The 72,089-nt window shown below is 36.3% G+C and overlaps 1 protein-coding gene across 2 annotated transcripts; it reads left to right on the forward strand.

Annotated features, from left to right (window-relative positions):
• Positions 1 to 3,947: 3,947 nt before the first annotated feature.
• LOC142344693 (solute carrier organic anion transporter family member 4A1-like) lies at positions 3,948 to 37,504 on the forward strand. 2 transcript variants are annotated; one of them, XM_075396538.1, is made up of 8 exons: positions 3,948 to 4,530; positions 9,384 to 9,602; positions 9,877 to 10,003; positions 10,590 to 10,801; positions 13,727 to 13,999; positions 14,334 to 14,756; positions 30,636 to 30,759; positions 36,990 to 37,504. In XM_075396538.1, exons 1-8 carry the CDS (start codon positions 4,122 to 4,124, stop codon positions 37,312 to 37,314), a joined length of 2,112 nt encoding a protein of 703 aa, XP_075252653.1. In that variant the 5' UTR covers positions 3,948 to 4,121; the 3' UTR covers positions 37,315 to 37,504. The 2 variants fall into 2 exon arrangements, with proteins under 2 accessions (XP_075252653.1, XP_075252652.1); XM_075396537.1 differs by lacking the exons at positions 30,636 to 30,759; positions 36,990 to 37,504 and adding an exon at positions 23,714 to 23,851.
• The last annotated feature ends 34,585 nt before the right edge of the window (positions 37,505 to 72,089 follow it).

Genomic DNA, 72,089 nt, shown 5'->3' on the forward strand with positions numbered 1-72,089 from the left:
GACTATCAGTGATGCAACAATAGCAGCAGAAGAATTGAAAGATTTCCTTAATAGTGTAGGTAAAGCAACAGTTAACATTGGAAAGAAAGTTGCTAATAATCCCGCAAGGGCTTTAGAGATAGCAAGTAAAATAGGAAGTGCAGCTGCAAGTAGAAACCCAAGAGCTGCTTTATCAGCCACACCTGATTTAATTAAATTTGCAACTACTGGTGAAGGTATAAGAGTAGTGTAGAAAGGTAGAGGGTTAAACTTAGGTACAAAGAAAAGATAATTAATTATATTAGAGTTTAAATAATAACTTTGTCTATGGCTATGACTATAAGTGTAAGTCTATGACTAAATATAGATGTACCATCTAATGGTAAGTATTAATACTAATATTATTACTAAATATATGGTGAAACATGGATAAAAACCCATTATTATTACCAACAACTTCAGTTTAAAAAAATACCTAACTTATTCTTCTTATATTCTTCATATATCTTAACTAATTCATTATACTCATAATTATCTATTTTATTATCGTTTACTGATTTAGTAGATTGTCTATTAAACTTGTCACTAAACTGCTTACTTATATATATTTATATACAAAAAATAATGGAAGTTAAAAAGTATAATCCCTTTGTTGTTAAGCCTAAGCCAAAGCCATTAACTAAAGGGGCTTCGCCCTTAATTCCCCAACCTAAGGCAAAGGGGGCTTTGCCCCTGGTTCCCCAGCCATTACCTAAGACCAAGACAGCCATTACCTAAGGCTAAGACTAAGCCTAAACCCAAAACTAAACTTGAAGCTAAAGGACTATCTCTAGAGAATAAAAAAAACAAGATATTATTTTTGCTAAAGGTTTTGTTAAGACTAGTAAGAAATAGTTTGACTAAGTCATTGACTAAGATAATGACTAGAGCAATGACTAGAGAAATGACTGAGTCATCGACTATAACATTGATTAAGTCATTAACTATAATATTAACTAATACTATAACTTGATGACAATTTTGAAACAAGGCTTCAAAAACATATTTGGGATGATAGCAAACAACTTGCTCTGTTTCAATTATTTTTCCGAAGTGAGTTCTTACACCGTCAATTTCTCTATCCTGGGGAATGTGAAAAGGCAAGCTGATATGTACAAGTACACAAAGATCAATCATTTGCATAGTGTTTTCGATTTCTTTCATAAAATTGTTCCAATTTAGAATTGAAATACAACATAATTAGGATGAATTTTGTTAGTTTGGTGTTTAGCAAATCCACTTGTTTTTTGTTTGAGCATCAGAAAAGCAAGGGTAAAAAATAGAAGCTTAAACTCAGTGCGGCGCAACTTAGTCAATTACTTTATTGGTAATTCATTTATTGGTAAGACTAAACATTTGTACGTGAAAAAACACTTAATCAATGAAAGTACCCCTTTACCGAGCTTTTGTCTAATTTTGCTGCCCTCCTTTGTCAATTTCTTGTCGTAATTAATTCTCGTCGTCGAAAGTTTTGTTTATTAATTAGTTGCCCTCTTTCACTAACAACATCTCATTTTTGATTCTTTCTCGAGTGTTAACAAAAATCGCTTGATTTACAAAATTATCTGCCACATTGCTTCTATGAGCAACCTAGAACATAAATTGTTGACATAAGATTTGTCTTCTGGCACAGACTTACACCAGCAAAGATGTACGGTTTATCAGTACTCAAACCAAGCAGTACGTAGCTCTAATGGTTCTGTATTAACTTTGCCGTCCTCCAAGAGTACTACACAAAAAAGATGAAAGATATAATAGCAGTTTGGCTACAGTAGTAAAAATAATTTTTGACAAGGTGGACTTCGTAGTTTTCTTGAGCGATGTCGCCTGCTGCTTTGTTTAGATGTATGCGCATTCCGTTGTTTTCGTGGGGAAATAATTCATATTTCGATTTGTTTAGTGATGACTTAACATTTGCAAAAGTGTTCTCGAAATTGAAGTTTTCATTGGAGAATCTATTTAAGAAAATGACAGCATAATGGATTTTTGAAGTGTCTAGCAACTCTAGTTCAATATTTAAGAAGTGGTTAATGCAGCAATTTCAGAGGGTGTACATTGTAACTTTAACCTCTGTATTTTCAAGATTTGAAAAAATCATTTGAAATTAAGCCCAAATCAGGTCCAGAGACATTTTTCACATTGATATTCTTATACCGTCGATGCAAATGCTTAATGGTATCTCTTACTTCAAGACGTGTACTTTTTTGCATTTTGTTTCATTTTCCTACCCCTCTTGAGGAACTATATACTCAAATGGGTTTTTTTTTGTTCAGACAATTTTCGCCGATCGATATATTCATCGTAGAGAGTTGAGACTGGTATCCTTAGAAAGCTCGTCCAGCGTAGAATATGGAATTACAATTGAACATATTAAAATCCTGAAAGATATAGATTATCGTTTTAACGGCTTCGACACTTGTTTCTTGAAGAATTAAATTGAATTTTTTCATTTAACTTTGTCTTTAACTTGTCGGTTTAGTCATATGAATGTTTCTGTATGAATTTCATGGGCTTTTCATGGAAAAATAGATGAGTCGATATTCTGATAATAGTAGATAGCTGATGGCTTTCATGACTTTGAAAGCAATTGTTTTCCAAAGTAAAAAAAAAACAACTTCGCAATTGTTCTTTCTATTGTTTTTTGCTACCTAGTCACGTTAATTACTGGTCAAATATGACATTATTGGTGTCACAGGAAGGTCTGAAAAGGGATTGGTGTCACAAAATCAGTATTTTAATAGAATTCGTTATGACCTTACTGGCTTTGACACTGGTTTTTCACAAAAAAAGTAAATTAATTTGATTTGTCATGTTTGCCGTTCTTTTTGTAGACACAAGACATATTCTGGATAATTGCAGGTCTAGAGGACTTCCTCTGGACAAATAAATGAACCTATGTAATTATTTTGTAATTGGTGGCTTTCATGACTTTAGAAGTAATTTTGTTTCGAAAAAAAATCTTTTGCCCATTTCTTTTGTCTGCTTGTTACCTAGTCTCATTAATGAAAGGCCACATACTACATTATCGTTGTTCGAAGAGGGCCCAATCGAACATATTTTGAGGGCCAAAATATGGCTTCGACAGCGTTTTCTGGCAAGCTTTAATCGAATTTTTGTTTGTTGTCTTTTTGTTGTTCTTTTTAGCCGCATAAAAAATTGAATGAGGACAGTTCTTAATGCCTTTCTATAGAAGCATCAGTATTCGTAAACCTTCGGGATATGTTACTTGATTTCGGTTTTATCCGACGGTATGATGAATTTGTTATTAAGTTTTGTTTTTTAAAACCGACAAAGTTTTTGATGTAATTGATGTTTGTTGCTGTTGTTGTTTGATTTTGCTGTTCGCCTTAACTCGATTTCTTAATATTGGCATATCATTGGCTCTTCAGTGTAGTGCATCATTTTTTACTGAACTGGGTTTTTGCTTTGGAGGCTATCTTTTCGTTCCTACATTATTTTTTTTTGAAAAATGCTTGGTTTTTTTGGGGTTTTCGCGATTCCCAAAAATAATTTTTGGGTTTTTCTATCGGTTCCTCATTTGGTAGACAATTATGCCAAAACTGTGGATGAGCGGGGTCGGAACCTTATGTGCGATCGCACATTACCGAGCCTCCTTGTTAGTTTTTATAATTAATCATTTTTTGCATTTGAAAGTCCAATTTAGAAGCAGGATCTTTCATGTCGGATGGCTGAGGTTCTCGAAATTTGAAAGCCAATTTTGCAAACCAGTTTCTTTTCGTCGCGATTTTTGGAAAAAGAGATTTTTCGATGTCCTTTTTGTTTAAATCTGTTTCTGTCGTTACGTTTTGGGTGTTGCTTGCTGCCAATGTGGAGTTATTCAGCTTCGGGGCAACGATGCTCATGCGTCATATCCTGTCATAGTTGTCATTTCAATTATCACAATTGTTCTTTCGACATGCAGTTTTATCGAATAGATTAAATAATGTTTTCAGAAAGCATGTAAATACAACGACTACTTAAAACCAATACCACTGGGTGCAATTACTATACTGTACTACTGTAAATGATGCGAGCACACTTACGCAACTCTCATTCACAACTGAAACTAAAGCAACTAAACAATAGAAAACTACCACAAAAATATGTCAGATGCGTATCAAGAACAAAATAACCAAGTACCAACTTCAAACCCAATCCAACTAACAAGGAACCATGAGACTGAAATGGAGCGAGCTGAAACCCAAGAAACCAATGATTTAAAAAACGGTGCAGCGAATTGTGCAGGTATTATTGATTCGGAAAGAAATGATAATGAGGACGGTTTTAAATCTGCGTTTGGACTTGGACCCTTCAAATGCTTATCGTCCTTGGTGACTATCAATTTGTTCGCCCTAGTGCTGTGTGCGACTGTGTTCTTCGAGAGTTTCTGCACGAATGGAATCAATCCAACTAATTATCAGAGTTTGGAGACTCGGTACAGCTTCTCAAGCAAGACGTCCGGTGTCATCAGTATTATGTATGACGTTGCATATTGCATTATTGCTGTGCCATGTAAGTTAAAAGCTTTTGAAAAGAAAATGGTTTCTTGTGAAAAATTGATGTACTAGGCCGGTATCCAAGCAATACTCAATACAGGCCGGCATCCATGCGTACATGTTTGGGTTTGGTTAGATACGGGCAAGTTTGTCTTGTAATTATTGCTTAAAATGTTTTAAATGGGCTGACAAAATTACACATATAGTCGATTTTATCCAGCGTGAAAACTTATAGATAGTTGCATATATTTTGTTAGTGCTAAATCTGTTATTGTCTATACAAGGTTTTTCAACCACGATAATAGTTTGTGCTCTTTCTGTAGTTGTTTATCTTATTCTTAGCGGCTTTGATTTTAACTTCAGTTGTCAAGTGATTCTAAAGATATCTCAGTTAAAAATTCGTATAAGAGTTTGCATGGTAAAGATACTTTTAACGTTACGCGTTACTTTACACGTTATATTAATTTTAGTAACTCATGCGCCATGAAAATTTTCGCGAAATGCATTTATTTGCAAATAAATGTCTCAAAAAATTCTTAAAGTTAAAAAAATATCTATTTTTATGTGGGCAGAAAAATGTACGAATGAGGACAGGTGCAAGAACTGTTGAAACAAAACTTAAAATATGTCCTTAATAAAGTTTCATTGGAAAAATTTAGTTCGTGGCATATCGTGTAGAATTTCTTTTACCCAATTTTAGCATGTTTTTAGTCCTCCGCCACCCCGAGGAGAAACTACGAGCGTTTGCGAAAATGGTTCAAGAAGGGAACATCAAAAATGCAACTAGGTTCCTTGCAGACGAAAACGGAACGAGTGTTCTTAAGCCTTCTGATTTAATAGACGGAAGAACTGTAACCGAAGTTCTGCAAGAAAAGCACCCGAAAGCCTCACCATTATTTGAGGGGACATTCAACATATCAGAACTTCCTCCTCTGGAAAAACTGAATATAACAAGTAGTACCGTTGAAAAACAAGCCCGGAAACTTTTCGGTAGTTCAGGACCCTCTGGATCAGACTCCAACCACTAGTTTGATGCGTTAATTAAGTTTGGCCTCAAAAGCTCCTGGTTGAGAGACTTAGTTTCTCAGCTAGGTAATTTGATCGCAAACGAAATCATTTCGTGGCGTAAAATCAAAGCCTTGTTCTCATGTCGACTTATTGCATTAGATAAACAGCCAGAAGTCAGACCAATCGGCATTGGTGAAACTTTGCGAAGATTACTCGGTAAAGCAGTAGCTGACTTAACTGGTGATGACTTGGCTTATGCGTTTGGATCAGAACAACTTGCGGGTGGAGTGTCATGTGGAATTGAGGGGTCGATTCATGGACTTCGAGAGTTGTTTGAGAAAAAGTCCTCCAATGGTTTTGGTCTGTTGCTGCTTGATGCAAAAAATGCATTCAATTCTATAAACAGAAGCTGCACTTCTAAACGCTAGAACCCTTTGGTCCAGAGCTTCCACTTTTCTGTACAATAGTTATCAGGAAAGCTCTAAACTTGTGCTGAGCAATACTGACGTTATCCGCAGCGAAGAAGGGACAACTCAAGGCGATCCTCTTTCAATGCTGTTTTATGGTGTTGCTCTATTGCCTTTAATACAAAAATTGCACAACCCGACAAAACATAAACAAAGTTTTTATGCAGATGATGCCGCGGCTTGCGCAAAGTTTGATGACTTAAAACAGTGGCTGCAACAAGTAGTTGATGAGGGGCCAAAGTATGGATACTACCCTGAGCCATAAAAAGCTTCCTTGTTGTTCATCCAGACCATGTTGATGAAGTCAAGAGTTGCTTTGAGCAAACCGGTTTCAAAACTGTAACTGGAAAACGTTATCTTGGAGGCTTCATTGGCGATAAAACTACCATGAAAGAATTTGTTCATGAAAAAATCAAAAATTGGCAGGCTAAGATTCAACTTCTGAGCGCTGCAGCCAATTCATGCCCTCATGAGTTTCTCGGTGTTCACTAAATCAGTCCAGGCCGAATGGAGTTTTCTCATGAGAGTTGTCCCAGGTTGCGATGAATTTTTGAAACCTAGAAGATTCAATAAAAAACCAGTTCATATCAACCGTAACTAACATTTATAATGTGAGTAATCTCCAACGTACACTGTTCAGTTTGTCTGCTAAGAATGGAGGATTAGGTATTCCTGACCCAGTGGTAAAGGCGAGTGAACAGTTTGAAATGTCCAAGAAAACATCTTCACTGATTTCGGATTCTATTGTGAATGGAACGGCATTGGACGTTGACGCACACAAAACTCACGTTCGCAGCAGCAAACAAACTTTTCAGCTAGAAAATGAGTCCCAGCAGAGTAATACATATAAGCCTTTGTTAGAACAAGCATGCTCATCAGAGAGAAAAAGAATGGAGCGGAATTTCAAAACGGGAAACTCTTGTTGGTTAACCGCAAAAGTGTCAGAGAGAGAAAATTTTGTTTTGTCGAAGAACGAATTCCAGGATTCCATGGCGCTAAGATACGGTTTACCCCTAACAAACCTCCCTGTGAAATGTGACTGTTGTGGTGAAGATTTCCATGTTCAGCATGCCCTAATCTGCAAAAAAGGAGGCCTGATTACACAAAGGCATAATGAAATTAGAGATTTATTGGGAGACTTATCCTGCCTTGCATGGACTTACACTCAAAAAGAACCAGTAATTCGTGAACATTCAGAGAATCAGATAGCTTTAAGAGCCGATCTTCTCATAAGAGGTGTCTGGAGCCCGCAAGAAATATTCTTGTTTGATATTCGTGTCACAGACACTGAGGCTAAATCTTACAGCAACAGAAATCCAGAGGATGTGTTGGAAAGCTGCGCTGACGAAAAGAGGAGAAAATACTCCGAGGCTTGCCATGAAAAACATATCGCTTTTACTCCGTTAATTTTCAGTGTTGACGGCATGATGGCTAGAGAGAGCAAAATTTTTCTCAGAAGTCTGGCGGACAGACTCGCTTCTAAGTGGGACAAACCCTACAGCATTATCATGAACTGGGTCAAACTGAGATTAAATTTTGCAATCTTAAGGGCTTCAAATCTGTGCATAAGAGGAACTAGATCTAAATGGAGATCGTTTGGCTATGAAGATGGAGCTTTTATTCCTTAAAGAATTATGTTGACGTTCCTGTTGTAATCGGATAAAAGTTGTCAAATATTTATCACGATTTTTATAAGTCACCCAATCAGCAGGGGGCAACAAATTTTAACCCCAAATATTAGCGCTCTGATGTTTTTGTCACCCAATGAGTGGGGACATCAAACTGAAATCAAATTGAATATGGTGCGAGCAACTTCAAATCGGCTCAATTTGAAAATGCCATCAACCCGAAAAACTAAATTATGTATCCAGAAGAAAGACCTCTAGCTAAGCTAATGCCTAAGATCACCTAAGATGCCCAAGTTTTTGTTCTTACCTGATCTAAGTGGGGAGAACAAAAGCATATTGCAAGAGGCCTATTTCTTGTTGTGAAGAAAAGAAACGGACTGCTGATATTTGATTAAATGAACTGCTAATCTGCTGTGTTGATGAGAATATCATGTTAACCAAGTTAATTGTCAGTTGATTCTTTTACTATTTTCGAGACATAATAAATCATGGTATGCGAAATGGGTTGTCTCGTCTATGTTGGTTGAACAGTATGTTTCTCGTAGGATGTGTCAGTAGGACATTAAGGGAACCCAGGGTACGATTTCATCCGTCACTAAAACTCCGAGGAAGAGAGCTTATTTTGAAAGACTGAACTTAGAAAGTGAAAGTCTAATTTTTGTCCGACTTAGTGTCCTATAGGACACTAAGTTTACGACAAAAAAATAGACTTTCAGATCTTTAAGTCTAAGTTCAATCGTCCATAATAAAAATCTTTTGACACTTGAATCAAGCCTCTATAAATAATCAGCTGTTTCGACGTTTGATTTGTTTCAACTCATATATTTTCTTTCACTAATCTGCAAAATTACAATCTTACTTCAATTCCAAATTGAGTTCAACACTTTCGTTCCCTTTGGTACTCTAAATATGTTAGAACATAATCTTAGTCCCACTCGGACTTCGTGCACTGCACGCGGGCGCGATAAGACCCTCGTGTGACTGAGATTTTGTTCTAGCATATACTTAGAAAATGCTCATCGTTAACTAATAAAGGCAAGTGGACCTTAACTCATCACTTTGGTATCCTCATCAAGCTATAATGCGGTCTGGTTGGATGTCAATTTCTTTCTAAGTGGAATGGCAAAACCTGTAATTTACCCAATGGAAAAATTGACTGGACTGGACTGTACACGCTTTCGCACTGTACATTTTGAAACATTTTAAACAGTACGCGCCCCAGCTTTTAACGTAAACTTTTTCTCATTAAACTAAACTCTCACACGAAACAGGTAATGCAAAAATTTTTTGAGACAAGATTTGCTGCTGATGGTATTTTATTAATGAAGAAAATCTCTCCAAAATTTAAAAACTCTTTAATCACCGACCTCTTCATTTTTTGGAAGATGTTTCTATTAACTTGGAGGCAATACTCTTTATTTGAAGAGTAAAATTGCTCTTTGTCTGAGAAGCAGCTAGCATTATGTAAAGGTCCCGATTTTCTTTAGGGTTCTTGTCTGCGTTTTCTCTTTTTCCTCTTGTCGGTGTTTGTCTGCTGTTAAGCGGGCTAACAGTCTGTCGCGGCTACTATGCGTCAGACTCTGACTGATGTTCAAACTTGTTGCCGTGCTTCAGCCTTCACGTGACCTCTCATTTCAGAGTCTGAAACTTTAACGTTTAAAATATCATATTGCGAAAGGGATTGTTGATTGAGATAATCCATTTGCTATGTTTAATTGTAGTCACTGAGCGAGACAGGAGGATATTAAATGACATTTTTTTTTCAGTCAGCTACCTTGGAACTAAATATCTCTCGAAGCCAACATGGCTCGCCTTTGGGTTCACAATTGTGTCCTCAGCGTGTCTGGTGATGGTGCTGCCCCAGTTCATATCTGGACAGTACCACGTGGCATCTCAAGGTGACTTGACCACGTGCGACCTGAACAGATCTGATCTCTATTGTGACGTCATTGAGGAGAACGAGGATGAATCTTTGCTCTATCCTGGTTGGTGGATTTTATACGAATATAGTAAATTATAACTCTAAAATGTGTGGATGTCCAAAAAATTTAGTTTGTTAGCGTTAATTTAGCTTTTAAAGACTAAAGTTAGTTGTCAGTAGATGCGATTGGAATTGTAAAATTTAGTCCAATTGGGCGCAAATTGATCGGCAAATAGTATTGTGTCTAATTCATGTGCCTAATTTGGATGAAATTAATTTGAAATAGTAGTATCGGAACTGAAATGAGGTGTCTATGATTAAAAAGTTGTACCGTTTAGTACTCTTCTCTGTTGGCAACTTTCTGTTCGGATCCGGAACAGTCGCACAAAACACACTGGCTGTTCATTACTTTGAGGAGAACTCTGGAAACAGTGGCTTCTACTATGGACTCATGCAGGCGTCCAGGTATGTACCTTGAACTACTTATCTCTGCACGTCTGTTTGTAATAATGTTTGCATTCAATAGGAGGGGGAAATTTTGTTTATGACCTGTCGACCAATAAGAGGGTGTAATATTACTGCATCTTTCTTTTGTCTCTCCTAAAAAGCGGGCAGTCACAAAACATGAGAGATCTCGAAAAAAGACGATGATTGAGAGAGATAGTGAGAAAGAGAAAGAAAGAGCAAGAAGAGATATAACGCACTTGGACTATTTAGAACACACCAATCAGAAAATCCTTCTTCGAAGATTAGACATCCGCTGGAAATCGTTTTAATTCTAATAGTCTAAATGTGTGGTAAATTCGAAATCATTATTATGCTACACGAAAACCAAGATGAATAACAATTTTTTTAAAAAAAGTCAGAGTACTTCATCTGCCCGCTATTGAATGTTTTAGATTTTTTTTTGTGTCACGTGAAAGATCAAAAATGATCATCTACTATTCCTATTAAGTTACTTTCCTATTAAGAATAAAGCAAACTGAATTTTTGTTCAAAATGCGTGACCTGAGTTTCGAGGTACATAATACAAGTGAGAGTTGACTTTTAGATCTATTGGATCTATTCTGGGTGCTGGACTGAATGCAGTTTTCCTCACGATTCCTGTCGATTTGGATGATCTCGCTGTGGATAGTTCTCATGTCCTGTGGGTGGGTGCGTGGTGGATAGGACTGTGCGTGGGTGGAATCGGAGTGTTATCTTTGGTCCCGGTCATTCTTGCTTTCCCGGCCAAATATGACAGCCGATACACACGCTACAAAGGTATCGAGTTGTCTGATTGCAACACTATTTTTTGTATTTTGGGTTCGTTTGTTCTCAAAAAATGTCTCTCAGTGAATTCTCTGACTGTAGGTTCATTTAGTATTTGATTTTTTATTAATAACCGCACAGCATTAGCTGGGGCTATTATTGGCCTTCTCTTGGTTTTTTACAATTCAAAGAATTTGAATTGTATTGGGGCGTTGTCTTTTTACTACTCGAAGAGGAGTATTGGAGAAGGCCTTTTATTAAATCACTTTAGTTGGAGTGAATTTTGAAGCGGGAAAAACGCTTAAAAAATTTTAGAGTGGTTTGGGTGCTGAACAAAATTGAGGAAGGGAGCGAAAAGAGAGTGGTTTTTTGTTCATTCCGCTGTTTTTGAGAAAGCGAGAAATTGAGGTGTGAAAAAAAATTCTATAAGCGAGCGATATTTTGTGTTCACGTGCGGCTTTTTATACAGTTTTTTGTTATTTTTTTGGTTTAGATGTCTGATTATGATATTGTGTGATTTTTAAGGTTGTTTTTATAGCTGCGAAGCTGTAAGCTGAGCGTAGCTATATTGCGGTGCTCTTGGTTTTTTTGTTTCGTCGTCTGACGCTTCATTTTCGTTTTACATTTGTTCTAGAACATTCTGTCTCGTCACTGCTTAAATGGCTTTTTCGCGCTTGATTTCACGCTTTCTGCGTGACCTAAATTGCGGTTATTCAGAAACAGAATCTGTTCCTAAAACAAAGTTGATTGTAAGAAAACAGATGGTCCGACAGCCGAGTGGTTAAGGCGTCTGGCTGTTAACCCGGAGATCGCCGGTTCGAGACGCGGGAGGGAAAATTTTTTTGCACCCAAAAACAACCTCCTTTGAAATAAACTTGTAAGTTTTATAGGCGGCGGCGATAACTATTATCAACTCACTTCTGTATCTTTTTCCATCTGTATTTTACGGCACGCAAGTCTTTTTCGCAGCTATTCCGGCAATCTGCCGGCTATGTTAATATTGTTTGTAGGTTTCTGGTCATTAGTAAGAATTCTATACCATTTTGCTGGTTTTTCAGCTATTTTGCTGAATTTTAGGCCAATTTTAGCATTTTTTTGCGTTTTGTTTCGTTATAATTCTTTGTATGGGGCTTTGAATAGACGCATGTGAGTTACTGAGTCTTTAGATACCAAGTGATTACATTTTCTTAGGTTTTAAACGATTTTTTTGTTAAGAAAAATGATAAACTAAAAAAAATTTAATTATTTTTCTTATTTTTTTTTGCTGTTTTTCGCTTTTTTCTAAACTTAGAGAAGTTTCTTAGCCTATTCGGCTTTCCTATTGTTTTGGAAGTTTTCCAGTACTCTATTCGCTCCAATTAACGTTTTTTGGGTCTATGAGCTCTCGTGAAATCAAGAAAGCTTAATTTTTAAGATTTGTTTCAAGTTGTTTTTTTAAATGCCCTTTGTGTTTTTCAAGTTTTTATACCCTTTGGGATACCTATAGTCCAAATTAGTTGTTTTTGATGCGTGTTGATGATTTTTATTTTTGTTTTGAGTCATTTCGTTAAAGGTAATTGAGTAATTTTTATGAAGATTTCCGCGAGGTTTCGTGTTTTTTTTTGGAATTTTTGCTGAAATCTGATTGTCTGCTTTTTGCTGATTTTTCGTGTTCTAGCTTTTGACATGATTTTTTCTAGAGGTTTTTTTGGAATATATTTACTGCACTTTTCAATGACAGATATTACTAACTTTTCTCAATCTCTAACTTTTTTCTTTTTCGTTCATCGTTTTACTTTTATAAATAGGCAATGGTTTGGATTGGTGGACGCTTGATCAGATGTAGTATTAAAAGTTTTCTGAAATGATGATTTGAATTCAGCATAATGCAGTCCATTCATAATTTGTGGCCAAATTTTGTTGTATTTTTACACCGAATATTTTTGGTTTTGTTTTTCATTTCCTTTCCTTTATCCTTCGTTTATTCTACTTGCAAATTTTGTGTAGGGTTTTTCTCTCAATTTGCAGTGGTTCAACGAAATAAAACTAAACATATCGCATGAGTTTTCGCCAAAAGCTGTTTTTTTAAACTTGCAACTCAATGTAAAATTTTTATCACGTGCTTAATCGTCTTTTCTGGTCAGTTATTTTTTCATTGTTCTTTTTTATTTTCTTATTTTAAAGTGACAAGTGTTATTCAGTAGGATAAGCCTTATTAGTTATTTTGGTCAATCAGTAGAATAAGTTTTATGTTACTTAGGGATGTTAGTTTTTCCTTCGCGTCGTTTCCGGATTTCTTCCGGCTATGTTTTTTTTAAGATCTGTTCACACATTTTCATGATTTTTGAAGTCAAATTGGAGTGGTGATTTTGGTCACGCCGAAACAGGAAATGATTTTTGTTCATTCGTTCATGCAATTTCAACTGAAGTGCGTTTGTGACGTCATTTATCGCTCTTTGTTCATTCGCGTGATTAAATTTTTGGTCACACTTGACTTACTGACTCTCAAAAATGACTTCCTCACTTTGAAATTGACTTTTATTTACTTTAATTCAAAGAGATAAGGTCAAATGGGTGTGTCTCACTCTAAATGAAGGTTATTTGAGAGCAGCTAATGGAGGCAGCAAAAACTTGTACAAATTTTAAATAAAAATAAAACATATCAGCCTTCAATGAAAAGACGAATTGTTTTGGTCTGTCTTACTGTTTTTTTGAGACTGCAGATCTACGAAGCTATTGTGGCTATTTTCTGGTAATCTGCCAGCTATGTTTTGGGAATCGTTTTCGCGGTAGAAGATAAATTTCTATATTTGTTCCCTCCTAATTTCATGCGTTGATAATTTCATTGTTAGCACCTGATAAAATGAAATTTTTTGGGCGGTGTTTGAGTATTTTTGTTAATCAATAAAATGGTAAAATAAATATGAATGTTGTTTGAATTTTTCTGAATGTTTTCAGTGTCCAACGGCCGAGTGCAATCATTATCATCATCCTCTCAATTATCACCTCCATCATTACCAATGACTGCTACAGTCAGCGAACCGGACACCTTCAAAGTCCAGCTCAAGTCTATTCTCACAAATGTACCGTGGATTCTGTTCACTCTTGCGGCGGTTCCTGAAGCCTTTGTCTACTCGGGCCTTGTGACCTTCGGGGCAAAATTTTTCCAACTGAGTCTGGGGATGACGTCTAGTGAGGCAGCAGTTACATTTGCATCTGTCATTGTACTTGGTACGCGTTTTATGGTTTTTAAGCTAGAAAAAGGAAGTTTTCGTTGTTTCACATTTCGTTCGTATGCAAATTTCAATGGCACGATTTGAGCTGAATGTCAAATCTGTCTTGGCTCACGTGAAACAGTTCTCTATTTTGATAAAGCTGTATGAACAAAGTGATACCTGTTTTTGCACTAATAATTTTTTGATATTGTACAGCAGATGTATATGCTCGAGTCGTTATAATGAACATATGTATCATAATAAAAACGCTATGGTATCACTAATAGATGGTTTACCGGAACTCGTTTGTTTGGGTTGTTTTGTAATTTTTATTATAAAACCTTATACAGGTACGCTTGGAAGTATCGTTGGAGCGTTGGTATCCCGCAAGATGTCATCCCTGAGAGGAATAATCAAAACCTTGATGGCAGTCACAGTTTTAGAAATGATTCTGTCTTCGTCCGTCCTTCTCAACTGTCCTGAACGCACAATTCTAAACAGTCCATTAGAAGTTGATAATGGAGACTCAAAGACTAACAATCGAGACAATGGTCTGTGTTATGACAACTGTCAATGCTCGCCTAGTTTGTTCCAGCCTGTTTGTGCTGAGAGCAGTAAAGAGACATACTTTAGTGCGTGTTATGCGGGCTGCATGAATGAGATGCAAGACTGTAGATGTGTGGGAAACGAGAGCGATTGGAACCATGCAAACAGGAAAGTGGTAGATGGTTTCTGTGAAGTTGACTGTACCCAGAAGTATCTGGCTGCTATTGGTAAACATGTGAAATTTTACTATTATATAAAATGCTGTTAAATTATTAATAGCCCGCAGCCTCTTAAAGAGTATTATTTAGGGGCTCTCCTTTTTTTACAATCCAAAAATTACATTGTATTGGTACTCTTTCTTTTTTTTGCAACTCAAAGATTATGATCTAATTTTTACAATTCGAAGAGGAATATTGGAGATGTACCTTTTCGCGACTCGAGGGGTATTGGAGAAGTGTCTTCCATTTTATTGGAGTCACTTTGAAGCAGGAAATGAAACGCGTGAACAAATTTGTGAGTGAAGAGAATTGGAGTGGAGCGGAAAGAGTTGTTTTCGTACATACCACTGTTTCTGAGAGAGCGAGAAATTAGTTGGAGCTTTTCAAGCGGTTTTTTTGTTTAATAGCTGCCGTCAGCCTCTCAACGGCTATTATTTTGGCGCTCGCCTTTTTTAATTCGCTTTACCTTTTGAGCACGTTTTTCGTTTTGCATCAGTCACGATTTTCACGTTTGACTTCTGACTCATTGTTTCAACTGAATGAATTTTAAATTCAAAAGAGCAAAATCAAAAGAGACGAGATGAACCGGTGAGCCCGGTCATTAAGTCATTGAGAATTAGGTTATCAAAGTTTGTTAGTTTTTGCTAGCTGACATTGGTATTGAGCTTATTATCTTTCAGTTTAGAAGCTGAATTAAGTATAGTTTTAGAATCTAACTGAAACTGCACACCAAATTAGAACAATTTTTGACACCAAAAAAAAACAGAAAATAAATCGGTCAATTTGTGGCTGCTTTTTTCTATTTCAATCCCGATATGCATTAAGCGCGTCAACGGCGGCTATTTTCCGTCAATCTGACGGCTATGTTTCAACTTGGGTCTTTTGCTTAAAAATATTCAATAGGCTATGATTGTAATAGTCAGGCTGTTTCAAAAGTGTACGTGTTTTGATAATTTTAGTGAGTTTCAAGCTAATTTCGAGTTTTTCACGCATTTTGAGGATTTTAGAGCAGTTTTTGGCGAAAAGTTTTGTTTTGCTAATAGCTGCCAAGCGACAGCTGAGGCTATTATTGGGTTCTCTTGGTTTTTACAATTCGACGATTTTGTAAAAAAAAACAATTGGATTGTTGTGCTACCTTTTTTTAAAGATCTGTTCACACTTTTTCTTGTTCATGCGAAGTCAATTTAAAGTAGCACTTTTAATCACGCTGGAGTAGTAAGAGGGGCGAAAAGCGAGTAGTAATAAAGCGTGACATTGTTTCAAATTGCTTTAAAGTCATTCGAGGAAAATGTATTAACAGATTTTTTTGTTTCTTTGTTCACATGCGGCATTTTGACTTCTGTTTTTGATGTTTTTTTCTCTCCCCATTTTCTGTACAAATAGTTTTAAAGTGATTCGTGTGCTTGAGTAATGCATATTTTCGTTTAGTTAAGCTCCACAAAAGCCAACTAATGGTTTTCAAGACGTAGAAGCTATTTATCTTCCTATGAGATCTATCAGTGCTTAGTGTGTCAGCGGTTTTCTACAAAGTTGGCGTTTGCCAAACTCCCATTGTGTGAAAGTGTTTCGAAGTTGAGGTTGTTGGACTTAGTAACTTCGATGACCTTATTTTTCTAAAAGTGAAGTGAAACTAATTTGTTTTTAGATTTTTGAAGTGTTCTGTTTACCTTCGTAGACTTGTTGGTTTGTAACTTGCATTATATGAGGCTGCTCTAAATAGGCTGATAGTGTGATCTTTATTCCGTTCAATTCCTTGAATTATAATTCAGGACTGTTCCTGCTACGTTCATTTTGTCGTCAAGATTTTACAACCATAGCACGTCACAATCACTTCAAATCTGCTTTTTGTTCATTTGTTCGGGTTTTATTTATTTGCTGGTCACGCGTGACTTACCTAAATCTAAAAAAATGACTTCCCCACTCTGAAACTGACTCTTCTTTACTTTATTTCGAACAGATAAGGTCAAGTGAGTTTGTATCACTCTAAATGAAGGGTGTATGAGGGCAGATAATAGACGCAGCAATCTGTTAAACTAAAATATAAAATCTCACCAGTTATTCTCACCAAAAGGGGATTTTTGGTCTATTTCTTTACTATCTTTTAGAGTCTGCAAATCTACAAAGCTAGTGCAGCTATTTTCTGGCAATCTATGTTCTCCCAGCAATGTTTTCGTTTTTATAGCTGCGAAGCTGTAAGCTGAGCGTAGCTATATTGCGGTGCTCTTGGTTTTTTTTGTTTCGTCGTCTGACGCTCTTTTTTCGTTTTACATTTGTTCACACAGCAAAGCTGAAAAAGTCAAATTTTCTGAATGACTTCTTCCTCTCACTAACGGCATTTGCGTGCATGACGTCATTTCTCATTCGCTTTTGCGAAAGATTTTAGGTTATTTCCGTGATTAGATTTTGATCATACGTGACTTACCTCACTCAATAAAGTGACTTTTGCACTTTAAAACTTAAGTTTAATTTGAATTCGGTTAAGGTCAAAGGAACTCCTATGTGCAGTAAAGGTCACTTATAAGAGGCTTCTGTGGAATGAATTTTAACAAACTTTATTAATTTATCGCTGAATATTTTTTAGCCTAGTTTTTTGAGCGGCGTCGATTTTTTTTTCAATTTAGATCTGTATCTGTTTCTATCTCTATTATATGGCACGCAGGTCTATTGTTTCGCAGCTATTCCGGCAATCTGCCGGCTATGTTATTAGGAATTAAATGGGCGCCTATTTTTTGAACTATAACTTCTTTTCAATATATTCCAATTTTGCGTGAATTTCGCAGCAGGAAACAGAACTCGTGAAAAATTTTTCGTTCTTGAACAAAGCTGGAGTGTAGAGCTAAGGGTTTTTTGTTTAGGGGTTGTTTTCGAGGGAGCGAGAAATTGAAGTGTGAAAAATCATCTGTAACTGAGGGAAATAATTCGTGCACGTGCCGATTGTTTAAGCAGTTTTATTTGGTTTTGACTACTTTTTTTGTTGAAGAAATGAATTTGAGCGCACTTTGTTTAATGTTTAATAGATTTTCTTGTAGCGGATTTTGGAATTTGAATTTTGGATGCTAATTTTCAGTCAATTTGCGTATTTTCTTAGTATTCTTAAGCATTCTTTGCAGATTGTTTTTCTGATTGCATTCATTGGAGATTGGAGGCGCCTGTTGGTAAAGTTAATTTTTAGTCGTCAATTTTTGATTTTGCTTTACAGTTTTTAATTGAGAAATGTACAAGATAATGAAACTTTTTTTGTCGATGTCTTGCATTTCATTTATGTCCTATTGTATTTCCTATTGTTACGTGGGCATTTTTAATCTCCAGTTCATTAAAGAATGGTTATCGGCGTTATATGCACTTATTTTGTTTGAGAAAATAATTTAATTTTTCTGATTTAGGTTGATTTTTATTTCAGTTGGTTAAATTTTTCTTTCCCTTCAAAATTTCTGGAGTGATTTTAATATGAAATAGTTTTCTGAAACGGTTGTTTTGAGTGGTTTCCAGAATTTTTAAGGCTTAGCTGTTTTTTTTTATTTATCCGCGTAGTGCGTTCTGAAACCGGATGTACAAATCAATGCCGCGCGTGAAAGAAATGTTCAGTTCAATCTGCTCCACCAAAAGTCAAAATGAGAAATAATTAGGGTGGTTCTTGTTCAAGCATCATTCTGAGAAAGAGAAATTGAGAGACAGTGAAACAAATTACCATATCGGATTGTTAAAGGGTTTGAGTCGCTAATCATCTGATGTGAATGTTAGTCTTTTAGATGTAATTTTGGGCTATTTTCACCATTTTTCCTTGCCGTACGATTTTGTAATTGTTTTTGTTTTTTCTTCATCTTTTTATAGCATATTGGTTGTTTTTTTGGTTGATTTTATTTGTTCTATTGTTTTTAGTGATCTTTGGATTTGATTGATGTTAATTTTGATCTAGTTTTATAGAAAATCGAATCTTTAATCAAATATTTGGTCCATTTTCTGTTAATTTTTGATTTTTTGCCTGAAAGTTAAGATTTTTGTTACGACCATATGACGTCACAATCACATCAAATTTGGTTTTGGTTCATTCGTTCAGTCATTTTCAATTGAATTGGGTGACGTCAGTTTTCACTATTAGAGGAGAGAGTTTTGTTCAATCGTTGGTCACACTTGACCTACATCACTCCCAAAAATGACTCTGAAATTGACTTTTCTTTACTTTAATTTAAACAGATAAGGTCAAGTGATTGCGTATCACTCTAATGAAGGGTATATGAGGGCAGCTAACAGACGCAGCAATATGTTAAACTGATTGTTAATCAAAATGTAACATCTTACCAGTTATTAAAAATGAATTTATTGGTCTTTTTCTTTACTATCCTGAGACTGCAGATCTACAAAGCTATTGCGGCTATTTTCGGATAATCTGCAAGCTATGTTTTTTTTATTAGGAAATAAATAGGCAACTGTTTCGTGGAATTTTATTAAATGATTGCAAGTTTGCTGGTATAAAGCAGTTTTAAGTTGAAAAATGACAAAAATTGAGAAAAATATAATTCTCGGGTTTTCTTTAGTTTCCTCAGAACTAGAGAAGTTATAGCACCTAATAAGATTTTCAGTTTTGTTAGCAAAAATAGTATTTTCAATTCCACGAGATAATGTACTTGTGGGATTGAGGTGATTAATGTAAACCTGTGTCTTTTTAGGCAAATTTTTTGCCTGAGCGCCTTCATTATAGAGCTGTCTTTAACTTCTTGAGTCACTTTTTCACGCTTGAGTTCTGCATTTCTGAGTGATCTAAGTTGCTCTCATTCTGAAATAACGTGTGTTGCTAAAAATAAAAGCTATTTTGAGCGAACGAAAATTATACCTTAGTGTTTAAGATGTCATCTTGGCGGTCCCGGTTTGACATCCTGGAGGTCCTGGTTTGGGACCCCCGTGGTTAGGTTTTTTTTGCACCTGTAAAACTTTTCTAAGCTACACCCCCTATAAATTAAATTGCACCGCCTGTCGCACAAGCAATTCATCCGACGTTAGTCTGTTTATGTTCTTTTAAATTTGTTTTTTGACTATTTATTTTTCTGGGACCTAAGATTGTTTTTTCTGATTTTCTTCAGTCGGTTTTCTAACGATATTTTGGTCAAAAGCTAGGTTTTAGGTGAGAGTGACTCTTCGAGTCGTTTGGAAATCTTCAGGTTACATTTTTAATCAGTTTGGTGAGTAGAGCGAAAAGAGCGTTTCTGTTTTGGCGGCTGTTTTCGAGACGAAGAGAAATTGATGTTTGAAAAAATTATCTGTAACAGGGAAATAGTTTGTTCACGTGCGGATTTTTTAATCAGTTTTTTTTGCTTTTGACTACCTTTTTTTGGTAAAGAAAGGGGTTTGAATGGTCTTTTGCATTATTAAGTTGTCTTGATAGCGCTTTCAAGATTTTGGTTAAGCTGAATTTTATGACAATTGCGAGGTTTTTCAGCCAATTTGCAATTTTTTAGACTGATTAAACAATTTTTGCAGATTCGTTTTACCATCGCAATCATTGGAGTTTAGAATAGAATAATTTTTAGGTGTAATTTATATAAGGTTTGATCATTTCATTACAGAAAAGTTTTTTATACCATCTTCTGACTATCATTTTGGACCTTTTGAAGAAATTATTTTTCGGCGCAGTTTTGAACTACTTTGTACCATATCGGCTTGTTGAACGTTTTAGGTGTTAAGCACCTGATGTAAATGTTGGTCTTTTAGATGCAATTTTGGGCTGTTTTTACCATTTTTCCTTGGCGTACGATTTTGAACTTATTTTTGTTTTTTGTTCATCTTTTCTATAGCATATAGGTTGTTGTTTAATTGCTCTTAAACAAAGTTCGTAGCAATAATTGTAAACGTGTGTGTCTTTTTTATGCAAAATTTTTGCTTGACCGTTTTGACTTTTCGAGTGACGCCCTTGACTTTATGCGTTTCGCGTGATCTAAAATTCTCTCTCAATCACAATTTCAAGCAGCTGAACTCAATTGGCGGCAATTTAATTCTAAAAGTCAAATGAAAAGTGCGACAAAACTGGTGCCATTTTTCAATTTAAATCTTAATAGTTGGATATGTTAACCTTGAATGTGGTGGTTATTTGAAGCCCACTATTGAACTTCTTAGTCCATTTAGACTCCCCCTCCCCCCCAATGAAGCAGGCTGGCATTGAGTAGAGCTCCCACTAGTCGTTCGAGAGCAATTCTTCCGACGTTTATTCGGTTATGTTTTTTGGTTGGTTTTATTTGTTTTAGTGTTTTTAGGGATCTTAAAATTTGATTGATATTAATTTTGATTTAGTTTTAAAGAAAATCGGTTTTTTAAAATCAAATGTTTGGCCCATTTTCTATTAATTTTGGATTTTTTGTCTAAAACTGCTGTTTTTAATTTTTTGCAGTGATTTTTTGTGTTAATTATGCTAGAAGTTCTCTGTAGATGTTTTTACTAGACATTGCAGTTATCCCTAAATTATTTGATACCATTTTAAATTGATACCATGTCTCCATTAAAAATTTAATGGGAGGTAGCTCATAGTGTTTTTATGGAGTTAAGTAAAAATAAAATCTCTAATCTTGCTTTTTCACGTAATTTTTTCTTGTTCCGCTCTGCTTGTTTGGTTTTATTGTTAAATTAAATGAAATGGTATGGTAATCGTAATTAAATGAAAACTTTGTATTACAAGTTCTAATGCCAATAATTGTTTTGAAGTCGTAACGTGTAAAGTGAGTAGTTGGCTGAAGCGTAAGTGAATATCTAAATTGAGTTGGCCGTGGGATCTTCAAAACAGGATAGTAAGTAGATCCCAATTGGAATTAGGTTTCATTAGAGGCCCTGAGCAATCTTAGTAGTCTTTCAAGTTCGTCTTGTGCTGAGGCTGCTGGGAACGCCTCAAATGTTCAAGTTTTTTGTGTTATTTTTATGTTTGTCATCGTTAGGGGCCAATGAAACGTTTTAGGGACGAAACTCAGGTTACTGAATGGTTTCGAATGACGCAGAATATGTGTCGAAGTTATCAATATAACAAAAAAATACAAATTTTCGATAAAATTTGCATTTTCAGCTTATTTGATAATTTTTGTCTTTGAGTTTTTTGCTTCGTGGAACATTTTAGGGATTGAACCGAGGTTACGGTTTATTGAACCAAGGCTAGGAGGTTTTGAAGCTATTAGTAATACGAAATTGTTAATTATCAAAAAAATTGCAATTTTTCGCGGCCAATGAAACTTAATACGGCGCGAAGAGATGTTACAGGATGATTTCCTGCGACAATGAAACCTTTTTGATGATCATGAACTTTGGCGACTTCTCTATAAAATTTGAATTGTCCGATCTTGTGGGGCTAATGAATCTTTTGCATCTCGTACTTGGTTAATGGCTACATTTTCGTGACAAAAGTTGCGTTTAGAGGACAGTTGTTAAAGAAGAGAATTTTAATTAATTGCGGTCGATTTTGCCGATTTGTTAAGCTCTTTTTGTCGTTCTTGCTTCTTTCTGTCTTACATATGCAGCCAGATTTATGGTAGCCTATAATTTAGTTCTATTGTATAGTTTAGCAAGAGAAAGTTGTTTTTGAACTCATATTAGTACAAAGAATTAGACAATTTTGCAATTTTTTTAAAAATTGTTTTGTATCAATTTCAAGTTCTCAGAACTCAACTTGTTAATTAAGTTTTTCATAGCCACCGTCAACTTCTCAATGGCTATTATTTAGGCGCTCACCTTTTTATAATTCGCTTTACCTTTTCGCGTTTTTCGTTTTTACATAACTCAAGATTTTCACGTTTGACTTCTGAATTTCTTCACTCACTGTTTCAACTGAATTGTTTTGAATTCTTTTCGGCACTGAATTACGCAATGTGATGAATACTGTCAAAGTCAAAGGGGCAAAATCAAAAGAGACGAGATGAACCGATGAGCCCGGTCATTAAGTCATTGAGAAATAGGTTATCAAAGTTCACTAGATTGTTTGCTGGCTGAAATTGGTATTAGGCTTAATAGCTTCCAGTTTAGAAGCTGAATTAGGTATAGTTTTAGAATCAAACTGAAACTGCACGCCAAATTAGAACACTTTTTGACGCTTCAAAAAAACAGAAAAAAATTCGGTGAATTTATCTTTTTTTTTCTGTTTGAATCTCGATGTTCATCAAGTTCGTCAACGGTGCCTATTTTACGGCAATCTGCTGGCTATGTTTTTGATATGTGGACTTCGTTTATGCGTTTGTTTTAACATTACGGTTCTGATTTTGAAGATATTGACACCAAGAAGCTTTAACGAATCAGTTTTTCTAATTTCTATTTTTTTACTTTAATGTTCTGCCTCTGCTTTCCTTTTATATATCAAGTTTTTTATTTGCCAAGTTTTCTTTTCTTGCTTTCTGAATTCTTGCGCATTGTTCTCCAATGTAGAGGCTGAATTCACCATTCTTGTCTAGTCTAATGAATGAGCAAGTTTTTATTATTTGCTCTATCTATCTAATTTGTACTATCTAATAGTGAGCAGGTATTTTTTTGTTTGTCAAGTTTTTTGTTCGTCCTTTCTTACTTTTTGCTTATTGTTCTCCAATTTAGAGGCTGAATGCACCATATTTATCTAATCTAATAAAGCTGCGGACGAAATACGTACACTTTTTGGCGTTTATTGGCACCTAAAAATTAGATTATGGTCAATTTTCTCTATTTTTTTCTAACTGGTTCAATACCATCACAGTTCAGTGGGTCAACGGTGGTTTTTTGGCAATCTGCCGGCTAAGTTTTTGGTAAAACGCTCGTGAGCATTATCAGTTCTTTTGGTGCTATGATCCTTCAGTTTGCCACGTGTCAAGTAAGCTTCCATTTTTGGGAATGAAATTTTCTAGAAAAGGATATGCTGCTCAGCACCTTTCTGCGCAATAAAAGCATTTGATTGCTTTTGAATTTATTACCACGATATCTCAAATTGGAACATGCGGTTCTATCAATTTCGAGTGTTCAATTGACTTGTTTAGGTCTTGGCTGTTTCTGTTTTGCGATGCTCATCAAAGTGCCTATTGGGCTCAGTGGAAATCTCAAGCTGCTCGCCTCTCCAGACCTAGCTTCTATGTCTCTCGCCATGTCAAACATCGCTTTCCGTTAAGTTGGATTGTTAGCGGCCGCTTCTGCTATTCCAGTGGACTGACTGTTTCATTTAGTTGTTACCATTGTTATGCGAGCCTGACTGCATTTAATTGCTATCAAACGGAGTCTGTAGCAACTATATTTGTCATCTGTATATTAAACTTGTGAACCCAAAGGGCTGCATTTTTGAAAGGGCTCTCTGAGCGTTTCTTTGTGCAAATTCTGCCTTAATGACCAAAAAAATTATGATCTTTTCAACAATTGTCACGTTTTGCAAAAGGGGGCTATTCTTGAATAGAGTTCAGGCGAGCAATTTATTAACAAATCAGAGATGACTAATAACTTTTCACTTTTGCGCATACTATGTTAAATTGAATAGAATAATACGGCATGCTTTGTTAATTAGCCGAATTGTAATAAAAGCTAACAGAATTTCCGACTGTTGGGTCGGTACGCGTGCGTCGAGGCTGTGCCGCAATAACCGACCCGCGATTTACGGATTACATCACACAGCGCATGAGGCACTGATTTTCGGCTAACTAAACTAGGCCAAGAAATATTGTGTAAAGTACTGTAAAGAAGGTGGCTCTAATAGGTACCCAAGGGGGATTGCTGAAAAGAGCGAAAAATATAAACAGAGAATGTCAATGAAGAGTGTCAAAGCAAAAGGGGGCAATTACCAATTTAAGTGTTTGTTCCTGTTTTGATAGTAATTGGTTGCTCTTGCGGTTTTTCAAGCAACGTTACGAGCATGTCCCCCATGTTTGTGGTGTTCATTAAGATGAAAACAGCATCAGTTATAGTTGATTATTGAGTATGGAGTATTGAACCAAGGCTTGGAGGTTTTGAAGCTTTTAGTATCACAAAATTGTTAATTATCAAAAAATTTGCAATTTTTCGGGGCCAATGAAACGTGATACGGCAAGAAGAGATGTTAACTTTGACGTGTTTGTATTCGTGTTTTGACCCCGGGTAACCTTACAATATATCAAGACTTGAGTATCCAATGTGGAGTTTTTTTCATGTCCCAGTCGATCTGAAAAATAACTGGTTTTTGTTGGCCTGCTAGTTTCATGCACTTTTTGTTCCACCAATTTTTTCGGAGATCCTCACTACGATCTAAACATCCTATATGCCGAAACTGTTGAGTAGACATAAATTCATTATGTTAATGGTGACTTCGAGTTTTCTACCACCCCAAGGCATCACCACGCCCTCTCTCTCCAACACTAATCTCTGTTGTATAGGTGTAAAGGGCAATTTTAAGTGGTGTTTGGGACTCTTTCCGGATTTTCTACGCCAATTTCCTGGTTGTGTCCCTGTAGCCCCCCCCCCCCCCGCAATCAGTCCAGATAGGCTCACTTAGTTTGATCTAGAGACTACCAAGATCAATACCTTGTCAGTACTTTGAGAGCTTTTCGCCCGAGGGTAGCCGGTCATATTTTCCGTTAAGTCAATGTGGGGCGATCGAGATCTTTCGTTGAAAAATGAAAAGTTGTACCATTATAAAGCTCTTAAAAACGCAATCGATCTGAAAGGTAACTTCAACCGTTCCCTTTCCCTTCCTACATTTATCTACTCCTACCCCTGTCCTTAACTCTAGTTCGACGCAGCTATCTAACCTTATCACTATTTATCCAAACCCACCCTCCTTCCACTCATATACCATTCTCACAGTTACCCATTCCATTCCTCTTAACCGTGTGCGCTGCACCTACTCGTACCCCTAACTACACACTACCTTTAATAAATTAAAAGAATTGTCTACATATCGGAAACTTTTTCACTAATAAAATTGCTACAAACGACGTTTGATGTATTTCTTCTAATTCGCTTTGCTTTTTAATCAGGTTTTTCGTTTTACACAAGTCACGGTTTTCAAGTATGACTTCTGATTTACTTCACCCACGGTTTCAATGAATGGATTTTTAATTCTCTCACGCATTGAAATACGGAATGTGGTGAATAATGTCAAAGTCAGAAGAGCAGAACCAAGAGAGACGGGTTAAACCGATAAAGCCCGGTCATTAAGTCATTGAGAATTAGGTTATCTAAGTTCACTAGATTGTTTGCTGGCTGAAATTGGTATTAGGCTTATTAGCTTCCAGTTTAGAAGCTGAATTAGGTATAGTTTTAGAATCTAACTGAAACTGCACGCCAAATTAAAACACTTTTTGACACTTCAAAGAAACAGAAAAAAAATCGGTCAATTTATCTCTTTTTTTTGTTTGAATCTCGATTTTCATCAAGTTCGTCAACGGTGCCTATTTTACGGTAATCTGCTGGCTATGTTTTTGATATGTGCACTTCGTTTATGCATTTGTTTTAACATTACGGTTCTGATTTTGAAGATATTGACACCAAGAAGCTTTAACGAATCAGTTTTTCTAATTTCTATTTTTATACTTTAATGGACTGCCTCTGCTTTCCTTTTATATATCAATTTTTTTATTTGCCAAGTTTTCTGTTCTTGCTTTGTGAGTTCTTGCGCATTGTTCTCCAATGTAGAGGCTGAATTCTTCATTCTTGTCTAGTCTAATGAATCAGCAAGTTTTTATTGTTTGCTCTATCTGATTTGTTCTATCTAATCTAATGAGCAAGTATTTTTGTTTGTCAGGTTTTTTGTTCGTCCTTTCTTATTTTTTGCTTATTTTTCTGCAATTTAGAGGCTGAATGCACCATATTTATCTAATCTAATAAAGCTGCGGACGAAATACGTACACTTTTTGGCGTTTATTGGCACCTAAAAATTAGATTATGGTCGATTTTCACTTTATTTTTTATCTAACTGGTTCAATACCATCACTGATCAGTGGGTCAACGGTGGCTTTTTTCGGCGAATCTGCGGGCTAAGTTTTTGGTAAAACGCTCGTGAGCATTATCAGTTCTTTTGGTGCTATGATCCTTCAGTTTGTCACCTGTAAAGTAAGCTTTCATTTTTTGGAGGTGAAATTTTCGAGAAAATGATGTGCTGCTCAGCACCTTCCTGCGCAATACAACCATTTAACTTAGTTTGATCTAGAGACTACCAAAATCAATACCTTGTCAGTACTTTGAGAGCTTTTCGCCCGAGGGTAGCCGGTCATATTTTCCGTGTGGGGCGATCGAGATCTTTCGTTGAAAAATGAAAAGTTGTACCATTATAAAGCTCTTAAAAACGCAATCGATCTGAAAGGTAACTTTAACCGTTCCCTTTCCGTTCCTACATTTATATACTCCTACCCCTGTCCTTAATTCTAGTTCGACGCAGCTATCTAACCTTATCACTATTTATCCAAACCCACCCTCCTTCCACTCATATACCATTCTCACAGTTACCCATTCCATTCCTCTTAACCGTGTGCGCTGCACCTACTCGTACCCCTAACTACACACTACCTTTAATAAATTAAAAGAATTGTCTACATATCGGAAACTTTTTCACTAATAAAATTGCTACAAACGACGTTTGATGTATTTCTTCTAATTCGCTTTGCTTTTTAATCAGGTTTTTCGCTTTACACAAGTCACGATTTTCAAGTATGACTTCTGATTTACTTCACCCACGGTTTCAATGAATGGATTTTTAATTCTCTCACGCATTGAAATACGGAATGTGGTGAATAATGTCAATGTCAGAAGAGCAGAACCAAGAGAGACGGGTTAAACCGATAAAGCCCGGTCATTAAGTCATTGAGAATTAGGTTATCTAAGTTCACTAGATTGTTTGCTGGCTGAAATTGGTATTAGGCTTATTAGCTTCCAGTTTAGAAGCTGAATTAGGTATAGTTTTAGAATCTAACTGAAACTGCACGCCAAATTAAAACACTTTTTGACACTTCAAAGAAACAGAAAAAAAATCGGTCAATTTATCTCTTTTTTTTCTGTTTGAATCTCGATTTTCATCAAGTTCGTCAACGGTGCCTATTTTACGGTAATCTGCTGGCTATGTTTTTGATATGTGCACTTCGTTTATGCATTTGTTTTAACATTACGGTTCTGATTTTGAAGATATTGACACCAAAAAGCTTTAACGAATCAGTTTTTCTAATTTCTATTTTTATACTTTAATGGACTGCCTCTGCTTTCCTTTTATGTATCAATTTTTTTATTTGCCAAGTTTTCTGTTCTTGCTTTGTGAGTTCTTGCGCATTGTTCTCCAATGTAGAGGCTGAATTCTTCATTCTTGTCTAGTCTAATGAATCAGCAAGTTTTTATTGTTTGCTCTATCTGATTTGTTCTATCTAATCTAATGAGCAAGTATTTTTGTTTGTCAGGTTTTTTGTTCGTCCTTTCTTATTTTTTGCTTATTTTTCTGCAATTTAGAGGCTGAATGCACCATATTTATCTAATCTAATAAAGCTGCGGACGAAATACGTACACTTTTTGGCGTTTATTGGCACCTAAAAATTAGATTATGGTCGATTTTCACTTTATTTTTTATCTAACTGGTTCAATACCATCACTGATCAGTGGGTCAACGGTGGCTTTTTTCGGCGAATCTGCGGGCTAAGTTTTTGGTAAAACGCTCGTGAGCATTATCAGTTCTTTTAGTGCTATGATCCTTCAGTTTGTCACCTGTAAAGTAAGCTTTCATTTTTTGGAGGTGAAATTTTCGAGAAAATGATGTGCTGCTCAGCACCTTCCTGCGCAATACAACCATTTAACTGTTTCTGAGTTTGTTACCACAATTTCTCAACTTGAAACATGCGGTTCCTATCAATGTCGAGTTCCAGTTGACTTGTTTAGGTCTTGGCTGTTTCTGTTTTGCGATGCTCATCAAAGTGCCTATTGGGCTCAGTGGAAATCTTAAGCTGCTCGCCTCTCCAGACCTACCTTCTATGTCTCTCGCCATGTCAAACATCGCTTTCCGGTAAGTTGGATTGTTAGCGGCCGCTTTTGCTATTCCAGTGGACTGATTGTTCCAAATTAATTGTTAGCATTGTTATGCGAGCCTGGCTGTTTTTACTTGCTCTCAAACGGAGTCTGTAGCAACTATATTTGTCATTTGTCATTAATATATTAAACTCGTGAACCCAAAGGGATGCATTTTTGAAAGGGCTCGCTGAGCCTCATGTTTTAAAAGGACTTCTGAAGAGCGCGGTTAAGCGATTGCAAAACAGTCAATGACCGAAAAAAAAATTGGTGCAGTAAGGTAAGGTCATTGACCAAAAATTCTTTGTGCAAATTCTGCCTCAATGACCGAAAAAAATATAGTCTTTTCAACAATTGCCCCCTTTTGCAAAAGGGGGCTATTCTTGAATAGAGTTCAGGCGAGCGATATATTAACCAATCAGAGACGACTAATAAATTTTCACATATGCGCATACTGTGTTAAGTTGAATAGAATAAAATACGGCATGCTGTGTTAATTAGCCGAATTGGAATAAAAAGCGAAAAGAATTTCCGACTGGTGGGTCGGTAGGCGCGCGTCGCGGCTTCTATCTAAACTAGGCCAAGTTATATTGTGTAAAGTATTGTACAGAAGGTGGCGAGTCTCTACTAGGTACCCAAGGGGGATTATTGAAAAGATCGAAAAACATAAACAGAGAATGTCAATGAAGGGTGTCAAAGCAAAAGGGGGCAATTACCAATTTAAGTGTTTGTTCCTGTTTTGATAGTAATATGGTTGCTCTTGCGGTTTTTTTATTAGGCAAAGTTACGAGCAAATCCCGCCATGTTTGTGCTATTCATTAAGATGAAAACAGCATCAGTTATAATTATCAGTATTAAGCCTCCCTCTTCAGTTTGTGATATTGAACAGCGGAAGACTATAAAACAGACAACTGGCCAAAGATAATGCAAGATCAATGCAATAAATTTACAAATTGCAATCAGATACGAATTTGAACCTTAATTGAAAGAAGATTTTCTTTTTATCAGCAAGGAATTTAAAGATCTGTTGGTATATAAGAAGCAATTGTTCTTATTCGGAAAAAAGAACGAGAAATCTGAAAGAGAAAAGGTAACAAAATGAAAGCCTCCTTAGTTGAAAATAATGAATGTACAATAGTAGATAGTTCTGGCTTTGTTGAAAGCAGTGTCTTATCTGACACTTTAACCGAAGGGAACCAATCCTCTGGGCTACGGAGCAGGTGGTCAATGGTTCGAATCCCGACGGGGTCAACTTTGTTTGCACCCATAAAGAAAAATTGATCTTTAGGCTGCGCCCCCTTAATTAAATTGCCTCGCCTGTCGTTCAAGAGCAATTCTTCCGACATCTGTCGGTTTATATTTGCGGATTGTTCTCCAATGTAGAGGCTGAATTCACCATATTTATCTAGTCTAATGAATCAGCAAGTTTTTATTATTTGCTCTATCTGATTTGGTCTATCTAATCTAATGAGCAAGTATTTTTTGTTTACCAAGTTTCTTGTTGGTGCTTTCTTACTTTTTGCTTATTGTTCTCCAATTTAGAGGCTGAATGCACCATATTTATCTAATCTAATAAAACTGCAGACAAAATGCGAACACTTTTTGGCGTTTATTGGCACCTAAAAATTAGGTTGTCCTCAATTTTTCTTTATTTTTTCCAACTCTTTCAATACCAACACCGGTCAGTGGGTCAACGGTGACTTTTTCCGGCAATCTACCGGCTATGTTTTTGGTGAATCGATTATGAGCATTATCAGTTCTTTTGGTGCTATTATCCTTTAGTTTGTTAAGTGTCAAGTAAGCTTTTATGTTGGGGGTGATATTTTCGAGAAAATCATATGCTGCTCCGCACCTTTCTGCGGAGTACAACCATTTAACTGTTTTTGAGTTTGTTACCACAATTTCTCAACTTGAAACATGCGGTTCCTATCAATGTCGAGTTCCAGTTGACTTGTTTAGGTCTTGGCTGTTTCTGTTTTGCGATGCTCATCAAAGTGCCTATTGGGCTCAGTGGAAATCTCAAGCTGCTCGCCTCTCCAGACCTAGCTTCTATGTCTCTCGCCATGTCAAACATCGCTTTCCGGTAAGTTGGATTGTTAGCGGCCGCTTCTGCTATTCCAGTGGACTGATTGTTCCAAATTAATTGTTAGCATTGTTATGCGAGCCTGGCTGTTTTTAATTGCTCTCAAACGGAGTCTTTAGCTATTATGTTAGTCTTCTATATATTAAACCCAAAATGCTGCATGTTTAAAAGGGCTCAATGCACTTCATGTTAGGATAAACCGAAGATAAAATCATTCCGTTAACATAACGTTTAAGATAAACCGATTGCAAAACGGTCTATGACCGACTAAAATTGGTGCAGTAAGGTAAGGTCATTGACCAAAAATTCTTTGTGCAAATTCTGCCTCAATGACCGAAAAAAAATATAGTCTTTTCAACAATTGCCCCCTTTTGCAAAAGGGGGCTATTCTTGAATAGAGTTCAGGCGAGCGATATATTAACCAATCAGAGACAACTAATAAATTTTCACATATGCGCATACTGTGTTAAGTTGAATAGAATAACTTACGGCATGCTGTGTTAATTAGCCGAATTGGAATAAAAAGCGAAAAGAATTTCCGACTGGTGGGTCGGTAGGCGCGCGTCGCGGCTTCAATCTAAACTAGGCCAAGTTATATTGTGTAAAGTATTGTACAGAAGGTGGCGAGTCTCTACTAGGTACCCAAGGGGGATTATTGAAAAGATCGAAAAACATAAACAGAGAATGTCAATGAAGGGTGTCAAAGCAAAAGGGGGCAATTACCAATTTAAGTGTTTGTTCCTGTTTTGATAGTAATATGGTTGCTCTTGCGGTTTTTTATTAGGCAAAGTTACGAGCAAATCCCGCCATGTTTGTGCTATTCATTAAGATGAAAACAGCATCAGTTATAGTTATCAGTATTAAGCCTCCCTCTTCAGTTTGTGATATTGAACAGCGGAAGACTATAAAACAGACAACTGGCCAAAGATAATGCACGATCAATGCAATAAATTTACAAATTGCAATCAGATACGAATTTGAACCTTAATTGAAAGAAGATTTTCTTTTTATCAGCAAGGAATTTAAAGATCTGTTGGTATATAAGAAGCTATTGTTCTTATTCGGAAAAAAGAACGAGAAATGGGAAAGAGAAAAGGTAACAAAATGAAAGCCTCCTTAGTTGAAAATAATGAATGTACAATAGTAGATAGTTCTTGCTTTGTTGAAAGCAGTGTCTTATCAGACACTTTAACCGAAGGGAACCAATCCTCTGGGCTACGGAGCAGGTGGTCAATGGTTCGAATCCCGACGGGGTCAACTTTGTTTGCACCCATAAAGAAAAATTGATCTTTAGGCTGCGCCCCCTTAATTAAATGCCTCGCCTGTCGTTCAAGAGCAATTCTTCCGACATCTGTCGGTTTATATTTGCGGATTGTTCTCCAATGTAGAGGCTGAATTCACCATATTTATCTAGTCTAATGAATCAGCAAGTTTTTATTATTTGCTCTATCTGATTTGGTCTATCTAATCTAATGAGCAAGTATTTTTTGTTTACCAAGTTTCTTTTTGGTGCTTTCTTACTTTTTGCTCATTGTTCTCCAATTTAGAGGCTGAATGCACCATATTTATCTAATCTAATAAAACTGCAGACAAAATGCGAACACTTTTTGGCGTTTATTGGCACCTAAAAATTAGGTTGTCCTCAATTTTTATCTTTATTTTTTCCAACTCTTTCAATACCAACAGCGGTCAGTGGGTCAACGGTGACTTTTTCCGGCAATCTACCGGCTATGTTTTTGGTGAATCGATTGTGAGCATTATCAGTTCTTTTGGTGCTATTATCCTTTAGTTTGTTAAGTGTCAAGTAAGCTTTTATGTTGGGGGTGATATTTTCGAGAAAATCATATGCTGCTCCGCACCTTTCTGCGGAGTACAACCATTTAACTGTTTTTGAGTTTGTTACCACAATTTCTCAACTTGAAACATGCGGTTCCTATCAATGTCGAGTTCCAGTTGACTTGTTTAGGTCTTGGCTGTTTCTGTTTTGCGATGCTCATCAAAGTGCCTATTGGGCTCAGTGGAAATCTCAAGCTGCTCGCCTCTCCAGACCTAGCTTCTATGTCTCTCGCCATGTCAAACATCGCTTTCCGGTAAGTTGGATTGTTAGCGGCCGCTTCTGCTATTCCAGTGGTCTGATTGTTCCAAATTAATTGTTAGCATTGTTATGCGAGCCTGGCTGTTTTTAATTGCTCTCAAACGGAGTCTTTAGCTATTATGTTAGTCTTCTATATATTAAACCCAAAATGCTGCATGTTTAAAAGGGCTCAATGCACTTCATGTTAGGATAAACCGAAGATAAAATCATTCCGTTAACATAACGTTTAAGATAAACCGATTGCAAAACGGTCTATGACCGACTAAAATTGGTGCAGTAAGGTAAGGTCATTGACCAAAAATTATAGGCGCAAATTCTATAAGGTCAAAGAAGAAGGTCAAAGCAAAAAGTATCAATTTCCCGAGAAAATGGTGCTGCAATAAGGTCTTTGACCATAATATTTTTCCGGATAAAGGTCAACGACCGAGCAATTATTTGATAAGTCTGACCAAAAACTTAGTAATGCAAACGATGTCATTGACTTCGTCAATGCTCCAAAAGCCAATGACCAAACAATTTGTTGTTAAAAAGTTAATTGCTTTCTGAAGCAGAAAATATCAGTGAACCAAGAATTGTTCATGCGAAAAGAGTCAATGACCAAAGAGAAAAATGCTGAAGCGAGCCTGCTGCAACAATTGCATGAGGAGCCGCGTTGAGGAGTAAGCCTTGCATAATAAGTTAGCCTTGTAATCCTTTTACATCATTCTGGTTCCAATGATTTAATTCTGGATGGTTTTTGCTATGAAACAAAGGCTGCGAGGGTCAACTGCGTTAAATACGAAATCTCGCATCATATATTAAAGCTATTATAACTTTGACGTGTTTGTATTCGTGTTTTGACCCCGGGTAACCTTACAATATATCAAGACTTGAGTATCCAAGGTGGAGTTTTTTCATGTCTCAGTCGATCTGAAAAATAAATGGTTTTTGTTGGCCTGCTAGTTTCATGCACTTTTTGTTCCACCAATTTTTTCGAAGATCCTCACTACGATCTAAACATCCTATATGCCGAAACTGTTGAGCAGACATAAATTCATTATGTTAATGGTGACTTCGAGTTTTCTACCACCCCAAGGCATCACCACGCCCTCTCTCTCTCTCTCTCTCTCTCTCTCTCTCTCTCTCTCTCTCTCTCTCTCTCTACCACTGATCTCTGTTGTATAGGTGTAAATTCGTGGTGTAAAGGGCAATTTTAAGTGGTGTTTGGGACTCTTTCCGGATTTTCTACGCCTATGTCCTCGTTGTGCCCCTGTAGCCCCCCCCCCCCGCAATCAGTCCAGATAGGCTCACTTAGTTTGATCTAGAGACTACCAAGATCAATACCTTGTCAGTCATTTGAGAGCATTTCGCCCGAGGGTAGCCGTTCATATTTTCCGTTAAGTCAATGTGGGGCGATCGAGATCTTTCGTTGAAAAATGAAAAGTTGTACCATTATAAAGCTCTTAAAAACGCAATCGATCTGAAAGGTAACTTCAACCGTTCCCTTTCCCTTCCTACATTTATCTACTCCTACCCCTGTCCTTAACTCTAGTTCGACGCAGCTATCTAACCTTATCACTATTTATCCAAACCCACCCTCCTTCCACTCATATACCATCCTCACCGTTACCCATTCCATTCCTCTTAACCGTGTGCGCTGCACTTACTCGTACCCCTAACTACACGCTACCTTTAATAAATTAAAAGAATTGTCTACATATCGGAAACTTTTTCACTAATAAAATTGCTACAAACGACGTTTGATGCATTTCTTTTAATTCGCTTTACTTTTTAATCACGTTTTTCGTTTTACACAAGTCACGATTTTCAAGTTTGACTTCTGATTTACTTCACCCACTGTTTCAATGAATGGATTTTAAATTCTCTCACGCATTGAAATACGGAATGTGGTGAATAATGTGAAAGTCAGAAGAGCAGAACCAAGAGAGACGGGTTAAACCGATAAAGCCCGGTCATTATGTAATTGAGAATTAGGTTTTCAAAAGTTCATTAGAGTGTTTGCTAGCTGAAATTGGTATTAAGCTTATTAGCTTTCTAGCTTTCAGTTTAGAAGCGGAATTAAGTATAGTTTCAGAATCTAATTGAAACTGAACGCCAAATTAGAACACTTTTTGACATTGAAAAAATCAACAGAAAAAAATCGGTTAATTTGTCTCCTTTTTCTTTTTCTGTTTCAATCCCGATGTGCATCAAGCGCGTTAACGGCGGCTATTTTCCAGCAATCTGCGGGCTATGTTTTCGAAGTAGAGTGAAAAGTTTGTTCAAACAAATTTTTGCGTTCTCGAGAGTGGTTTTTCTCAACATGCGATAATTCGAATGCTGTTTCTTCAGTGCATTTAATTCGAATGCTGTTTCTTCATTTTTTTGATGTGATTTTTCTTAAATGGTTTTCCTAATCCATTGATATTTAATTCGAGAAAATTGTTGTTAATTTAATGAATAGGGATTTTTACTGCTATTTTTTATGTGTAGTTATATATGTGAAACAATGTTTTGATTGGTTTAGATCTTAATTTGTGTCTGTGTGTTTGCGGCTGTTTTTTTGTAAGATTTTTATGATTTTTGAAGTCAAATTGAAGTGATGTTTTTGGTCACGCCGATAGAGGAAGTGGAGCAAAAGGGTTAATAGTTTTGCCGTGTAAAATTTTTTCAGTCTACTTTTAACTTCAATAAGAAAAATGACCGATTTCTGAGAAATATGATTTCGCTAGTGGTGTTTTTGTTTAAATGCTACAAATTGTCTTTGATGTTAACTGTTTTTCAAATTTTGAAAGGATTTTTTTTAAATGGTCATCTGAGCCCATTCCTAGTCATTTTTGGATCACTTTTTTTGTGCAGTCAACGAGAGTTCTTTGAATTGTATATCAGGATTTGTCCTGCTATGTTTTTTGTTGTCAAGATTTTTGTTACGATCATATGACGTCACGTTCATTTCAAAGCTGCTTTTTGTTCATTCGCTCATGCAATTTTGGTTGAATTGCATATTTGACGTCTTTTTTCACTCTTAGTGAAGCAAGTTCTCGTTCATTCGCGTGATATTTGGCGGGTCACTTGTGACTTAAAACTCGCAGATTTTTCTTGCTTTAATTGAAGCAGAGAAGGTCAACTGAATTTGTTTCGCTCTTATTGAAGGTTATTTGGGGGCAGTTATTAGAAATGCCAGTAAGTTATACAGATTCTTAATCAAAACGGCAATGCTATCTCGGCCATTAGTTGAGAAATAAAATTCCTCTTTTTCGGTCTTTTTAATAGCCACAAAGTGATCATTGAGGATATTATTGGCCTTCTCTTGGTTTTTTATTACGTCAACGGGATTTTTGTTACAACCAGTTGACGTCACAATCACTTTAATTCTGCGTTTTGTTCATTCGTTCATGCAATTTCAACTAAATTTCGGGCGTCATCCTCACTCTTAGTGGAGAGTTCTTTTAATTGCTCTTGAAGATAAGTAATTATTGTAAACGTGTGTGTCTTTTTTATGCAAAATTTTCCCTCGGCCGTTTTTGACTTTTCGAGTGACTTTTACGCCCTTGACTTTCTGCGTTTAGCGTGATCTAAAGTTCTCTCGCATTAACATTTGCAAGCGGCTGAACCCAATTGGCAGCAATTTATTACTAAAAGTCAAATGATAAGTGCGCCGAAACTGGTGCCATTTTTTCACTTGAAATCTTAATAGTTGTATATATATATTACCTCAATGAGGTTATTTGACCCCCCCCCCCCACCGACTGAAGCAGGCAGCAATTGATTAGAGCTCCCACTAATCGTTAGAGAGCAATTCTTCCGACGTTAGTCGGTTATGTTTTCGTTCATTCGCGTGTTGAATTTTTTGGTCACAAGCGACTGACTTACCTCACTCTCAACAATGACTTCCTCTCTAAAATGGACTTTCCTTTACTTGAATTCACAGAGATAAGGTCAAGTGAGTGCGTGTCACTCTAATTTAAGGGTATTTGAGGGCAGCTAATAAAAGCAGCAATAATTAAAACAAATTCTGAATCAAAGTATATCACCATTTTGAAAATAAAATTATTTTGATCTGCTTTGTTCACTATCTTCGAGACTGCCGATCTACAAAGCTATTGCAACTATTTCCTGGCATTCTGCCAGCTATGGTTTTTGCTGGACATTTTAGTGTGCTGGGAATGTCAACTGGACCTTTGGTGTTTGGGGCGATCATGGATGCGAACTGTGAAATGTGGGAACTAAATTGCAGTGGTGAACAAGGATCCTGTCTTTTGTACAAATTGGATACCCTCTCATTCAGTACATTCCTTCTTGTGCTCTCCTGTGCTACCATAGGACTAGTGTTCTATGCCCTTTCCATGATGACATATGGGCGCAAGAATTTCGAGTTCTTTCCCAACCGAGAATCAAACAAAGATTTGTTTGACAATATACAGTCGAACAACAACCAGCCAAAATGTACGCATATCAAGAAACTATCAGAAGTGTTTTAGTAACTTAGGAAAACTTTATGTTGATTTGTAGAATTCACTAACTACATTTGCATTTATTTCCGTTTTCACTGTACATTCAAAAAAGATCTTAAGTTAGTAATATATGTTATTATAATAGGATTCGAAACCTGTTTTGTCGGCTTTCTTTTTTGTTGCGATTAGCTAAAAGAATAAAAAAGTTCATGATGAACTGTTGTGTTCTTTTTAGTTCATCTCAAGCGAAGTTTGTAATTATTTTTAGTCCTACTGGTCTTTTTTAATGCGATCTTTCGCACTTCTGAATTTTTGTCTGATATTTTTTTGCCTGTACATTTGACTTTTCCTCCTCAAAAACGGGAAGAACAAGAAAAGCCCTGAGGGCATTACGTTCTCCTAGAGCCATACGACTTACTAGTCTCAGCATGCGATTCACCGATAATCTTGCGGAGACAAATTTAGTGTGAAGTGCGGTTTTAAAGTGTCCCCCGCACTTCAGTTCAGCCCACACCCGCGCAATTCACCTACCACATCCAACCCTCCGCCGTATTCCAGCTGTGACCAAGCACGCTCGACCCCCCACGCTCGCCCCACCCACCTCGATTAATCCGTAGGTAGCTACTGGAAAAGCCAACCAGTCGTTTGAGAGGAATTCGCCCGACGTTAGTCATCTATGTATATCTAAGTCGCTTTCTTATATAGGAGACTGATGTGTGGGCGAATTTCTCTCTCGAACGACTGGTTGGCTTTGCCAGTAGCTATCTACGGCTTAATTGAGGTGGGTGGGGTGAGCGTTCTGGGCCACGGGTGAGATGAGGTTTTAGAGGGTAGATTGTTGGTGAATTGCAGCTATCATTGCGGCTGTTATTAGAATCTCAACTTTTCTCATATTTTTCTTTAATAGCCACACTGCGATCGCTAGGGCTATTATTGGCCTTCTCTTGGTTTTTTGTTTCTTCAAGAATTTTGTTACAACCATATGACGTCACAGCCAATTCAAATCTGCTTTTTCATTCAGTTTCAACTGAATTTTGTGTGTGACGTCATTTTTTACTCTTAGCGGAGCTAGTTTTTTGTTCATTCGCGTGATTAACTTTTTGGTCACACGTGACTTACCTCACTCTCAAAAATGACTTCCTCACTCTGAAATTGAATAATCTTTACTTTAAATCGAAAAGATAAGGTGAAGAGAGTGTTTGCCACCTGAAGGTTATTTAAGAGCAGTTATTAGAAGCAACATTAAGTTTGATAGATTCTTCATGAACGTGTAATTTCTGAGCAGTTAATAAAAAGAATTTTTTTGGTCTGTTTCGTTAACTATCTTTTTGAGACTGCCGATCAACGAAGCAATTGCGGCTATTTTCTGGCAATCTGCCTGCTATACTTTTCTTTCTAATTTGTTTCTTCTAATTGTTTTTTTTAAATTGAAATTTAATGAAATAGTTTTGGTAGTTTAGTTTGTGGTTTGCTGTGGTCTACTTCGAGTTGTTCCCGGAGTCTTCCAGCTATTTTTTATCGATAATTTGTTGCAATGTAGTTAAAATGGGATGTAAAAGCCAATGCTGCACGTAAAAAGTAAGTGATTAGGTCAAACGGTTGAACGAATTGAAGAGTAAAGAGAGTAGTTCTTAGTTCATGCTGCGTTTTTGAGATAGAGACCGAGGGAAGCAGGTTTTAAAAATTTTGCTAAGTGAGCCAAATTTTTTGATCGCGTGCTGCAGTTTTGAAGGAGTTTTTGGTTTTAAGGTTACTTATTCGGGTAAAGTGTTGTTCTAAACCACATTAACAATTAATCGCTTGTTAAGGAGCTTTTTGACCATCTAAACAATTATAGAGTTTCATATGCAATCTTGAGCTGTTTTCGTCATTTCGCCGCTTTGGACACTTTTTAGCGGTTTTTGTACTCGTTTTCAAGTTTTTAGTGTCCGGGGTATTTTTTTGGTTGAGATAAGTTTTTATGTGGATTTTCATGGTCTTTTATTTTTGTTATTATCTTTTTGTTTTAGTTGAAGGAAACAGTCTAAATTTTAACAGTTTTGCTTAATTTTTACAATAATAGTTTTTCTGCCTTTCAGAGTATTTTGTCATATTTTTGTTTTCTTGTTTTAAGTGTTTTCAACTGCGCATGTGTGTCATGCGCTGGCTCAGCGAAAAAAAGAGAAACGGCTTCTTGAAGTGTGTTGAAAACATCTATTGAGACTCTACAACTTCTAGAGAACATTATTGAAAAATGTAACAGGTTTCTTAGAATTTTTCATTAAGTTTTTTTTCTTCACTCGGTTTTTCTTTGAGATTTATGGCTTGTCCTTTTTTTATAAACATCCTCCCTCATGTTTTCAGCCGCTAGTATAGCGGACCTAAATTTTACCTCGTCGAATAAACATTTGTTTTGCTTCACCTTAGTGCACAGCTTGTTCAAAATTTTGTGAGAATCTTTTTGAATCCTCTAATCTATTTTCATTCTTCTTTTTCTGTTAAAGATCTTTTGCTGAGAAAATTAATCGAGAATCAATAGCGAAAAACGAAATCAAAAATTTAAACGAGATAAACCCACGAAAACCAAATTTAGATGCACGCTGCTTCAACTTTTTTATTATAATTTTTATCATCCCTAATTCTTAATGGTATTGATTCTTACCTTTAAATTCCCTAATTGCAAAACAGTAGTATGTCTAACTACGTTAGAACGTCAACCATAGTTCTTAACGTTCTTTTTATACGAAATCAATTTCAATTTTCTTTCAATCCCAATCGGGTTTATGGGAATCAATGGCGGCTATTTTCCACCAATCTGCATGGTATGTTTTCTAACTTATGTAGTTTTATTGAAATAAAATTAGATATATCATGCATGCTGTTATCGAAAATTGTTCTTGAAATCGCAACTCGTGAAAAATGCCCAAGAAATTTTTTAACATTTTTTTCAATATGTTTTCTTTTTTTTTCAAATCGAGTGATAAAATGAAGTAAATTAAAGTTTGCTAGTTTAATTAGTTGTGGGTTAATGTGTAATTTAAGTTCCACTTCGAGTCGATTCTGGAGTCTTCCCGCTATGTTAAGATCTTTTTTCTTGATTTCTTGCACATTTTCATGATTTTTGAAGTACAATTGAAGTAATGACTTTGGTCACACCGAAACAGGAGCTGAAACGAAAAAGTGAGTGGTTTCGCTGGAGTGAAAAAAGGGGCGTGAATTGGAGTGAAAAAAGGGGTTTTGAACAAAAATTCACTTTCTTGCTAGTGGTTTTTTGTTCACATTCGGCCTTTTGACGTCGATTTTAAAAAAAAATTTTTAACTAAATATTTTCTTAAATTGTCTTGCCAATTCATTCGGGGCTATTTTTCCTGCTTAGTGAAGGAAATTTCCCTGAACGGTGTCAGGATTTCCGCTATGCTTTTTTACTTAGCCAAACAAAATTTTGGTTCGCTATACCTCATTTTGCCGCAATTTGTTAGTTATTGTTTCTAGTGTTTATTGGTTTTGATACTAGCCCTTTGGTCCCCAAAGTAGCTCGCATTTAAAATTTTTTGTTAATTCAATTCATTTACTGTTCTTTCAGTCCTAATTGGGTTTATAGGAATCAATGACGGCTATTATCTGGCAACCTTCTGGGTTTGTTAAATGTTTTTCCTCATACCAATTTATTTTCTCATAGTTTTCTCGTCTGATCACCAAATGTTTGTGACTTCGTTCTGAGAAACGGGATGGACAAGTACAGCCCGTGAGTATTGAGTTACTGAGCAGTTTTTTTCCTTACAATTTTTTCGATTAACCGAAACTGTTGAGGCGACAATGTTACGGTGTGAAAAGTGGTTCATTGATATTGACAGTTAGTCCCCCACTGCTGACAAGCATAAACCCATCGAAAGTTTGGGGTGGTTTAACTGAAATAAATGAGATGTACGCGTGTTTGGAGAAAAACTTCAAGAATGAATTAGGAGTTGAATCAAAATCAAATTTGAAATATTTTTGCAGCGTTAAATATTTTTGAAACTTGCAAAAACCGCTTTAATCTATTTCTCGTTCGTTAACCAACAAGAGAGCTGGTAGGTGCTTCTTAAGAGATGAATTATTGAATTTATCACTCCTTAAGAGATTTTATTAGATGGAATAGTAAATTTTTTCACTGCTGTTATCAAGCCTTATTATGGCCAATTTCATTTTAAATTAATTGAAGTATTATGAGCTAAGTTACTGCTCATAGATGATGAGCATTCCTTGCAACAGAGAGTTTTTCAAATTCCGTTCAATGTCTCATTATTTTGCGTTGAATTCATTTTGTTAGTTTTTCTTATTAATGAAAAGTCGCAACCAGCTGCGCGAATGCAGATGCCCTCGAGTTTCCTTGTTGCTGATTTTATTCTAATTATTTTGGCATCTTGTTCTGAAAACTTCATAATTGTACACGCGGTCTGCAAAAAGCAAAAGCAAACGTATCATATTGTGCGCTATAATAAGAGCTTATTTCCTAGATTTTTTAAGGTTTATCTTGGTTTTTACATTAACCGGCAGAAACCATTTTATTCTACTTTTGGTTCTACTAACTTTTGTTTCCAGTTTACCGATTTTTGGTTATTCCTTACTGGGAGGTATCGAAAATTTTAAGCTCTTGTAGATTAAACCGGTAATTTTATGTCACAAGTTTTTTTGATCAGTTTTTATCAATTTCAAAATTATTTGAAATTCTTTTTGACCATTGCATCAGTTTTTATTTAATCAGCTTTTGCCGCTCAATTCTCGCCAGTAGTAGTGAAAATGCCTGGTTTGTAACGGGGGGGGGACCTGTCCCCCCCCCCCCGTTACAATACAGGCATGGTCTTTTTTAGGTATCCTCTTAGAATTTCTCTGACTTAGAGTGGAATAAAACTTAGCAGTTTCATTTAGTTCTTCGAACAGTTTCATGCTTTGACTTGAAATTTGTTTTCCCCTTTCTAACCGGGAAAGTTGGTTGGTGTTTGTATAAACAATTTCTGCTTTCTTGTCTCAGCTTATCAAAGATAAAAGTACAAGTGAATTTAATTAGCTTCAAGGCGTTAGTCCAAACTTTAGCTTCTAATCAATAACCGTTAGGAATAAAGGAAATACGGGCTAATTTTGCACGGCATATTATCAGCACACATACAAAACTTTTACTCCATAAATTTTACCAGTTCTGTTCACTAAATTACCAACATGCAAAAAGTTTAAAGCAAGTTTTTGATTGCTTTTAATTGGAGTCAGTACTAGATTCATATAAAATTGCACGCCGTGCACGCTTGTGAGGAACAACTGGGGTTTCCTCGTGGCTCTCTTCAGCTTCAAATAAAATGAATTCGTTATGACTGGGTGTGCGTGGTTCTTTGCTCACTTCACAGCTATTTACTTCCAACTCACTTTCATTGTACGTGCGTTGAAGGAAACCCCAATCTGTCTCCTTGAAACTGTTGTCTGACCTATCACCCAGCGTGCTTGAATTCAAACTTTGTATTTCCGGGCGTTCGTCGCCGTTACCAAGAGTAGTTTCTGCCCCTTCAGAATTGTTGGTGTTGTCCATATTTACGTCCCAGTTATCCAGAATTTCACGCATAAAAATGTCGTCTACAATTTTGTAGTGGCCAAAAGGTAAGCTTGTTATACCGTCGTCAAAAATAAAGCGTTTATCATCGTAGGCGGACAAACAAATTTTGATCGTGCGTACTGTAAAAATGTCATGTTTTTCTGACGCTATGCGGTAGTTCGGTGCACGTTCAGTTGATTGTTGCTCAAGGACTTTTTTGAAAGACTGGTGATTTATGTGGAGAGGGATATGCCCTTCATGCTCTTTTTCTGGGTATCTAAATGAGAAAAACAAACATTTTCGCCGTTTTTTACTGGAATTTTCTATGCCCTTTGGTTTTATATTAAAGAATTTTGAGTTGTTTGCTTGGATTAAACATATCTAGAAGTCTCAGAATTTTAAAGAACATAATTGCAAAGTTTTTTTTGGATAAGTAAAACAACTGGAAAAACATACCTGCTGTGATTATGGAGTACATCTTGGATTTGATTCCAACAAATTCTGTCATTACTGATCCTGCCAGTTCATCTTTGAATTTGAGGACTTTCTTTTTATTGGTCGGGTTGTAGAGGCTTGATTCCTTTGGGTAGTTCGAAAAATTCAATTCTTTAGAGAGAGTGGGATTGTTTTTTAGGTCAGCGTAGAGGTCTTCTGTCATAATTGCATACGTCAGGGAGTCTGTATCACTGTACTAAAGTTTGCAAGCAAAGTTTTCTTTCATTATTTTATAATGAAACCTGAACATAAACATTTTGGAGAGATCCAGTATTGTGGCTCCAATGATCAACGGCTTTGACCAAGTGAACTCAGTGCGACGAAGAGTTACTGAAGCCAGGTTCGGGTTAAAGATTTTGAACGACTTAAAGTTAAACTTTGAACTTTGTTCTAGCAGCTCTTTCTCAGATCTTACTAGCATGACGTTGGTACGTTTTCTCGGATTTTCACACATTTTCCCGTACACACTATTTATCATTAATTTGAAGAAATTCTCGTCAAATTTGTTTGTAGCCTGCTCTCTCTTTCTGCTATTTAACTCTATATAGGGAGCTAACCAAAATCCTTGCAAGAATCTGAGCACTCGGTGAACTTTAGTCACTTTCAGACCGAGCTCCGAATACAGCTGTAAAGTCAAATAGTGTAAGGTATAGTGGGGCTTGGCAAACATAGTTTGAAGCAGTTTTTTGCTCTTCGTACTAACCCTTACATTCATTTTCTCTCTCAGATTCTCCTGATATTGACTCAACCAGATAACTTCGACAGACTCTCTGGTTGGAGCAAGTGGATAGTCACTCTGAATGTCGTGCAATTCCGGGGGATATTCCAGGTCCACCTCCACGATGAAGCCGTATGGTGAGTCTTCTGGGGTTTGCAACAGCTCACTCAGTGGCGTCTCAACGAGTTCAAAATCACCAATTGGTAGACAACAGGTTTGCATTATGCCCCCATAGAGATTATTTGCGTCGATTGTGAAACCGAAGGAACTCTCAACTGTTTTATCAAAATCCTGCAAATATTTGTTGTTAGCTTTGAAAAGTCTACTCGAGTAAACTGAGGACATGCCACCGCGCATAATATTTTCTGTCATATCAAGATGTTCTCTCTCTTCAAGCAGCCTAACGTTAATGTTACATGTTTTGAGGTATGCATCACCCGCTAAGTTTGCTGCAGAGAAATACTGAGCGCAATCAAGGCCATAAGTTTCATAGCACACTTTGCGAAATTTTTCAAACACACAAGCCAGCAGTAGGGTGTCAGTTGTCAGATACAAATCGTGGTAATCGCCTAATGTTTTGCACTTAAATGTTCGAAAAACTTGGTTAGCATGCGCCAGGTTTTCGAGTGTTATAGAAACTTCACCACCAGCTAACGTGTTTTTCCACTTGTTTAGGGGAGGCAAACGTTTTTCACTGAATCTTTCAAAATTGTCAAAGTAACTGTATGGGTAGAAACTTTTTTGATGCAACAATTTTATTTGCTTTTTCGCAAATTTCTCTTCGAAATGGTTATCAATAATTTTAAATCCATCTGTGGGCAAAAAAGACACCAATTTTTCAAGTGACATTCCCATGAAACGGAAAGAGTCGAGAAAGCGCATATTTTCGAAAAGTTCAATCACTTCTCCTTTTTTGTTTTTGTACTCGCCAACCTTTACTCTGATTATCAGACATACATATTTTTCGTCTGTTTGAGGGATAACTTGTAGTTTACTATTAGAGCTGCAATATTGAATGGCTTGACATATATGATGCAAGTCATAGTTTGATAGGTTGTGGGCAACCACAGGGGTGAAATTTAGACTTCTACGCTTCAAGTTGCATGTGTTGTGCGCCCAACCGAGGAACTCACCCGAGTAGTGGCAATGATCTAACACTTTGATATCTTGTGCATTGAAGTCCAAACCACAGATCCAGCAGGCTTTAACTTCACTTTTGGTTTGATCGAGCTGACCAGTGAAGATTTCATGTTGTTGTTTTCTGTTGTGAATATCATATGCTAGACTTTCTATTGTTTTGATAAAGTCGGACATACAGTTTGGTGAGCGTACCAATTTGAACATTAGCTGTTTTTGTGTGGACTGTTCAATTGCAGTTATACAAAAGCCCGACGGAACATGTTTTTCAATGTTGTTACTTGAACTTATTTTTGGGTTATTGAATGCTGTGTGCACAGGTAGTAGAAGAGACTCTAGATCGAAATATAACACAATCGGTGCAAAGAACCTGGCTTGAAACTTTTTGAATTTTAGAATGCACGCATTCTCTTTCGGCATTTTGATGTGAACCGCTTCATAGCTGCTACAAAGTTTTTTGTGTCTTTCCATTACTTCAATGTTCGAATTTACATGAAAACAATTTCGGCAAATTTGAGAACGTGAATGTTTTCTACCACGAATTTTCTGTACTAAATTTACCAACTCGGTGATGAGGACGTAGTGGAAAATTTTACCGTCGCTTAGTAGCAGAAGATCCACCACAAATTCCTGATCCCACTTCTTGGAAACTCGATACGGTATGAGTTCATCCTTCTCGTTAAGTCTGAAACAAAGAAAAAAAAAATGATTTTTGGATCGTAGAAGAATGAGTTGACATTGGTACAGAGGTTGCTAAATCATAAAATAAATTTAAGAAAGATTGACTTACCGAAAAACGTTTATTTGGACATCGTTTTCGTTCTCGAATATACCGATTTCGTCCACAGGCATTGGCATCTGGTGATTACCATACGGTTGATGAGCCCTTGGGTTTTTTGGTCCGTACAGAGAAGGACTTCGCTTTGTTCTCCAAGTGGTGTCTTCGTTCACCAGTGGGGGTCCATAGAATAAGTGGAAAGCAGCCGTGTAGCAATACAGAAAGCAGTTTGGATCTTCGTAGTTCCTGATGTTCAGTAGCGATTGCTCTGATTGGTACTTCACTGGCAAAGCAATGTAGGAGCCAGCACGAATTGGGGAGAACCTTGACAATTTTATCTCGAATGACAGAAGCTTTTCGAAGCGCCATCCGCTTCCATTTGTTGTTATTGTCGAGATACTGTTTATTATTTGTTCAACTTTATTCCAGAACATTTCATCTGTCAGATTCTCCCCTGGGTAGACGATGGTCATTTCTGAGTTTATGAAAAAATCGAAGTGTTCTGGTTCTTCTTGTTCAGATACGTCTTTCAACATTTTTATTTTTGCTGCAAATTGAATTTTTTTCGGTCCCGCTTCAGTCTCACTTCTGACGATCTGTTGAATCTCATGTTTTTGATTCATGAGATATTCAAGCATGTCGTTTTCGTTGCCTGACGTGTGCAATTGAATCGACCGTAAGTTTCCACTTATTGATGACATCACGGGTAGGTCACCACTGTATCTATTGTTTCTCCACTGGGGCATTCCGTGATTTAGTTTCATATGATCTTCGAACACTGATTTCAGTAAGAAAGTTTTGCTGCAATAAACACAATGATGAATGGTTTCGGATCCATGCAGCTGCTTTGTGTGGTGGATCATTCCGACTAGCGATGGTGATTCGAAGTTGCACTCATTGCACTGAAGTGGCTTGTTCTGGGTTTTGATGTTGTGTATTGCCTTTCGATGTCTCCTTAAGCTGCGCAAACTTGAAAAAGTTTTCTGGCAGATATCACACTGGCAGCTCATTTCCGCAAATAGCTTTAAGCAAACAGTAGGCAAAGTTTGAGTTTGATCAACTTTCTGATAGCAACCAAATTTTGAAAATGAGTGTTTCGTATCCAAAAGAATGATTGAATAAAACCACTACGCCCAATCCTAACGGTGTTCTAGCTTGAGAAGAATTTACGTAGACTTCAGTCACACCCTCTTTTCCATAAACATTTTGTTCTTATCAGTTCTTTAAATTAAACCTTAACATTTGGCTATAATCTGTGTTCCTTTAGTTTTCGGAAACCTCTAGGACCTCACTCGAAGTTTTTACGATTGATTCGGTACCCATAGGGAATGGAGCTCAGACACAACTTACTTAAAATCAATTTGAGTTGAATGGTCACCACTCCTTATTCCTAATTCAATTGTTAAACAATCTTTTGATCAGAAGTACCGCCAGTTTATGTTTTACGAGATCAAGCTCTGGGGTGCCAAGGTGCGGCCTACCGCTCGATTGATGTTCCACAGGATCAAAGCCAGCGGTAACAACTGGTTTTCTGTATCGAGTCTGGTTGGAACCCTTTTCGCTAGGAAATTTTATTTTTGTTTGGGGTTTGGTTATATGTGTTAAATATTGGTAGTAAATGTTTATTAGTAGCTGACAACCGGAAGACCACCTACCCTCATTTTCCAAATTTCGCATTTAAGTCACACTTTTCAGTCTCTTTAGTCTATTAACTCTCTTTAAAATTCTAATCGCAATTCCAAATTGTAAGTTAAAAATGGATTCTGAACAAAAATCTTTCTCGTGCCCCTATATCTTCCCCTACAGAAAACATATCATTAAAGAAATAACGGTCATATTCAATGAATCCACCCTCCACAAAAAAAATTATACAGGAATTCTTCTGAAAAATATTGAGGGGCTGGTAATGTTGCTCGACATTGGTGGAAATGAGCACTTCCGCCTGGTTGATCTTATAAAGTACCAAATATTCGTTACCCCTGAAGAAGAGGGACACAAGACTGGAAAAACTATTCCATCTTGTGTCAGCACCAATCCACCGCGAGTACTTCTTCGGTACTCGCTAAGTTCAATCCCCTCCCCTTATTTTAGTTTAGTTTTTTTTTATTCTTCATTAAAAATTTAACTTCGAAAAAAATGTGAGCTTTCTCTTAGACTCTGATTAGAATATATACTAGAGATATATGGTGCTCAAGATTTAGGACCTCATTGAAAGAGGGGAAAACCCCCCTTTTTATGCTTTCTTTTTTGTTTTTCTTTTTCTTTCAGAGGAGTACAATGCGGTAGCCTATAGAGGAGAATTTGGGGGTCCAAAAATCTTTAAAAACATTAACAAAATACGTTAAAAACGGATCGAAGACGGCGGCTACGCCTTGTTTTCGAGGTCGCTGATTCCAAAAATCATGTTTTCAGCTCTGTAGGACCTCGGCTTCACCTATTTCTTAAGGTTTCGGGTTTGTATCAACACTTATGCGTTTTTTTGAAATTGTCAAAAATTTAGTTTTGAGTGTTCATTTTCTGGCTCGTAACCCCGTAGGGTGGGTAGGTTGCAGATATAGGGTTGTTTTTTGATGGAATTTTTTCTTTTTTGAAAAATTTTGAAAAATTTTCTGATTTTTTAAAAGTTGTTTTCTGTTGAACTGATGTTTTTTCAAAATAAAATGAAAAACATTGATTCCACTGGGTCATTATTCAGACGTTAATTGTTGCACTGCGTCTGTGGAACAACCTGGGGAACAAATTTTTCCTCAAAAAGGAAAATAACTTCGGAAATTTTGATTTGTTTACTGTGCAAAATTATCGAATTTTTTTTCATTTTATAAAATTTGTTCACATTTTGTTTAAAGAAATGTTGAATGTATTTCAACAATAGAGCAACAGTATATGCAGTATGTTTTACAGACACCCGCTCACACAAGAGAAGATTTTCTGTTAAATTTCTGAATTTTGCAAAGATTTTGTCATTTTCTCAACTGAGCACCTACTATGGTTTTGTGATAAATGTAAAATTTGTTCGATTTCTTTGATCATTCTCTTTTTTAATGTTTCCCATAAAAATTTACCAAGTGCTAGTCCCAGTAGTATCACCCTGTTGCTTTCCAAAACATTTATTGTAGTGTTTATTCTCAAGAGTTAGCTGCAAAAAAAAATTCAAAAGAATGTACAATTTCATTCGTTTTTATATTAGGTTAGAGAGTTAGTAAGATTGAATAAATTGAACATTATTGCAGTTTTTTCCCTTCAGTATAGTTTCATTCTATTTATCAAGTTTTTCTCTGGATCCGATTTCTTCAATCTTTGTTAGAATTACTGACAAGTTTTCGTTTTTTGGGTGCAAGACATCGGCATGCGGGTGAAGTCACTTGACTGTCCGAGCGGTTGAGATCATCTACTGATCGAAACACTGGTGTAGTAGGTGTCTCTGGTGGGAAATTCAGATAGTTTTCACTGTCATTAAATTCACAGTCAGGGCTATCAATATTGGGAATTTTCCAGAGAGCCTCGGTTCTTTCGAGATCTCTCCAATATCCTTCTTGATTTTCGTATAAAGGTATTTCTTTCAAGTCGTAGTCGTAGAAGATCTTCCGAACATTTGCTTCAGGAACAGAGGTGTCAAATATAAACTCTCTGGTGTAATTTGTTACAAAATCCAATGTGTACTGGGAGCCTTTTAGTAATGCTTTTTCGAAACGAAATGACTGGATGAAAGCTAACATAACTACCGGAAGAGACATGTGATTTGATGTAACCCAGGTATCGTTTGTCCATCCTTGTTCAATAATAACGATTGTTTCTTTCCTGTATGTTTCGTAAGCTATTGTTCTTTTCTCTAAGCTTTTCTCGCTTTTCAGAATAATAACTACTGGAGACATTTTGTTTCTTATTTCAAGAACTGCAACGAAAATTTAACTGTTGAAAACGACAAAGTGCTCAAGGAATATAAATAAGGAATATGTTCACTTTTCAACACGTGCGTATTGTGGTTGAGAACTATATGTCGTAAAGTTTTATTTGTTTATACAAAGTTTTGCACTAAGTGAAATTCAGAACAGGCGTAAACCCAGACTGATAAGCGTTTGCTTTTGGCAAACAACTTAACATAGTGTATTTTATTATCTTAAAGTTTTGACATGGACCCCAGAGATAAGGTGTATTCTGTTCAATATGTTGGATAAAATGCATAAGGTTTTTATGGTATTTGGTCTTGGTATTATCACTCCTGGATCAAAGTTCAATTTCTAACATTTGCTTTTATTTTATTGTAATTGGGTGTCTTGAAAGCTATGTACTGTAGGCTATAGTTAAAAGACGCTAGAGTTTCTTTGCAATAATGCTTTTATATTAATATGATTTAGGTTTTGAGGAATTATTATCGACCAATCACATTTTTTTAGTGCTCAAAGTCTAGCAGCTCTGTGAGTATGTGTTTTGTAGTACTTCAATTTTATTTCCTTTTCCAACCATTCATTTGATTTTATTCTCTTATAATAAACAGTATATCACCTGAGTGCATTAAAATGGAAAAATCCGAAACCCTCAAGAAAGACATAGAATTCTGCGATCAGTTTATTGATATCTCAGAAACTGCAAAAAGAATTGTAAGGGTCTCAACTAAAACCTATGAAACTTCTGGTACCTATGTTGCAATAAAGCTGTTCAGAAGGAACAACCAAAGTGATGATGATTACTACAAATTCTCCCAAAGAGTAAACCTTTCTCTTTCAGAATTTGATAGACTAGTGGAACATATCCACAGAATCAGAGATCTGATCGATTCAAAGGACACAGAGGTTCCTTTAACAGTACAAACTGAGCCTCCAAAAGTTACATCGAAGGCAATTAAAAGAAAAGAAGGCGAGAACGATAAATTTTCACAACATATTCGTTCAACCAACGATACGAATTCGGAAGACGAGAGTCAACCCCTATCGAAAGTCAAGAAAAATCTAGCACACAAAAAGAACTTAGCCTACAAGATAGAAAAATACAATGGCTGAAGCAATGTACGAACGTTCTCCAGATTATTTTCGACAATTTCAAAAATCATTTCCTTTTCTTCTTTTCTTTTGTAAACTAAACTTGGACAAAGATAAAATTGCTAATTTTGCGTTTGCATACCACCAAAAAAGTTCATTTTGTCACAACTCTTCTGTTCATTACCATGTTCTAATTTCATCTGAAAATCTATCAAGCTTAGAAGGAACCGACAGCTCAAAAGCTTATGCAATACCTTGTTTATTTACCTGCTTTAAATGTCTCATTTATGATTTGGACGGGTTCGTTGTTCACGGGCCAATTTTGGAAAAACTTATTGACGCAGTTGACTACTGTCTACAACAACAGAATCTGCACAGAAACTTCTTTTCTATGAAGAAACTACCCAGCATTTGCCATGCTGTAAAGCAAAATGTTCAAACTCAAACTCACTTTGTACCACTTTTGACTAATCAACGCTTTGTGGAGATATATTACAATGAACACTACGCTGAATTTTCAAAAATTATTGATATTATACTTAGTGGCTATGGTTCGCTTAATGTTGACAGTGAAACGTTGTTTGTAAAATTTGTATTTGAACAAAAATACAAAAATTAAATTTTCTTTGAGATCGTTTTTTTAACTGAAAACAGAGGAGTAAAAAAATGAATTATAGCATATGCTTTGCAAATCGTAGTAGGTCATCATCATTCATGTACATTGTGTAAGGGTATTTATTGCTAAAAATAACATGAGCAATATAAATACAAAACAGACCACATAGTTTTGAGTTAGTTTTTTGAATTGGCATCAATGTACACAGTTGAATTACTTCTCCATAGAAACTGTTTAGCCGTCTGTAAACTGCAAAGTAGAATTCCAGCGAATTTCCCAATGGATCAGCAAAATAAATTTTGTCGTTTTTTTTACAGATGAGTAGCCAATGAGTTCCTATAGTTCCAGCTTTCGATGCATTGACTACAATAAAAGAGTCTGCAAATAGCTTAGGAAAACTATCAGCTGGGAATACTCCGCAAAACAGAAATTTTAAATGAACACATTTGTTGATCAATTTGGCAATTTTAACATTATCAATATTATCCATTAGTCACTGGGTATGTAATAAGAGTGGTTTTTGTGACTTTTCTCTCAGATGACACGTAAAATGTTGAACTTCGTTCTCCCAAAAACAAAATTTCAATCTGTCAGTGCTCTCGAAAACGTTAGCTCAACTGAAATTGAACAGTTTGTCAATTCAGGGTGAATAAAATCATGTGATGCTTCCTGTGTTGAAGTTAAGTCAAAGGCCATAATAAAATGGTTGGGATAATCTGATAGAGATATACCAGGACCACCCTTATCAAGAAAATCCAAAGCCTCAAGCGTATTAAAATAAAGCCTTTGATTAGAGGCGGTTGAAATGGGCGTTCCAACTATTGGAAGTCCGTTACGATAAATAACAATTTGACTCAAATCAAACTTCTGATAATGAAAAGGTGTTGTTCGATTTGTTCCAAGGTACGCGCGGTTTGTTGTCATTGCGATAATCATTCTTCGAATTGGTTCCTTTGAGAAGACATCTTCTTGTCTCCAACTTTGAACACCAGTTGTAGCTAAAAACGTTCTTGGTAAAACCTCTGTATAGCGATACACTGCAGGTGTTTTTAGTAGAGTCTTCTCAATTGCCGTCAAAACATGATCCGATACTGTCATTTTTCTAACATACAGATTTGCTTCAATTATTTTTACTTTGTAATGTTTGTTTGACTCGGAAATAACAGCAAAATCATTTGTTGATCTTCTGAATGAAATTCTTAGAGTAATACCACTAAGCAGGTGTTTTATCACACGTTAGAATGTCACTTGATGGTTTTCCAATAAAATAGTTTTCATTGGAGTTGGCTACGAGGGCTTTTCTCGCTGTAACATCCTCGGCGCGACCGTCTGTGCCATCAATTTTAGCTGGCTCATCCTCGTAATAATATCCTTGACAAACTAGCCATGTGTTTTTTGCAGTTTTTCCTGACGAAAATTCTGTTTCAATGAATGCTTTGTGTGCATAATTTCCGTTTGTGTTGGAAATTTTAACACCGTTAGCAGATACAGTGCATTCCGAAAATAAAGAATGCAGTGCGTTGTTGCTTAAGTATGGCGAGTCTGTATTTGTGGCATCAGTTCCTGTCCTTAAATCACCGTCATTGTTTCGGGAGATTTTGCATTTAATTTCAAGGAGAAGTTTTTGCCAATCTATGATATTGTTCCTGTCTCCCATAACTTCAAACTCAAGCATTGGACCATCCGGGGAATAGGAAGGTCCAACTTTTTGAGTAAAAGCATTATCAAAAGTAACTAGCAGAGGTTGTTTTTCAAATAAATCAAGTGTGGTGTGTGTTGCCTCTGCGGGCAGTAAATTAGTAAACATTTTGAACTTTAGAGAAGAATTGAGACCGACTTCTCGACAGGGGTTGTTTTCTGTGAATGGTCCTTGAACGGCTTTTTGTCTGTTTTTTCTTGATGTTCTTCTTTTTGACCAATGATCCTCCAACTTGTTTTCTTACAGTCTTTTGCACAGTCGATTTTATTGCTTGTTTTGGAGACTTTTTCTTTGTAACAACCTCTACCAACTCAGGAGCTGCTTGAACAATTAATTCACGTCCAATCTTTTTGGCTACAGGCCAAAGATACTTTCTTGCAATCGGTAATGCGGCTCTGCCAATACCTGCTGCTAAAGCCCCAAAACCACTTCCTCGTTGGCGATAGTGTCCTGAAAAGTATGGTGATACCGATTGTTGATGATAGTAGGCTTCCATTTAATCGATTTTTTTAAAATTTAATGTCAAAATAACTTTTCCCGTTCCAGCGAATGGAACTAATTGTCCGGTTTCTGTCCGCAATTGAATTTCAATTGACTGAAAATTTTTTGATAATAACTTTTTGTATTCCAAGTTGCTGAAGACAATTCTGTGTGTTGGCTCTATTTCACAGGGGCTACCGTTTTTCAGGCGTTGTTTTGAATCAATGACTCGAATAAGAGGAGCTTTAGTATCACCTACGTATTGATACTCAATTATGTTAACATAAATAAAAATCAGTTGCTTCCCTGCAGACAAATCAAAAGGATAATCATCAACAAACGTTTTTTCTTCGTCTTCTGTCATGGTCAGATTTTCAAAAGTGTCCAACATCTTGTATCCAATATGATAACCAGACCCATCATGAATACCGTTGAAACCTAGGATGCTTGGAATTTCGTTATCCGGAAAAGGAATTCCTTCGTTTTTACCAAAAAAGAGAAACAAAACTCCATTGATTTTGTTAAATTGAAAGTCAAAATGAGGCAATCCGGTAGCTGTTTTTAAGGATCTCAAAAGATGATCACGGTTTTCATAGGAACCAGTTCCAATGATAGCTCGTTCTCCTCCGTATGGTCTGGAGACAGCATCAAATGGAATACTTTTCTCATAAAACTTGAGGCCTTCAGAGGAAAAAATCTTTAAATCACTCTTGTTCACTTGATTTATTTTTGCTGGGAAGATAATTTCACTTGGAGCAACTCGCCAATCCCCTTCCAAATTAATTTCTTCATTGAAATAGTTTTTGAAAGAAGACAAGGTGTTTTGAGGAAAAATATTCATAGAGGCTGATGAAACTAAGTGAACGGTGAATTCATTCATGTTTTGTTATTTCACTACTGTTGTCTCTAACTTTGACCAACTCTAATTCATAAAATTTTCCTTTTACTGGCTCCTGGGATGCGTCAATGAGACTATAAGTAGGGGGATTTGTTGTAGGTATATCGTAAATCTCAAAAACTTCGTTGGTAAATGTTTGCTTGTATCCTTTTCTAAAAGGAAGATCCGCTTTTGATATTCGCACAAAGTCCCCAACGTAAAACTTTGGTCGGCGAACTAGTTTTGATGAATCATTAAAAATTAATGATATCAAGTAAGGAACGTCTTTTTTTGTTACTTTATTCGGCGCCAATTTCGTTACTCTGTTGACTCTAGAGTTAATGGTTTGTACAAAGCTCTGCAATTGATTAATATACGAGTATGTCCATTTGTCTTCTAAATACTTGTATATCAAATTCTTGAGCGAACGTATATTTCTTTCCGCAAATGCTGATTTTTTCTCGCTGAAAGTTTTATAAACTTCAATATCATTTTTCTGACAAAGAGTGCTGAATGAGCCCTTAAATTCTGTACCAGCATCTACCCACACTTTTTTAGGTTGCTTGTTCTTTATCGTTTTCTTAAACGCATCTGCTGTAGTTGTGGCGTACTTCGATTTTAAGGGTTCAACTCGTAGATAACGTGAGAGACAGTCCACCGCAACCAACAAATATTTTACATCTTTGTTCTCTTTTGCTAATTTATCCACATAAGCCAAGTCTAGCGACCAAATCTCGTTTATGTCATAAGCAATAACTTTCAGTGTTGGAAATCTTTTTCTATATTTCTTATGCTTTGTGTGGGCATTTTTACCCTCTAGAAACAATTTCACTTTACTTGGTTTCAACTTTGTGCTTTTTTGTAGATTTTTTATGCTTCCGTATGCTGTGAGGCCTTTCGTATATTTTAGCTCAAGCAGTTTTTTCTCATTCGTCGAAAGACTCCCAGTCCTTCTCCTCTTGCTGAGTTCTGTCTTCCTTTGAGGTTTCGAAACCACTTCCGGCTTCTGAGGATTCCTCTGTAAGTAATTGGCTGGTTTCTTTGTGCTTGATTCTTTTTGGCGCAAAAGTTTTCTTTTTCTCTTTTTGTTTGGTAACTCTATGAGTTCTTTTCCGGATCGCAATTTTAGCATTACTGTTGATCAAGTCTTCTTTTATGTTTAAAGCCTCTAAAATCTTGAAATAATCTGGATTATTTATTTTTTAGTTGGTTGCTGCAAATCATAGAGAAAAATAGGGACATTTATTCCTGTCTCGGCTCCGTCAACAATGAAATTTTCTTTTTCGTCTATAACAACTTTTTTGATTCTTTAATGAGGTTAACTATTTTTTCCGTCCTGGTAAGTTTTGCTGGCGCTAGCATGTTGAGATTTTGAAGAATTTTGTCTGCATGTACTTTTGACAACTCAGTAGGATCAGTTGTTTCCCTTGTATCCAAAATTTCTTGGTTCTCTTTGTCAGTGTTTTCATTTGGTCGCATGCGGTTCAAAAACGAAAATTGAGCACCTCTATGCTGAACTCTGGGATCATTTAGAATTTGTGAGGAATATGGTTGCTCCTTCATAAACTGATTTTTGGGAATCAAAATAAACTCTTCAGCAGTTGACATTGCTTAACTCAAATGGATGAAACAAAATTTAATAATGAGTTGAATGAGTTCGAAACCGGCTTTTGTTAGTAATAGTGCTCGCCGTTTATCCATTGATGACTTTTTCTTGAGAACATCTTCAAATATGTGTCTGTAATTTTCTAAGTCTCTTACTTTCACTCTAACATGGCCCAGTAAAACATTGTGAAGACATTCACACAAAACCAGTATAGCATCACTATCACAACTACGCAAATATTTCCTTAACTGTTTTGGCTGCAAAAGCACCATTTGCTTCAGTATAGATAATTTTTTCTCTTTCATTGTTTAGTGGAGTTGTTTCTGCTTTATCAGGTGGAAGATAGAAAATTGATGGACCTGGCTCAGTAATATTTGAACAGTATCGTAAACAATCAGAAGTTTTTGGATCAAGATCGATCAGCAAATGCCCAAACGGTTCTTTCGTTGCCAATTGATAGCAGTATTTTAAAAATTTAACGAGGTTCAATTGTTTACCTAAAAATTCGACTTGTTGAATATCACGGGCTGATTTGAACAAAATGATGTGTGTCGTGTTCAAGTCTATTGTACGAGACCACTTGCTCTGTTGGTAAAGGTTGTGCTTGATATAAATAACATTAATGTTTTTGTGACGCCCTGCAGTGGCCAATTTAACAAATTCTTTGTCATTGTAAATTTCTTCGCACGAGTCGTCTATTATCAGAAGACAGTTTGCAAGACTATTCAAAAATTCTAAATTGGCGTACTTTTTAAACGTAACACCAAGTGTTCTCTCCATTTTGATGTATATTTATTGCATTTCTCGGTATAAAAAAATAATGTTAAATTTTGGGTAAAATGTGTTTCCAATCAACATTTTGAAAATTAACTCTGTTTTGCCACAACCTGAAGGCCCTACAACGGCCATGAAGACCCTATCTTGCGTAGATATAATTTTATTCATAGTCTTGGATTAGGTAAAATGTATCCAACTAAACTTGACAATATTGATATCCAAACTGAAGTTTCTTCACAATTTGATTTTAAAATGGTTAATTTAACAATACAAAGTGATATCAGCAGTAAAATAACAAACATTTGAACAAAAAATACAACTTCTGACCGTGGCAACGTTGTTTGATTACAAAATTTCCATGAAGATTTGCTGCTACTTTCTTTTTCAAAGAAACTTTCTTCAACAACAGCGTCAACTTGATCAACTGTTACCCCCTCCATCTCGAGACAAAAATAATTTTTTTAAAAAAATGTATTGAGAAAAAGTCACTCTACATAAAACAATTCATAGCAATTTAACTCAGTTAGAAAGTCTTTCATATGAACCATAAAGCACTCCGGGAGTCTCACAGTTTTGTCATAATGAACAATTTTGTGTACTCTTCTTTCTTCCCTCACCAAGTGTTGAATCGTTCACCAGTGAAGGATCGTTCTTGTCTACTTCTTCACCAACCGGGTGTTTCGACATCAGTAAGAGTCTCGGAGGACAGACTCTGGGTTGTTTTTGACATTTTGCTTTCTCCACTGAAGAAAAGGTTCAATATAATATACTAAATGAGTAAATGAGCGAATTTCGTCCTCAGTCAGCAACAATTTAACTTTTCTCTGTAAAAACTGGTTTCCGGTTTTTATGGTTTCGTCTTTGGAAATTGAAAGACTCAGATTCCCGTCCCCCGTAATCAAGGCGCAAATTGTTGAACTCGGTGACAAGGGTGCTTCCACTTTCGTCAATTCCTCTCTCATTTGTTAACCAGTTGAAATAGAAAATGGCTTTTTCTTTTGCACAATGTTTGTTGAAAATGTTTTTGCCCTTTGAATGATTTTGACAGTTTTGGGTAAAATAGTTCACAGATATTGAAGGACACGCGAGTGAATTCAGATCAATAATAGAGCACTCAAGCAAATCTGACAAAAATTTTACTTTTTCCTCTCCCTTAGCGTAGAATATTGAACCCGGATTCCTCAAACGAACGCTTTGAATTATTTGTGTGAGATAAATATAGGGATAGTTTCCTGTTTCCCACTCAATGCCGTGCAAATTTCTAGTCAACCAACTGAAAGATTGCTTTTGTTGAGTTGTTAACTCACTATAACTTGTTGGAGGTAAAAATGACACGCAGTCGAGATAGTCCTCGGTGCAAACACCAAGTTCTTTAACAATAAATTTTTCTTTTCTGTGACGGAACCCTTCAGCGTCTAACACAACTGTTTTGCTGCTCAGCATTCCAATAAATGAAAAATTGACGGATGAAAAATCTTTATATATAGGCAAAACAATATTCCCGACAAATGATCACTAAAACAGTTGCTGCTTTTCCGGGGAAGCATATAAGAGTAACCAGGTCCTTGTTTGTATCTTTCGTATAAAAAACCCCCAGCGTCGTGCACAACTGCATGTAACCGAAGGACTTTAAAACTTTTAAGTTGATGATCTAAAGACGAGTTGTCAATTCCAATAAGACCACCGTACGGTCTAAGTTTAAGCGCAATATCGTGATCAAAATTTTCTTGATCGTTAAAGAACTCACATGCTGATAAAAAGTAATTTAGGCGAATTGAGTTTTGTGGGAATTTTTGCGCTACTGTTAAATAGTTTTTGTGAATAATGGGTATATCTTTGCTAGCAACAGTTGGGTGGTTAAAATGCATTTAACAAAAAAATTGGAGTCAACTGATTAGAAAATGAGAAACTCAAAAACTGTTTAGAGTTTGAAACTGTTTGATGTAGGTTTGTTTTTGTTTCTTTTTTGGTACCTTGTATTGGTTATTAACTTCAATGTTTCTAGTTTTGCCAGTTTTCGTTTTTTTATTGAACGAGTAATGTTAATTCATAAGAGAAAGCTCATTTGTTTCATAGTTATTACCTTATTTCTACATTTTATTATCGATTACTTTCTCGACCCCGTCTTCAATGTTCCGGATGTACCAGGTTAGTTACATTATAAATTTATATCAAAAAATTTTATCTTAAATTTGATTTCTCTAAATTTTTGCTGAGACAAGAAAGTAGAAATTGTTTATACAAACACCAACCAACTTTCCCGGTTAGAAAGGGGAAAACAAATTTCAAGTCAAAGCATGAAACTGTTCGAAGAACTAAATGAAACAGCTAAGTTTTATTCCACTCTAAGTCGGAGAAATTCTAAGAGGATACCTAAAAAAGACCATGCCTGTATTGTAACGGGGGGGGGGGGGGGGGACAGGTCCCCCCCCCGTTACAAACCAGGCATTTTCACTACTACTCTCGCCTCTATCTAACCTATCTCTAGTCTTTTGATGATTCTCTTTTGTTAGTTTTGAAGAAGACTGATTTGTGCTAATTTTGTTAGATCCATCCTAATTCCTTTGCACTTAGTTTCTTTGAAAAGCGACTTTCTTAAAATTTTTGTCGAGTCTTTACTATTTGATGCCTCTGTTTTTTAGGGCTGTCTGTTTCAATTTTAAACTTATCTGGCAGATTGTTATAAAATAGCTACGATAGCTTAATATACCTTCAGTCTATATAAAAACGAAGATAAAAGAAATGATTTTCGCTACGTTCTTGTGATGGCGTAAACTGATGTACTTATGTACTTCAAAATACTCTACAGCTAGAGCGAGATCTGCGAATGCGAGTTAAAATCATCCACTTGAAGTCAGCAAAAGTCAATATTAAGAGGAAAAGTCAACCAAGCAGACCAAAAATTGTGCGCGAATATGAACATAACAGCTAGCTTCAGTAGGTGTAAAAGATGACATCGCTGTCGTAACCTAAATGAAAAACGAGTTAGCGGAAGATTAAATTAAAATGAACTTGATGTCAGTGATCGTCACAAAAAAGTTGACTATGAAATATATAGACCGAGCTAAGACCAATAAACGCTCAACTCCCTTATTGCTATCGCAGCTATTAATGCCAAATTTACTGGAAACAGATTATTTGACTCTATAATTCGTTACGGTTTTTCAAGTCCCATTAAATTAGTTAGACTCTTAGTTAATGATCTTTTTCAAAAGAGTTTTTACAAAGCACATGGAGAATTTGTGCAAATGTTTTTGGAATGTCATACTCTACATCATTCAATAATTTTATCTACTCAATATCTACTTCGTATAGATTTGAGTTTTATTCCCTTTTGATTTTTATTTTAACCAGATGTCGCCCTATTAAGGTTTTTCCGGGAGAAAAATTTGAGAAAAAATATCAATTTTTAAATAGGTTACAAAAATATGAAGTTATTCATAATCATCAGTTGGGTCATTTTTGTTGTTTTCCAAAACTATGCTTTTTAAATCCTTACGCTCCCAGAATGAGAAACCAACCTTTTCAAGGTTCTTACCCTGAAAATCTTCGAGTGTTTTTTTCACGTCTGCAGGTTTATAGCTACTTAGTTTTACAATAAAATTTTTTTTTGACGCCAAATTACTCAAGTTTGGTCAAACTCGGAAAACAATTTCGAAACCATTGATCCCCTATGTTTTCTATTTTGGCCTTTTTGACCTATTAAAATCAGATAAACAATGGTGGTGGTGATGGCCTCTCTCATTGGCAGAATCTATGTAATCCAAACGTCAGGTATTTTGCCTAACAAACATTTGCGCGGATATAATCAAATCCACTCGGATTATTCAGAAGTTCGCTATCATTCAGAAGTTCAATATTTGAATCCCACAAAAGAGTAACCTGAGCTCATCGAAGCCATCGGCACGTGGAGGCGAGTGTTCGGGATTGAGAGCCTCCTGTCTTTCTACCTCGCTTTGATTGGCCTCTTGTGTGCGACCAATCGTGTACTTCAGTGCTGTGGTTTTGCAAGTTTTTTTAAAATTGTATCTCTAAGGGCAGGGCGGCGGGCAACTAAATATTCCGTGCTTTCATCTTTGCTTGTTTCTGTGTCATTGGAAACGACACCAACTGGAGCTGGAGAGGCTTCATCTGAGGCTGAGCGGTGTGATCCACGGGTGTCATCAATCCGGGCTGCGCGACCCACATCTAAGATTGTGCACTGTGGGTGTTCATCTACCTTGTCAACCATCCAACCGTCTTGTGTGTCTTATCGCACCCGGCTAATGGACAGTGATAGGGTGATTTCTAGGTGTAGTAGTCGTTTCTTGATCCTGATCTGTAGAGTTAAAAGTCAAATCATGATCTTTCCTCACTTAATTACTCGTGATTTGTAAGATCAATGGAGGTTTTGGCCGATTAGATAAACGGGTGTCTATTTATCCAGGATGGCCTATGAGGACGTTACGGCGACTGTAGAGAGCGTTCCGGCTGTCTATTTCATCTCATATAAAATGGTGACTACAATTCACGTGTAATTGTGCAGCAAAAACGGTTTAAGGAAAGAAACAATTCGACGTGAATGACGTGGCGTAGTCGAACAGTAGACTCACAAAAAACAACTTTTTCTACCGAGATCTTCTTCGGAAGAACCACGGCAGAACCACCAATCGGTTTGGGAAAGTTGAGAAGACAGGTACAACTAGCAATTTTGGCAAGATAAAACATCGTGTTAGACACTCTTCGTGCAGAAAAACGAAAAGAAAATAAACTTCCAGCTGAACCACGATATGTGGAGTTGATGCCAGACCCAACAAAACTTGATAAAACAGACAGGAAAAATTGAGACAATCAAACAAAACTTCAGTGGGAAATCAAGTGCTAAAAATCTTATGAGCCGGACTTCTTAGAGGCGATCGAGCAGGGACTCTATGCAATCAAAAATGTGTTCCACTTCTACATTTGAGCATCGGGACGGGGGGCAGACCGATTTAGACGCACGAAACTACCTACGACTTGAATAATTATAAATTTTGGAGTATATAGTTTACAAGACCATTGAATGTCACATTTGATTGCTAACTCTTCTTCAGACCACGCATTGTGTAGTAGTCGCTTTGACGGCCTGACCGCAATTTTAGAATGATTTTTTTTTTGGACAATTCCTTCATCTAAATCATACAAAAACCTCATCACAAAATTATTGCAGTTATGTGGCAAATCAATATCGAAATAAAATCGATTGCCTGTTTCAAAAAGAATTTTGGCAACTTACAGGCAGAATTGGTAATCAGTAGGTGATACATTTGAGTCGAAATTTCACAAAAACTATACAGCCAGACAGCAAGAAGAATGTAAATTTCCGGTTGACCTTCAACCAAATAGCAAAAAAACTGAAAAATTACTTAGAGATGGCCATAGTGAAAAACTTTCAAGTTGTTCTGGTCAGAATTTTATATCAGCGATGATAATAACTGTTTAAAAAGAGCTTTAAATGAAACTAGCATTTTTCAAAATTTCTGAAAAAAGAAATCCATAAAAACAAACACCAGATGCCCAACGTTGGTTTGTTGATTCGAGAAATTTCCCAAAACTGTTTTAAAAGGCACCGCACGAAACATCTTATTTCTCATCAATAGATTTGCAGTATTTTTACAGCCAATCAAATATACAACCCAATACGCCTTCCCCACCTTTTTTTTATTTTGTAACTGGTGATATGACAAGCATATACCGTTTGAAAACAGGCTCCTACGGATAGACCGACATGCCGCAGGAGTTCAAGAATGCGAAAAATTGCACTTAATTGGTTCCGCAACTTTCTTGAGAATATAATGATCGTCTGCTAAAAATTTATGAGAAACTAATTAATTTAATTGTTTTAATAATAGTTTATTAAAAACATTAACAAATGTCTTCACAGATTAGACAAAATTTTGAGATTAAACAATGGAAAACGGCAGTTTGCAAAAACAGAGAAATGATTGGGCCATAAATTAGGACAGTCTGGATTTATGCCATTTTCAAAAATAGTGCCATTCAGTTGCATAAATTTTCAACAAATTTGAAAAAATTGAGATCCTTTATAGATTCAGTTCATCATCTTGGAAAATTCTTTCCAAATGTAGCGCAGTTTTGTCACCCTCTTAAGACTCTTCTGAAGCAGAATACAAACTTCAATTGGACAGATGAACATGACTGCCTTTTCAATGCCAAAAATCAACAAAAAAAATCACAGGTGACTGAAAACAAACGTTTAATTCCAGAATGGAAACACAATTAAAAATTGACGCGTCGAGACAAGGTCTAGGCGCGCCACTAAAACAGTTGATGGACTAATAGCAAATTGTTGAATTTGCTTTGCTATTTCTAAATAATGCGGAGAACAAAGTCAATAAACTTGAAAGACTGTGAGTTGTCTTGCCCAGTGATAATTTTAAGTACTTTCTGTAAAGTAAAGCGTTTCAGGTTCTTACAGATCTCAGAGACTTGTTATTGACCATTTGAGAAAACAGACCAAATGATTCCTAAACTAATATAATAATAAGATGATTGATCGCCTACTACACTTTTAATTATACTCTATCCTTTAAAAGAATAAAATTTTTTGCGTAATCGATTAATTTTACTTCTCTCGAATCAAAGCAGAAATCGACTAAAGTATCTACACACTATTCTTTTTTGAATTGACACTCACTTAAAGAAGACTGCCCAAAACGCTTTCTAATTAGCATGCCAATTTATTCCGTTTTGTGTCGCCAATACACGAGGAAGGAAAAAGTTCAAGCTATATTTATGAGCATTATAAATAGTAGTTGAGCGGTGCGACAACACGACTCAATAAACAACTGCATATGGCGCAATCGAAGGGGAATAAATTACCAGACATTCCAAACATATAGGCGATGATCTGAATTTAACAAATGGAAACTTGATTTTTGTTCAACATTTCTCTGCCTATCAGTGAATGTAAATTCTAACACATTTATAAATGTTGCAAAACGATTTATACAAATTCCTTTTGTTGTGAAGTTTTGAGCAAGAAGTAATAGGACAAATTAAACAAATCCCATCAAAAGTAAGATTTGTGGATGAAGCCGGCCTATCAAATGCACCACCAAACAGCACTACATCAACTCGTGCCTCAATCCATCGAGCTGTACCGTCAACACACCTAGCGTCGACGGCTACAGCTAGGCCATCAGTTTTGCGTAGTCCTAAACTTTTACAAAAACTGGTCCTGCCAGTCTCAACTCAAAGGCGCTGTCCTCGAAGAGATCAGAGAGTGCGGAACTACCGACAATGAAGAAGATGTAGGCAAGTCTGGCGTTGCAATCAATCTGAAATGTCTGTGTGAACGATATAATAGCTAACAGCAATTCAAAAAGAACGACTACGTTGAGGCGCTGCACAGCTCACAAAATGGGAGATGGGATCACGGATCTGGCAGAACTCTCATTGTTGCTGTAAAAGTGAAATCTTCACGAAAACGGCCAAATGCAATCCATGTGCAAAAATGGGTTAAAACGTAAAATTTACTATGACTCATTGAAAATAGCAACCACTCAGTTTATGTCAAGTTCCTCATCAAGAAATCCAAATTGATTTTGGCGGACCAAAATAGAATGAAAAGAAATCAAGAGATGTTTTCCTTTGCATGTAGAGATAGATTTTTACTATTGACGGACTAATAGCAAATTGTTGAGATTGCTTTGCTACTTCTAAATAATGCGGAGAATAACGTCAACAAACTTGAAATACTTGAGTTGTTTTGCCCAGTGAACCTTTTAAATATTATCTGTACGGTAAAGTGTTTCAGGTTCTTACAGATCTCAGAGAACTGATATTGAGCATGCGAGAAAACAGATCAAATGGGTCATAAATTTTTATGATAACAAGATGGATTGATCGCCTACTGCCCTTTAATTTCACTCTATCCCTTACAAGAATCAAATTTTTTTGCGTAATCGATTAATTTTACTTCTCTCGAATCAAAGCAGAAACGGCTAAAGTATCTACATACTATTCTTTTTTTGAATTTAAACTCACTTAATGAAGACTGCTCAAAACGCGTTCTAATTAATATGCCAACTTATTCCGTTTTGTGTCGCCAATACACGCTAGTGTAGGAGAAAGTTCAAGCTATATTTATGAGCATTATAAATAGTAGTTGAGCGGTGCGACAACACGACTCAAAAAACAACACTGTATATGGCGCAATCGGAGAGGAATAAATTACCAGACAATCCTAACATATAGGCGATAATCTGAATTTAACAAATGGTAACTTGATTTTTGTTCAACATTTCTCTGCCTATCAGTGAATGTAAATTCAAACACATTTATAAATGTTGCAAAGCGATTTATACAAATTCTAATGATGTGAAGTTTTGAGCAAGAAGTAATAGGATAAATCAAACAAAACCCATCAAAAGTAAGATTTGTGGATGAAGCCGGCCTATCAAATGCACCACTAAACAGCACTTTATCAACTCGTGCCTCAGTCCATTGAGCTGTACCGTCAACACCTAGCGTCGACGGGTACAGCTAGGCCAACAATTTTGCGTAGTCCTAAACTTTTACAAAAACTGGTTTTACCAGTCTCAACTCAAAGACGCTGTCCTCGAAGAGATCAGAAAGTGCGGAACTACCGACAATGAAGAAGATGTATGCAGACTGCCGATGCATTCATTCTCATATGTCTATGTGTGAACGATATAATAGCTAACCGAAATTCAAAAAGAACGACTACGTGGAGGCGCTGTACAGCTCTCAAATTGGGAGTTGGGATGACGGATCTGGCAGTACTCTCATTGTTGCTGTAAGAGTGAAACCTTCACGAAAACGGCCAAATGCAATCCATGTGCAAAAACGGGTTAAAATGTAAAACTTATTGTGCCTCATTCGAAATAGCAACCACTCAATTTATGTCAAGTTCCTCATGAAGAAATCCAAATTGATTTTGACGGACCAAAATAGAATGAAAAGAAATCAAGAGATGTTTTCCTTTGCATGTAGAGATAGATTTTTACTATTGATGGACCAATAGCAAATTGTTGAATTTGCTTTGCTAATTCTAAGTAATGCAGAGAATAACGTCAAAAAACTTGAAATACTTGAGTTGTTTTGCCCAGTGAACCTTTTAAATATTATCTGTACGGTAAAGTGTTTCAGGTTCTTACAGATCTCAGAGACCTGATATTGAGCATGCGAGAAAACAGATCAAATGGGTCATAAATTTTTATGATAACAAGATGGATTGATCGCCTACTGCCCTTTAATTTCACTCTATCCCTTACAAGAATCAAATTTTTTTGCGTAATCGATTAGTTTTACATCTCTCGAATCAAAGCAGAAATCGGCTATAGTATCTACATGCTATTCTTTTTTTGAATTTGCACTCACTTAAATGAAGACTGCTCAAAACGCTTTCTAATCAATATGCCGAATTATTCCGTCTCCTGCCGCCAATACGCGCTAGTGTAGGAGAAAGTTCAAGCCATTTATATCAGCAATGTATATAGTAGTTGAGCGGTGCGACAACACGACTCAAAAACAACACTGTAATTGGCGCAATCGAAGCGAAATTAATTACCAGGCATTTCAAACATAAAGGCGATAGTTAGTCTGAATTTAACAAATGGAAACTTGATTTTTGTTCAACTTCTCTCGGCCTATCAGTTGAATTTAAATTCAAACACTATAAATGTTGCAAGGCGATTCATACAAATTCTAATCATGTGAAGTTCTGAGCAAGAAGTATTAGGACAAATTAAACAAAACCCTATCAAAAGTAAGATTTGTGGATGAAGCCGGCCTATCAAATGCACCACCAAACAGCACTACATCAACTCGTGCCTCAATCCATCGAGCTGTACCCTCAACACCTAGCGTTGACGGGTACAGCTAGGCCAACAACTTTGCGTAGTCCTAAACTTTTACAAAAACTCTTCTTGCCAGTTTCACTTCAAAAGACGCTGTCCTCGAAGATATCAGAGAGTGCGGAACTACAGACAATGAAGATGTATGCAGATATGGCGTTGCATTCATTCTCATATGTCTATGTCTGAACGATATAATAGCCAACCGCAATTCAAAAAGAACGACTACGTGGAGGCGCTGCACAGCTCTCAAATTGGGAGTTGGGATGACGGATCTGGCAGTACTCTCATTGTTGCTGTAAAAGTGAAATCTTTACGAAAACATCCAAACGCAATCCATGTGCAAAAATGGGTCAAAATGTAGAACTTATTGTGCCTCATTCAAAATAGTAACCACTCAATTTATGTCAAGTTCCTCATCAAGAAATCCAAATTGATTTTGGCGGACCAAAATAGAATGAAAAGAAATCAAGAGATGTTTTCCTTTGCATGTAGAGATAGATTTTTACTATTGACGGACTAATAGCAAATTGTTGAGATTGCTTTGCTACTTCTAAATAATGCGGAGAATAACGTCAACAAACTTGAAATACTTGAGTTGTTTTGGCCAGTGAACCTTTTAAATATTATCTGTACTGTAAAGCGTTTCAGGTTCTTACAGATCTCAGAGACCTGATATTGAGCATGCGAGAAAAGAGATCAAATGAGTCATAAATTAATATGATAACAAGATGGATTGATCGCCTACTGCCCTTTAATTTCACTCTATCCCTTACAAGAATCAAATTTTTTTGCGTAATCGATTAATTTTACTTCTCTCGAATCAAAGCAGAAACGGCTAAAGTGTCTACATACTATTCTTTTTTTGAATTTAAACTCACTTAATGAAGACTGCTCAAAACGCGTTCTAATTAATATGCCAACTTATTCCGTTTTGTGTCGCCAATACACGCTAGTGTAGGAGAAAGTTCAAGCTATATTTATGAGCATTATAAATAGTAGTTGAGCGGTGCGACAACACGACTCAAAAAACAACACTGTATATGGCGCAATCGAAGAGGAATAAATTACCAGACATTCCTAACATATAGGCGATAATCTGAATTTAACAAATGGAAAATTGATTTTTTTTTCAACATTTCTCTGCCTATCAGTTGAAAGTAAATTCAAACACTAAAAATGTTGCAAGCCGATTCATACAATATCTAATGATGTGAGGTTTTGAGCAAGAAGTAATAGGACAAATTAAACAAAACCCTATCAAAAATAAGATTTGTGGTTGAAGCCGGCCAATCAAATGCTCCACCAAACAGCACTACATCAACTGGTGCCTCAACCCATCGAGCTGCACCGTCAACACACCTAGTGTCGACGGCTACAGCTAGGCCAACAGTTTTGCGTAGTCCTGAACTTTTACAAAAACTGGTTTTGCCATTCTCAACTCAAAGGAGCTGTCCTCGAAGAGATCAGAGAGTGCGGAACTACCGACAATGAAGAAGATGTAGGCAAGTATGGCGTTGCAATCAATCTCAAATGTCTATGTGTGAACGATATAATAGCCAACCGCAATTCAAAAAGAACGACTACCTGGAGGCGCTGCACAGCTCTCAAATTGGGAGTTGGGATGACGGATCTGGCAGTACTCTCATTGTTGCTGTAAAAGTGAAGTCTTTACGAAAACGGCCAAATGCAATCCATGTGCAAAAATGGGTTAAAAAGTAAAACTTATTGTGCCCCATTCAAAATAGAAACCACTCAATTTATGTCAAGTTCCTCATGAAGAAATCCAAATTGATTTTGACGGACCTAATTAGAATGAAAAAAAAATCGAGAGATGTTTTCCTTTGCGTGTAGAGATAGATTTTTACTGTTTCCATCTGCCGAAAAGTTTGGTAGATCAAATAGAATTATTCTTCATAAGTTCCACAAATTTACAAAATTTTGCATGGTTTTCCCCGCGCAATTAGATTGGATCAAGCAAGATGTCAAATTGGACAGCCGATCAAACCGTCTTGTAAAAAATTAGTACAAGTTAGAGTTAATTGCAGCGCCAATACACGATCATAGAGCAATTGGTTTAGTAAAGAGTAATTCAAGCCAATAACAGACGCTTAGAATGGATCAACGAGAAAGACAAATCGAACTTCAACTTAAGGGCGTCAATAAATTCTATCATATATCATTTTCGAATCCTCCGACAAAGAACAATCAAAATTTTACTTTTTGAGGTCTTTTCGGAGACAGTCTCTCATGCCTAAATATATATTATAAACCCATCAAATTAGAATAATTACATTTAGAAACAATTAGATGAGATCAATTGATTGCTGATGGAAATTCCGAAAGAGCAGAGAAGAGCGACTGCGAAAAGGATAAATTCGGGACCAATGCAACTCAGGAGGCCATTAAACGCAAAGATGAAGATCCGCAAAGCAAATTGCGCTTCAATGAGACAGACAGCAAATTAAAAATTTGAACGCTAGTGCTAACAACAAAGCTTTCATTAGCGCTCGAGCTAGCAAAACAATCTAAAAGAAAATTATCAAAAAAAAACCTGGACGGTCTCTGTGATGTTTTGGCTCCCTCTTCATATGTCATCAAAACTGAGGCGAAACTCGGATCTAGTTAATTTCAGGACTCAAGCGGAGCAATCATCAGAATTAGTTAGATACACAAATTCGTTGTCCCAGCCAGCAAAACAGCCAAAAACACGCAAGAGAGGCCACAAAAAAAACCGAGTGCGGTTCAACCATTGAACTCAGAAAACAAAAGATGATATCAAATTTATCTCATCCGTCCATTCCAATGTTTCCAGAGCCCTATAAGTAAGACTATCCCTACTAGCACGGCAAATGACACCACAGGAATCAGAAGATGTATCAAAGGCCAAACACCATCTGCATCGGTAAGACCAAGAAGAAGAAAACCAACAGCTTCAAAAAATAAGAAACGAAAAAGAAGTGACGTAACAGACTGTGTTATTTCAAACGCCGCATGCCCTCCACATTTCGAGCCTTCTCTTCTTTCTTCAGCCCCGTAACGTCAGAAAAAACGTCAAATGACGTCAAAGCAAATGAAGCTTTGTTATAAACATTGGGTACTTGGCGGCTGAAAATCCACCCCCCCCCCCACCGACTTATTTTAAATTAACCTATTGCTCCCCAACACAGCCTTACCTATACAGCTGCACGAATCAATCAATTATGAGAAAGTTTCAATGACCTCTCGCGAGCCAAAAAAGGCATCAAATGTTGACACTGCCGCTGACACTCATTTTTACTAATAATTTTACAAGTTATGATGAAAAATCAGTTATGATAACCGGTGTATAATACAGTAATTTTCGGAGATAACGATTAATTAACAAATTGTAATCTGTTTATTTTCGGCCGTAGGAAATTGTGGTACACCAGTCAGTGTTATCCATCTCTTTCTTAATTTGCTGTTAATATCTTATTTTTTGTAAAACTTAATTCCTGCATTTGATGCTTCCTCTTTTAATTCCTAATTTGCTATCATTTACGCCTAGTTCATTTCTTTTTTATGGTTCATTGTCTGCGCATATTTTGAAATTCAGTTCTTCACATGTTTAAAAACAGTTATCTACAATGCTGTTAAGCTCACTAAATGAAATGATCATGATTGAAACTTTTGTTCAATTTCTCGTTTCTCAATGAATTTTTATTCTTCTCAAATTAATTCGAATTTGAGTTTTACTCTTCAAAGCTCAAATGTGAGCCGTATGAAAAATCTGAGCGTGTAGCTTAATTTGAAGGGCTTTGCTCCTCAATTGTACTAAGTCATACTCATTCTTTTTTGCTGAGCGAAAACACCCGATAAATTGTAATTCAAAAGTTTATATTTAAACGACAAAACTACTCAACTATTCGCGTTGTAATCATGGATACTAACAATTCTCGTGAAATGGGACCGCGCAAACAGTCCAAAAAATTATACATTTGACTGATTAAAAATGAATCGATGTGATGCGAATTGAAAGTGAATTAACTGGCTAATAAACGAAATGCAATGGTTGATCAAAATTCAAAACCAGATCAAACTAACATTGCAGTAATGTTAACAGTTACATTAACAGTGTTTTAACCTTCCTCTAGGGAACCCTTTAATTAGTTCTTGGAGTAAATTTGGTTTTGAGAGTCCCAAACAAGGAGACACTTTTTTTCAATTATTCATGATTTTACTGCTTCATTTCAATAATGAACTCACGGAAAAAGTTCGGGACTTGATCAAGTACTAAATATAACTGAGTTTCAGATGGAATATTGATTGTTTCCTCTTGTACTTTTGAAACACTTTCTCAGTCCGGTATATTGCTGGTCGTCTGCTGTTTATCGTAAAGTTGAGATTGACTCTGGAGCAACCGATGTACATGAGCCTATCTGTTGACTTTCCTCAGATGTTGACTTGGATATACACCATCGCCCTTGTAAATTATTTTTTTAGGTTTTCAAGTGGAAATACTTACAGTGAAGTTGCGGTTCGTGGGCGATAAAACTCGTTGATGGATAAAACTCGAAAAAAAAACTCGTTGGAGTCTGATTTTAATCTCCTCCCGATTTCAACTCAATATCTCTAATATGTGTGTTCATCTTTTCTTTTCTTGTTTTTGCGCAATTCGAACGACAATTTTGAGCATATCATCAGAGATGTGCATTTTCCTTAGCCTTCTTACAATATTCCTATTTCCAACTCTGGTGTCTGGTAATTCCTTCTTTTTTCTATGATTGACGTTGCTGGGGATGACTTTACAATTACAAACCGGGGCGCTAACTTTGCGTACAACCCTTTTAGACCGTCTTCTTTTCTTAGGAGCTATTTTCATGCCGAGTGAGGCCTCAATTCATCATGGTTTTTACAAATTGTTTTAATTTTTAACCGATAAGATACTAGTCCAGTCTAAGCAGTCGTTTTTACCAGCATTTATTTGAATATAATCTTCCAAAAGTTTTACAACACTAGAACTATTTGTCTTTTTCAGAAAAGATGTTTTCTATTTAAAAAGATATCCGACCAGTCCATAATAAGGCTCGGCAACAATTAGACAAAAGATCAAAAAAGACAAAATTAAAAAAATTCGCCCATATTTTTTTCAAAAACAATAAATTTCATACCTAATGAAAACCATTCGATATCAACTGAAAACATCCGAATTTTTTACGATAAACAATGCCTCTCGTGCCTCTATAGAAGGGCATTAAGACCTGTCACTATTCAATTTTTATG

This window comes from Convolutriloba macropyga, chromosome 8 (genome assembly GCF_964194025.1).
Source record: "Convolutriloba macropyga chromosome 8, txConMacr16.3, whole genome shotgun sequence".
Taxonomy (NCBI): domain Eukaryota; kingdom Metazoa; phylum Xenacoelomorpha; order Acoela; family Convolutidae; genus Convolutriloba; species Convolutriloba macropyga.

Bases quoted from the DNA above. Each gene is read 5' to 3' on its own strand.
- LOC142344693 (XM_075396538.1), top strand. From the start codon at position 4,122: ATGTCAGATGCGTATCAAGAACAAAATAACCAAGTACCAACTTCAAAC. The intron at 9,603-9,876 runs GTTGGTGGATTT...TGTACCGTTTAG, and splicing joins TGAATCTTTGCTCTATCCTG to TACTCTTCTCTGTTGGCAAC. The intron at 14,000-14,333 runs GTACGCGTTTTA...AACCTTATACAG, and splicing joins TGCATCTGTCATTGTACTTG to GTACGCTTGGAAGTATCGTT.